This window comes from Lissotriton vulgaris, chromosome 5, assembly GCF_964263255.1.
Source record: "Lissotriton vulgaris chromosome 5, aLisVul1.2, whole genome shotgun sequence".
Taxonomy (NCBI): Eukaryota; Metazoa; Chordata; class Amphibia; order Caudata; family Salamandridae; genus Lissotriton; species Lissotriton vulgaris.
Genome location: NC_141693.1, coordinates 266,828,581 through 266,889,528, shown reverse-complemented (window position 1 = coordinate 266,889,528; position 60,948 = coordinate 266,828,581). Strand labels below are relative to the sequence as shown.

The 60,948-nt window shown below is 44.9% G+C and overlaps 1 long non-coding RNA gene across 1 annotated transcript; it reads right to left on the bottom strand.

The window, feature by feature from the left end:
* Positions 1–2,422: 2,422 nt before the first annotated feature.
* On the bottom strand, positions 2,423–4,718 carry LOC147710662 (uncharacterized). The gene is made up of 3 exons (XR_015295642.1): positions 4,632–4,718; positions 4,123–4,221; positions 2,423–2,643 (listed from the first exon to the last, which is right to left on the bottom strand). It is a non-coding gene; the product is annotated as an uncharacterized LOC147710662 (long non-coding RNA).
* Between the last annotated feature and the right edge of the window lie 56,230 nt (positions 4,719–60,948).

Genomic DNA, 60,948 nt, shown 5'->3' with positions numbered 1-60,948 from the left:
AGCAGCCCGTCTAAGGGTTAAACAGTTCCGGGGGACCGTGAACAACATCAGTTGATTCGCGGTAACCAGGAAGCCGGTTATGCGGTAAAACGGAGAAGACATTTGCAGACTTGTCAGGAGTAACAGGAGGTAAGGAACCCCTAAAAACACTTCGAACACCGCTTCAAGCACCATCACCGCTTCAGATAAAATAAAATAAACTGTACATCTCAACATTTCAGGGACTCCTCGACAAGAAAAAGAAACAACAGTAAAGCGGAACCGCAGGGAGAAAAAACACTTCTCCTGTTTACAAGTAAGCGTTTTCGATGCAGGCACACGATTTAAAACACGCGGCTACACTCAGTTGTTGAGTAAATGTTTTAATTAAATTCAACAGCATTAAGCACCCGTGATATAATGAACAACACACCGATAACGCAACCGTCAGGGAACCATCAAACTTTGGTGAAGTAAGTGCTGGCACCCTTATAAAACGAGAAATTCATGTCACTGATTTAATGCAGAATACTCTCACACACGAGTAGAACGTTATCAGCATGCCCTCTCTTGATTTATTGCCTAGGCAAGGGTAAGGCGAAGGAAACAAAGACGCCCTACGCAAGAAATTGACAGAGAACGAACGTTTTGAAAATAGAGGTAACCCCCCTTTTTTCTTCAAAAATGACGAATCAATGACTCTATCAACCCAGAGAATAGGAGAAGCTAAAAATCCCTAATTTTTACACCGTAGGTACCCAGCTCAGCCCTGAGGAAGAACCCGGTTAACTTATTGAAGGGTTTGGAAATGCGTTGGCTGTTCGGCTGTTCCAAGGGAACCTACACCTTGGTGGTCACAGGATTTTAATATCCACGTTCAAAAAATAGGGCGACTTAAGTCAATTTTTAGGACCAATAAAACCCGAAAGTCCCCTTGTGTTTAGTCCTATCAACTTTGAACACTATGCTATTAGTACTATTATAGAAACAATCTTAGGTGTACTGAATATAGTTGTTTCATCAACTTAATTTCGTTTAATCTATATGTCTAATTGTTATTGAATGTTGTCATTTATGTACCCACAGATCACTATATATATGATTTATGTCTGTTTCAACTGTTTTAAGTTCTAGGTGTGTTAAAACCTCTGACTTTTGTGGAACATGTAAATATTTGCAAACTGAAATGTAATGTATGAATTAATACAGGAGTCTTCGCAATCCATAAAATGAAGTTCCTGGGCTGCTAAATAAAGAGCAGTCTTGATTGAAATTCGAGCCCAGGCATCTCCCTGTTTTTGCACAAAGATTGATTGTCCAGCCAGGGCCTGTAGGACAAAACCCCTTTAGTGTAAGAAGGTTTTACAAGTTTGGCGGTTGGACCGCACTGGACCGCTGTTACAGCCGGGGATCTTTAATCCTGCAGCCGTGGCACAGTGATCCGAGGAAGTAATATGCTAGCGATGCCACTGTTGCACCGCCGACCATATTCTGAGCTTCCTCACTGAAAAGGGTGGCGGTGAAGAAACTAAGGGGGCCCTAGCAGGGTCGCCTATTGCCTCTGTGCAAGGGGTTACATACAGGGGGGCACCTGGTGTGCCCCCCTGTATTCCAGCACCCCTTGTTCTTGCACAGGAAGATATGCACGATATGGTGTATATCTTTCTGTGCACGAATGTGCAGCGACGATCCCATGGTGGTGCCTTTCTAATGGCTCTCCTTTGAGCCTTAGAAAGGCACTGCTTGGGACCCCTGCAGTACATACCATCTGCCAGGATTCAATTCATAATCCGGCAGGTGGTCTGACTACGAGTTTGGTGGTCTTCCTGTGGGACACTGGTGTGTTCCCTAGTGTTTGCTCCTGTTTGGCTGGAAATTTCAAAGTGTGCCCAACAGACAGGAGCAAACACAGGTTTTATTGCCTGTGCGGTGAAGGCAGGGAAACAACTGTGTACTGGGGCTGGGCCAATCAAGGCTCAGAGAGAAGGGCTGCACCGCCACCCTCCCTTTTGTTTAAAATGACGTCCCTGTAGAATGAGCCTCCCAGGGCCTTTGAAAGGCTTGGGGTGGGGACCCGAGTGGCCCCTTACACTTTACTACACATTTTAGCCCTGGGGGATAGTCTCCCTGGGGCCTACAATCAGGGCCACTAGAACTATGTGATTGTGTTGCAGTGGCAATTTTCACATAATTATAAATGTGCCGCATTTGCCACATAATCTATCATCTGCCACATAATCTGCATATTTTAACAAAAAAATTATTTTTACTTAATGGTAACTATGGAAGTCTGCGCTCTCTATAAAATGTAAACAACAAGGACCCCCTGTTCGGAATTAGTGATTCCTAAAGACAGGGAAAAAGACTGTGTGTATATCAAAGCATAATCATACCAAGCAGAAGGGAAGGGTAACTATATATAAGAACCACGAATACAATTAAATACAAAAAACTCTATTTCATTTAATAAATGTTCAAATTAAAACAAAATATACATCAATGTCAATATTACATAAAATTCAGCAAAAAACAAGAAATAACAGATTATACAGAGTGGACAAAAATTATTCATATATTAAAAAAGACCATAAAGTGGCAATCAATGCTTTCCGACGCGCGTTTCGGCTTTTAAAGGACGCCTTCTTCAGGAGCCACAAATTCTGTCTGAAACATACAGTTAAAAAATATGAAAACATAATCAATTCCATGAATTAAAAAGTTGGTCTTCATCAAAGACCACATATCATAAGCAACATAGTTATAAATATTATATATATAACATGACCAATTCAAGACAATTAAAAACACAATTAATCAACTAATACTAGACTGATTCCTAAATACCACACCTTCCCTATTTGCTATGGCAATATAATAATTGCCAAACAAAGTACAAATCTAATGTATATATATTTGAGCAGTTGTATGGTAACTAGGCTACAGAGACCTGGAAACCCAATATGGGAGCTCCCTAACCCCAGACCAACGGTGGATAGTAGTTGGAGATTATAAAAACCTAAAAAAGGGGGCAAGGACTAATCAATCAATGATTACTGACAACTAAAATGGAAAGTCATGGATATGGCCTAAGCATGGGCGGAAAATCCGTTTCGCTCGCGGATTTTGCGGATTTTCGGTAAATTCGCAATCCGCGAGATTCGCGAATCTCTCGCAAAATCCGCAAATCCGCGAGCAGCGGATTTTGCTCGCACTGTTCGCGTGAGTTTGCGGCTTCCCAGTACAACTTCGCGCCCCGCGAATAAGCGCTAAATTGCAGAAATACGATTTTAGCAAAACTGAAACTACTTACCAGGTCCAAAAGTTCAGGCTCATCATTAGTAGCCATTTCCTGTAGTGCTCCCTGAGGGGCCCCTCCAGAGTTCAGTTGCCAGTTGCAACTAATATGTGACCCTGCTCTGAACCTCAGAATAGTTACACATATGCCACAAAGGTCCTGAATTACAGCTAAGGGAGACAAGCAGGAGCCAGGCTGTAAGTTCAAATCCATTAATCAGCCCCTAATTCATTATTGTCAGTTGGGGCAGGGCAGGTGTTGTAACTAATTTTGCAACAATGAAAGCACTTAGCAAGTGCAAAAGATCACTAATCAGGAAGCACTAAGGAAGCAGGTGCCAGCTAAAAAAATATTCTGTGACACATTAATCAGCCCCAAATTAATTCAGGTCACTTGAGGCAGGGAAGGTGTGCTTGCGTTGCAACAATAATGTACACTGACTGGACAACCAGAGGGTGCTGTGATGAAACAGAGGGTGGCATGGGTGGGCCAGAGGGTGGCATGAGTAGTCAGAGAGTGGCAGTGGTGACAGAGAGTGGCAGTGATGAAGAAGAGTGTCCCAAACAGGCTGGACACGTAGAAACAACAAGTTCGCGAAACTTGCGACCCGACAGGTAAGTTCGCGTTTTGCGAAATTGTACAAAACCCTCGCGAACTGGCAGAAACCCGCGCAAACACAAAAAAAATCCGCAAATTCGCGAGAATTCGCGGATTTTGCGGATTGCGAGTTCGCAAATCCGCAAAATTCGCGAACGCGAGATTCGCAAAATTCGCCCATGCTTAATATGGCCTAAGTAATTCAAAATGTATTTATCTATAGTAGTATAATGTAAGCTAGATATACTTACTACTAAAATTTCCACAACATGGCTTATTGCAAACTCATGTTCCCTTAGATTTCTTAATAAATCTTATTCCAATGATGAAGGAAATATATCTTTTACTGACTGTGAATCAAAAAAGGATAAACATTCTTTATTAGATACCATTGTTGAAGTGCAATACTATGTGCAATGCGGGGGTAATCAGGTGGATCGTTAACACAGATTACTACAGGTAAGTAACCAGAAAATTCCGAATTAAGTTGTTTATATTATATATTCCATAATTGGTTATCTCAAATTCCAATCCTATTTGTGTAGGGAGAGGTGCCCCTGAGACGAACCCTTAGTGCAAAACATATGCATGTTTCTATTGGCGAACCTTATGTATGGAGTCAATAAGATTTTGAGAAAAAGGGAACATATTGTTCTTAAATGTTAAACCCAGAATACAAGGAGACCAATTTTCGTATGATAATTAGTTTCCACTTCACCTCTAAACTCAGGTATCGACTTCATTTAGGAAATGTACTCACTTAGTGAAAGCGTGAGGTAATTCCATACAGTATGTAGTATCCAAAGTCAAAAAAGTAGCATTCCCTGTTTCATATATTACTTCGGAACTACAGTGTTATATGGGAAGGAACTAAGAGAGAAAAAGGAGAAGGCAAAACATGAGCCCCATTATTTATACCTATGTTTATCTCTCCATAGAATCATATAAATCACTGCGTGGATATGACTTACATTTGGAAGAAATAATTCTAATCAATGCTGGTAGATACATCAAAGAGTGTTCTTTTTTTAGGAAACCCTGTTCGTCGTAGATACAGATTAAGATTATTATTATTATTATTATTATCATCCGTGTCGATTTCACTAATATAGGCGAATCACGCTCGGCGGGTGTCTAAATGGAAAGACGTAGTTTGCGGTATTTAGTAAAAGACCCATCTGATAACAAGAAAGCTCACAAAGTTCATGCAGGTTCTTCTTACCGTTAAAAAGGATATGAGAAGCTGCGTGCGAAAATAACCACGACGTTGCAAAGGGGTGGCCGATGTATTCACTTTCGCATTTAGTTTAAAATTGACGAATTTATGAATGAAAGATAAAGTTTACACTGTTCAGAAAGGGAGCGGCAAAATAAATCAATATTAGACTGAAAGGCTATCTAGAGTCTTTGAGTTATCCTTAACGGTAAGATTTATTGTAGTCTGCAAATACGGACAAGGCGCTGCAATGGATAGCCGCTGGCGTCCTGTGGCCGTTGGAGATCGTATCACCCGTTGTAATTAACGATCTGCCTATAAATGCATGACTTAAAAGTCACGAGGGGCGATTTCTCGTAGGTGAAAGATGTGCATTTTAAAGCCATACGCTCCAATAATCACAATGGAGTACGCAGGGCAAACGTTACTTTCCACGGAGTTTAACTGTGTCAAATAGGAACTCTTAGTGTAACTAGTGGATAAACATCAAAACGACTCTTAACATAGAATATGTATGTATATTGTCTGGTGGACATTCGAGTCACACATGATCTTGAAGCCGTGTGCTCCGAAAATCGAGATACGGTACAGAAGGCAATAATCGCCTTCTGCGAAAGGGTGTCAAGTACAGTGCGCTTTGTATGGGTATAAAGCAATAATACCAAGCTAGGAACATAAACAAATGAATGAGTCTTCACGCGATCCTGATCTAATTAATTCCCTGATATAGCTGATCCCAACTGTTAGAAAACGGGGTTATTAACAGAGGAAAGAGATCTACATAATTAGTGATCACCGGATAATCAAACTATGTCACTAGTATTAAATGTGCACCCACTGAGTAAGATCGAGGTAGCTAAACAGACAATTGGCTCAATAAGGAACTACTTAATATAAGCAGTAACTAAGAATTACTTCCTGTAATCCCAACAGATCTGGACAGGTCCAATATTTAAAGGGATACCTCCATGGAAAAGAGGTTAAATTATAGCGTTCTCCCACAGAATTTCGCTATTCAAACCTTTCTTAAAAGTATTCAGAACGAAAATCCAATAGACTTCCTTTTTCCTTCTGATGGCGCACCCACCTTTACTGTCAGGTGTCCTCATTCATTCTAAGATGCGCCATTTGAGGTCTTCCGGGTTGTGAACCATTTCTATGAAATGCTTCACTAGAGGTGCTGTCACCTTGCCTGTTCTGATTGCAGATCTATGTTCAGTCAAGCGTACTTGGATGGACCTACAGGTTTCGCCAACATAGCCTAAGCCACATATACATTGGATAAAGTAAACCACATTAGTGGTTTTACAATTCCACATATCATTCGCCTTTGCCACGAAACCATTGTGAGTAAACTCCTCACCTCCAAGGATATTATTGCAGGATTTGCATGGAGGAGCACTTAACTGTTCCACGTGTAGGCAGATTGGTTAGTAGTGATCTCTGAATGGGACCTGTATTGTGATGTTTCGTCTATTCCTTTTGTGGGCAAAAAGGGGCTTTTTTAATACTTTGTTGGAAGTCGGGTTACAATTAAGAATATGCCAATTGGCATTGATGATCTGTCTAACACGTTCATTTAATGTGGAGTGCGACAGGCAGGCATCCATTATGAGGAAAAAGTTCTTGGACCATGGTTATCCACATAGACTCATAAGAAACTCATATAAAAGAGCGCGCTTCTTTGATCGCGACGCTTTACTAGTTTCTAATGAACAACCAGCTAAGGACCAACTCATTTGTGTAACTACACACTCCACATTAAATGAACGTGTTAGACAGATCATCAATGCCAATTGGCATATTCTTAATTGTAACCCGACTTCCAACAAAGTATTAAAAAAGCCCCTTTTTGCCCACAAAAGGAATAGAAACTTAAAGGACAAGATTGTTCACTCTAGATTTGGGACGAAACATCACAATACAGGTCCCATTCAGAGATCAATACTAACCAATCTGCCTACACGTGGAACAGTTAAGTGCTCCTCATGCAAATCCTGCAATAATATCCTTGGAGGTGAGGAGTTTACTCACAATGGTTTCGTGGCAAAGGCGAATGATATGTGGAATTGTAAAACCACTAAGGTGGTTTACTTTATCCAATGTATATGTGGCTTAGGCTATGGTGGCGAAACCTGTAGGTCCATCCAAGTACGCTTGACTGAACATAGATCTGCAATCAGAACAGGCAAGGTGACAGCACCTCTAGTGAAGCATTTCTTAGAAATGGATCACAACCCGGAAGACTTCAAATGGCGCATGTTAGAAAAAATGAGGACACCTGACAGTAAAGGTGGGTGCGCCATCAGAAGGAAAAAGGAAGTCTATTGGATTTTCGTTCTGAATACTTTTAAGAAAGGTTTGAAAATTGAAATTCCGTGGGAGAACGCTATAATTTAACCTCTTTTCCATGGAGGTATCCCTTTAAATTTTGGACCTGTCCAGATCTGTTGGGATTACAGGAAGTAATTCTTTGTTACTGCTTATATTAAGTAGTTCCTTATTGAGCCAATTGTCTGTTTAGCTACCTCGATCAGTGGGTGCACATTTAATACTAGTGACATAGTTTGATTATCCGGTGATCACTAATTATGTAGATCTCTTTCCTCTGTTAATAACCCCGTTTTCTAACAGTTGGGATCAGCTATATCAGGGAATTAATTAGATCAGGATTGCGTGAAGACTCATTCATTTGTTTATGTTCCTAGCTTGGTATTATTGCTTTATACACATACAAAGCGCACTATACTTGACACCCTTTCGCAGAATGCGATTATTGCCTTCTGTACCGTATCTCGATTTTCGGAGCACACGGCTTCAAGATCACGTGTGACTCGAATGTCCACCAGACAATATACATACATATTCTATGTTAAGAGTCGTTTTGATGTTTATCCACTAGTTACACTAAGAGTCCCTATTTGACACAGCTAAACTCCGTCGAAAGTATCGTTTGCCCTGCGTACTCCATTGTGATTATTGGAGCGTATGGCTTTAAAATGCACGTCTTTCACCTACGAGAAATCGCCCCACGTGACTTTTAAGTCTTGCATTTCTAGGCAGATCGTTAATTACAACGGGTGATACGATCTCCAACGGCCACAGGACGCCAGCGGCTATCCATTGCAGCGCCTTGTCCGTATTTGCAGACTACAATAAATCTTACCGGTAAGGATAACTGGAAGACTCTAGATAGCCTTTCAGTGTAATATTGATTTATTTTGCTGCTCCCTTTCTGAACAGTGTAAACTTTATCTTTCATTCAGAAATTCGTAAATTTTAAACTAAATGCGAAAGTGAATACATCGGCCACCCCTTTGCAACGTCGTGGTTATTTTCGCACGCAGCTTCTCATATCCTTTTTAATGGTAAGAAGAACCTGCATGAACTTTGTGAGCTTTCTTGTTATCAGATGGGTCTTTTACTAAATACCGCAAACTACGTCTTTCCATTTAGACACCCGCAGAGCGTGATTCGCCTATATTAGTGAAATCGACGCGGATGATCCTTATCTGTATCTACGACGAACTGGGTTTTCTAAAAAAAGAACACTCTTTGATGTATCTACCTGCATTGATTAGAATTATTTTTTCCAAATGTAAGTCATATCCACGCAGTGATTTATATGATTCTATGGAGAGATAAACATAGGTATAAATATTGGGGCTCATGTTTTGCCTTCTCCTTTTTCTCTCTTAGTTCCTTCCCATATAACACTGTAGTTCCGAAGTAATATATGAAACAGGGAATGCTACTTTTTTGACTTTGGATACTACATGCTGTATGGAATTACCTCACGCTTTCACTAAGTGAGTACATTTCCTAAATGAAGTCGATACCTGAGTTTAGAGGTGAAGTGGAAACTAATTATCATACGAAAATTGGTCTCCTTGTATTCAGGGTTTAACATTTAAGAACAATATGTTCCCTTTTTCTTAAAATCCTATTGACTCCATACATACGGTTCGCCAATAGAAACATGCATATGTTTTGCACTAAGGGTTCGTCTCAGGGGCACCTCTCCCTACACAAATAGGATTGGAATTTGAGATAACCAATTATGGAATATATAATATAAACAACTTAATTCGGAATTTTCTGGTTACTTACCTGTGGTAATCTGTGTTAACGATCCACCTGATTACCCCCGCATTGCACTGTAGTATTGCACTTCAACAATGGTATCTAATATAGAATGTTTAGCCTTTTTTGATTCACAGTCAGTAAAAGATATATTTCCTTCATCATTGGAATAAGATTGATTAAGAAATCTAAGGGAACATGAGTTTGCAATAAGCCATATTGTGGAAATTTTAGTAGTAAGTATATCCAGCTTACATTATACTACTATAGATAAATACATTTTGAATTACTTAGGCCATATCCATGACTTTCCATTTTAGTTGTCAGTAATCATTGATTGATTAGTCCTTGCCCCCTATTTTAGGTTTTTACAATCTCCAACTACTATCCACCGTTGGTCTGGGGTTAGGGAGCTCCCATATTGGGTTTCCAGGTCTCTGTAGCCTAGTTACCATACAACTGCTCAAATATATATACATTAGATTTGCACTTTGTTTGGCAATTATTATATTGCCATAACAAATAGGGAAGGTGCGCTATTTAGAAATCTGTCTAGTATTAGTTGATTAATTGTGTTTTTAATTGTCTTGAATTGGTTATGTTATATATATAATAATTATAACTATGTTGCTTATGATATGTGGTCTTTGATGAAAACCAATTTTTTAATTCATGAAATTGATTATGTTTTTTTTAATATTTTTTAACCGTATGTTTCAGACAGAATTTGTGGCTCCTGAAGAAGGCGTCCTTGAAACGCCGAAACGCGCGTCGGAAAGCATTGATTGCTACGTTATGGTCTTTTTTAATATATGAATAATTTTTTTTCACTCTGTATAATCTGTTCTTTCTTGTTTTTTGCTGAATTTTATGTAATATTGACATTGATGTATATTTTGTTTTACTTTGAACATTTATTAAATGAAATAGAGTTTTTTGTATTTAATTGTATTTGTGGTTCTTATATATAGTTACCCTTCCCTTCTGCTTGGTATGATTATGCTTTGATATACACACAGTCTGCGCTCTTTATACATCTATCTCTCATGAGTATGGGATTGAGGCTTGCTGCTAGTTTTAACATCAAGATCTCTGAACCTTGCATAACACACTAAGATGCTCCTCAAGAGTCTCTTGTTGTGCCTCACGCATAATGTCTTTCTTTTTGATAAGAAGATGTATCTCCATAAACGAGGCACAGCGATGGGGCCAGCGTTTGCCCACACATATGCAAACATCTATATGGATTGGTAGGAGAAAGAGATGGCTTGACAAGATTATGATGTGGGTACGCTTTATAGGTGATGTTTTTAGGTCTCAGTCTGCCAAAGCCTGCGCACATGCGCAGTCAAGCTGGCGAGACTTAATGATATAGAGTAACTTTCACTAGCGAGGTTAAGCCCCGCCCCTCTTGTCCATTGGCTGGTGTCACCGTTCATGCTAAACGGTGGCCAGCCATTGGAGAAGAGGTCCTAGTGATGTTCTTCTTTCTATTTTAGCTCCGTCCCTTTCAGACTGGGTTCCTTGACTTACTGATGGCATAAAAGCTTTCTTATTTTCTTTAGGGGTCAGATGGCTCCATAAAGAAGATGAGGAACCTTTTACTCCAGCAGTAAGTCGGGCTCTAAAAGAGAAACCAGCACCTCATGTACGTTTGTGTATGTGGTGTTAGGGTACAATTACATGCAGCCCTCATGTGTACTGCGGTTAGCTCCAGAGCGATAATTAATAATTTGACCAACCAAAAGCTTGTTATTTAGGTCACCGGGCTGCACAAAGTGGGGAGATCCTTACAGCTAGCTCAAAAACTACCAGAGCTACCAGCTCACGAGATACTTGATAGTAGAAGTCTGCTCTACCCACCCCCACCCACCCCACCCTCTCTCACTCCTCAAACATCGCAGATCTCATGCAATGTGCCAGGTGGACAAGTGTCACTTGACTGCTCTGGAAGTTTCACACCCGCCTGCTCCGTTATGCCACCCTGGAACAAAACACGCAGGATTCAAGAAAGGGCGAAACTCACACTCACCGGCAGTAAAGTCTGAATCACGATAAATTTCGGGTGCAGTCAAGCCTCTTTCCGCTTCCCCTGTGGGAAAAGCACCCCTCGGTGGGCCCCGTAGGAAGCTATCTGCACTTTCAGTTTCATATCACAAAGTCTACCATCACGGCCTAGGTTTTGCTCGAATCCTGCTGCCTTTGTGTCCGCCACAGGAAACCCCCGAGGGTGGGCGGTTGTCATGGAAACATCTGACGATGGGACAAAAGTTGAAAGCACATGCTGGGAACTCGCGTGAACCCAAAAAACACAAGTCACCTTGTCAATATACGACATGATGGTAGAAATACAAGAAGCGCCCAAGCCCGAGATACCCTGCTTTACCCTTGCTTGTGCAAGTGCTTGAGTTCACCGTAGACAAGATGAGAAAGCGATTGCAAGTGCAGCTAAAAAGCGAGAGCTTTAGAGATGAGCAGTAGGGCAGACGATACAAAGCATGTCAAATTATAAAGAATAAATACTTTGCAAACACTGTGCCAGGGAATCAAAAGTACAGAGAACAGACGCTTGGCACAAAAAGGCATCAAATCAAACTGATGAATAATCCTTTGGAAGTGGCTGAAAGGGACACACACACACATAGATGTGAAGTCTGTCTGAAAATCCGGTCTGCTGTCCTGTGCGAAGAAAAGAATCCAGGCCGATAGTGGGTCGGCCAAAAGAGGCACAAAGGCTGTGAACCGTGCCCAGCACGGAAGATCCCGATTATAGCCAAAGAGTTTTACAGTTCGGTGTTTTGGGACTTCTGACGTGACCAGCTCCCTAGAAGAGGAAAGACTGAATAACAAGTGAAGGTTTACTGAAAAACACCCACCCACTGAAAGAGGCCATACCATGGCCCACATAAGCAAGCCATGGGCTTCCTCGCACGGTGAGCGGGTGCATTTGTGCTGAGCACGCGTGCACAGTTGCCTTAGACAGAGTGCACCCCAGTCCTAGGGCCAGTGCGCCGTAGCTTCCGAGCCACGCCTTGAGTTGGATATGTTGCCATTGTTGTGCATACCGTCTCCTCCTCCCCCTTGTTTCAAGTATTCAGCTGCGTGCGGGCATCGGTAGCATTCTAAGTATATTCAATGCCAAAGTGATTCGCGCGCTGCGGAATGTTCAATAGCCAGCTCGCCTCGAGGCCCCCGCACACATACAAGGTGCAAAACACAGGTTAAGAGAGACGCTTCCCTCTTAAGATGGCCACGATAGCGCCACATGGGCTTGATTAGAGAGGCAGCCTCGCCCCGTTGACACCAGAGAAATTTTTGCAGCACAGCACTAGGGTCAACGTTAGACACTGAAAGAACCGTGTCGCTGTGAAGGAGTCCAAACGTTCAACACTCAGTGACCAACGCTCAGCGATCACCCACCACCAAAGGGCTTCGTCCTCCTCACATACCACAATTGAAGGGTCCAGGGCCACAGGAGGGCCAGGGACTGTCTACAGGCAGCAAGCGCCTACAGGCCACTCAAAACCAAACCTGTGGACATCAGCAGGGGAACCCCAGAATGCACAAAGTGTCACTACAGGCAGAAAGCGCCTATAGGCCACTCAAACCAAACCTGTGGACATCAGTGGGGAACCACAGAATGCACAAAGTGCCACATCTGTAGAAAAACACACAGCTTGGATGCTGTGTGCGCGTCCTCCGCGCCATGCGTAAGGGTAATAAACATCTCAAACCTGGCCGGGCAGCTTCAAGGCGCTGTAACGGTTCCAGAGGGTACTTTCTGGGCCGTGCACTGCACGTGATCTTGGGGCTGTGTAGAGAATCATGGATATGGAAAGGAATGCTTGCACGTCCCTGAAGCGGTGGCATTTAAACAGCACCCCCTCCCTGGACACCTGGTTCAGCAGTGTGCAGGAGGGTGCGGTACACCCACAACAAACATTACACGTGTACAGAGGCTGCCAGAGGCGGCAGCTGGTAGTCACAGCCTGCGCCGGGCCACCTCAGAAGGGACGTGCAGGTACGCGTCCCCTCCGCCTGTAGCGCCTCGACGCTGGGCACTCGGCCATGCAATACACTGACTCTCTCATCTGATGCCAGACGTAGGAAAGAATGGAACATTCAACCTTATCTTTCACCCCTGTGTAGGTGTTTGACGTTTAATCCTCTGCACTTCCACCGTGCTGCCTCCTAGGTTTTACTTGGATGATGCATTGTAAAGCGCCTGGATGTCCCTCCTATCGGTCTAGCTCATGCTATACCAAGCAACAAGAGGACTAGCAGCGCTGTCACCTGTGAAAGCCTCTCACCAGGACCCCAAAGGAAATAGGGCCAGAAATCAGCATAACGCCCAACCCCGGTCAAGGCCAAGAAACCAGCAGCGATACTCATGGAACCAGGCAGTGCAATGAGGCTTGATTCTGGCTGGATTTGTGGGGAGTTATTGCTTCCAAAGCGCTGATGACCGGAGCTAGCTAGTGTTACTAGGCACTATCTGTAGCGCCTACCCTCCTTTACCACTGGTGCACAGGCCAGGCATGGCCTGCCGCCATGGCACCAGTGAAAATTACAAAGTGTGCCTGGTAAATGTTCAAGGTACCGCCTGGTACCTCAAAGTTGGCACACCACAGAATCAGGCAAGCTTTACAGTCAGTATCTATTTAAGGGCGAATCAGCAGACCAGGAATACTGGGGACACCCGCCTGGCTTCTAAAGCTCTGTTTTAGTGCTTGCTCACACTCACACTCTAATACTCACTCTACTACACTCTACACTACACACTCTACTACATACTCTCTACTACACACTCGCTACTACACACTGACTGCTCTCTACTATTCTCTACTACTCACTCTCTACTACACACTCTCTACTACTCTACTACTTACTATTACACACTCTACTACACACTCACTAGAGACTCACTCCTCTCTACTACACACTCTCTACTATTCTCTAGTACACACTCTCTACCTACAGACTCTCTACTACTCACTCTCTACTCCACTCTACGACACACTCTCTACTACTCTACTACTCATTCTCTACTACTGACTCTACTACACACTCTCTACTACTCACTACTACGCAGTCTACTACACACTCACTGCTAGACACTCACTACTTTCTACTACACACTCTCTACTATTCTCTACTACACACTCTCTACTACATACTCTCTACTACTCACTCTACTCTTCACTGTCTACTACTCACTCTACTACTCTCTACTACACACTCTCTACTACTCACTCTACTACTCACTGTCTACTACTCACTCTACTACTCTCTATTACACACTCTACTACTCACTTTACTACTCTCTTCTACACACTCTCTACTACTCTACTACTCAATCTCTACTACTCACTCTCTACTACTCTCTACTACTCAATAGTACACACTCTACTTCACACTCTCTACTACTCTACTACTCAGTCTTCACTACACACTCGCTACTACTCTACTACTCACTACTACACACTCACTACTAGACACTCACTACTCTCTACTACACACTCTACTATTCTCTACTACACACTCTACTACTCTACTACTCACTCTCTACTACTCTCTCTACTACTGTCTACTACACACTCTACTACTTTCTACTAAACACTCTACTACTCACTCTACTACACTCTCTACTACTCTCTCCTACACACTCTACTACACTCACTCTACTACACACTACTACATACTCACTACTCTCTACTATTCTCCACTACTCACACTATGCTACACACTCATTACTCTCTACTACACACTCTTTACTACTCACTCTCTACTACTCTACTACTCACTCTCTACTACTCTACTACACACTCTTTATTACTACTCTCTACTACACACTCTATACTACACACTCACTATTCTGCTACACCCTCTACCACTCTCTACTATTCTCTACTACTTACTCTATACTACACACTCTCTACTACACACTCACTCCTCTCAACTACACACACTCTACTACACACTCTCTACTACTCTTCTACACGCACTACTAGACACTCACTACTTTCTACTACACACTCTACTATTCTCTACTACACACTCTACTATTCTCTACTACACACTCTCTACTACACACTCTACTACACACTCTCTACTGCTCACTCTCTACTATGCTATACTACACACTCTACTGCACACTCTCTACTACACACTCTCTACTACACACTCTCCACTACTCTACTACTCACTCGCTACTACACACTCTACTACACACTCTCTACTAAACACTCTACCACACAACTACTCACTCCTTTTCTCACTCTACTACTCACTCTTTCCTACTCACTCTTTCACTCTTTACTACTCACTCTCTACTACTCACTCTACTACTCTACTACTTACTCTACAACTCTCTAATACACCCTACTCACTCTACTACTCACTATCTACTAATCTCTACTACTCTCTATACTCACTACTATTCACTTTAGTACTATCTACAACTCTCTACTACTCACTAGTACTCACTCTACTACTCACTCTACTACTCACTACTAACACTCTGCTACTCCACTACTCACTCTTTACTACTCACTCTCTACTACTCTTGCTACTCACTCTACTACTTACTCTACTACTCTACTACTCTACTACTTACTCTACAACTCTCTAATACTCCCTACTCACTCTACTACTCACTTTCTACTACTCTCTTCTCACTCTCTAACTATACTATACTCACTAGTACTCACTCTAGTACTCTCTACGACTCACTACCACTCTATATTAATAACTATTACTCTCTAGTACTCACTCTACTACACACTCTCTACTGCTCTACTACTCACTCTCTACCACTCACTAGTACTCACTATACTACTCACTCTCAACTACTTACTCTATACTACTCCCTTTCTGCTACTCTCTACTCTACTCACACTCTACTAATCACTCTCTACAATCTACTACTCACGATCTACAACTCTACTAACTCTATACTGTTCACCCTACTACTCTGTTCTCCTCTCTACCCACTACTACTCTCCTCACTACTACTCATTCTCTACTACTCCCTCTCTACTACTCTCTACTCTACTACTCTCAAGTCACGCTCAGCATGACCCTATGTGACTATGTCAGGTGTGTGTCCTGTGTGTTTGTGTTCCGTTAACTGCATCTGCTGTTGGTGCATCTAAAATGGGTCTGTATTGAGATAGGAATGGTTTCACATCTACGCACGTTTGTGAAAAAATTCCTAGGCAGTCTAACCAGTAGGCAAACAATGAATCTGACCCAATAGCAAAAGGAACATTCAAGAAATAAATTTATAAAACTAGCATACTTTTAATTAACATAGTACAAATCATTTAGAGACCTGAACAATTATCAGACTATATGATGAAATCATACAATAATCACAACATATACAGTTAATACATAAAATGTAAAAAAAAGGGGAGATTTTAACAATTTAATAAAAAGACACCCTAAATCATAGGTGGTGCCTAGAATACAATGGCGAATAAGAACTCGACGCGCGTTTCGGCGGAAAACGCCTTCCTAAGGAGTCACAGTTGGTTATCTGGAAGTACATATAAAAAGCGTATATAAGGTACAATTCTTATATATTGTAAACATACATGTCAAAAATCCATTTTCTAATAAAACATAGGTCACCAGAGCATAACATTATGCATCTCTAACAAGAATATCCTTTACGCTATTCGGTTCAGACTTACTAATTTGTTTCCTATATGTCACAAGATGGACATGTCTTTTCACTAGATTGTGTACTCAACTATCAAGAAACTCTAATGTGCAGAACAACATATAGCAAGTGAGTGAAAATTGCACTGATAGCATAAAGGTTGTCGTTACCATCATACAGTGAGTACTCCAGAATGAATACATATATTGATAATCACTTACATTTGGATACTGATGACAAGCAGATAATATCTTCATTCAAGATAAAAAACAAAACAGGCAATAGATGTTCCTGGGCAATAGAGACAAAAATGTCATAGTAAATCTTTCTAATCGTGAACCAGAGATTTTCAATGAGTCCAATGAACACACGATGTCACATGAATGCACAAAAAGATGAAAGACTATGCTAGGTATAAAGGCAGTTCAGAGGAGACAAACCTCTCAATGTAGGAGAGATGCAGTCCCAGACAAAAACAGAGGTTTAATGATATGGGGATCATATTGGCAGGTACGAGTTAGATTGACTCATATTCATGTACCCAATTTGTAAATTATAAGCAAAATACCTGTGAAAACGAGTCTGATGTTGCTAAACTGAATCATTTGTTGGTCGTCAAAGGTAATGTAACAGTTCTGTAAATAGCATACGATGTATCTGGGGGAAGGACAGGATAAATGAATTGCAAGGAAAAATAGGTCACATATCTTGGTGCATTCGAAATTCCATTTTGGAGCATAACAAGATGTAATATTACTGCGAACCTCATATGTGAAAGTCAAGCATTAAAAGATATATTGCTGCGGGGTCAGACACGAGCTATTATCATTTTAAACTGTCCGTGTAGAGAACAATGGCTGTTAGGAAAACATATACATATATGTATCACAGTCAAATCGCGTTATTGTAGGTGCTCAAGCAAAGCTTTCCACATGGTTAGACTATCATATAATTACCTGGGGCAGACGTTGTATAGCTGAGAAGGAAGGCCCACTCGAAAGCTATACGAAAGGCCCACTTGAAAGGTATACGAAAAGATGCAAGAATATTCGTACCTTTTGTTATTGATGCACGAACAGCTAACTGTGAAAAGAATAAGTCGCCACAAGATATAAATACACCAGATTAATCTTGTGTTCAATAATGTTCCTAAAAGCAGTATCAGCACCGAACTGCCCTATCAAATTCAAACAGATAATTACCTTAAAGAATGTTTCAAATTATCAAAATATCAAATCCAGCAATGTGCCGTATTAGTGTTTCAGCAAAGGTATCCGTCCCAGGACGACAGCTGTGGCATGTAAAAACGCATATAAATCTATAAACAAATGACAGGCATAAAGTTATCAATGGTATTCCTAAAAATGATGACAAGTCCGAACTGCCACATAAAGTTCAAACAAACAATTACCTTAATGTTTGTTCCAGGATAACAAAATCCGGCAATAAATAATGTTAGCGTGCGGTATGTGGATTCCCACGGCTGTTGGGTTTGTGTGCATCAGACATATTATTTCCCCGGGCATACATGTCTGCGTCGTGACAATGGCTGTGTTGTATTGTTGTCACATGTACACCTTAATCGCAATGTGTTTGATATGTACATTTGACTTTCCATGTGACCTGTGTGTGTGCCTTGCAGTCAGCTGTTGGGATGGGATGACAACCTTCCACTGCAGGTATGGTGACGTGTGTCACTCCGGTGATATGTCGGGCTGTTCACTCAGACCGGCCCAGCAGGTCATTTCAGGACATGTCATGTCGATTTGTCAATCAACAGGTGTATCTGGCTTTTCGTAGGAATGCCAGCAATCTGGCATATGTGTCCTGGATGTACTGCACACGCCAGACTCCATAGTGACCTGATGTTTAGTAGCAGTTTTGCATGTGCTAGGTACATTGCCATTGATGTTGGCTGACTGTCAATCTCAATTATTCCCAAATATGTCCTGCAGGGCACCGCCTCTACCAAGGCCATTCTCAGACTTGGTTACCATGAGGGAACGTGCCTGCATCCGACATTACAGATTCACTCAACAGTTGATTCAGGAGTTGGCGAACAAGCTGGCACCACATCTCCAACCGCAACACAGGTATCCTACTGCGCTGACCCCCAAGATAAAGGTGATGGCAGCCCTATATTTTTTTGCTACAGGTACGTTTCAATTAACCATAGCTGATGTTGGTGGAAAGTCACAGACGATGTTCAGCCGTGTCCTGCGTGATGTTTTGGAAGCCATGTTAGAGCACATTGATGAATTCATCAAATGTCCTACTACTGAAGAGTTAAGAGATGTCAAGGGTGATTTCTATGCCCTGGGAGGGATGCCACATGTCATTGGGTCCATTGATGGGACACATGTGGCTTTGGTGCCACCACAGGCACAGAAGCAGGCTTACCGCAACGCTAAACATTACCATTCAATAAATGCCCTTGTGGTGTGTCCTGCTAACATGTTGATTTGCCACGTTTGTGCATGTTTTCCAGGATCGGCACACGATGCATTCATCATGAGGCGTAGCAGGGTGCCACAAATGATGCTGCGGCTGCGCAACGAGCGGGCATGTCTTGTTGGTGGGTAAACTCTGTTTGTCCTGTGTGTTTCAATATCTATTGATCTTATGGCCTCTCCTGAACCACTTATTTACATGATGTATCTATGTAGGTGACTCGGGATATCTCAACATGCCATGGCTAATGACACCTCTTCGCAACCCAAGAATAGCTGCAGATCAGTGGTACAATAATGCACATGGGCAGACCAGGCAAGTGATTGAGAGGACGTTTGGCCTCCTGAAGAGCCGATTCCGGTGCCTCGATAAAACCGGCGGATCCCTCCCATATGCACCAGACAAGGTCTGTAAGATCTTCATCGTGTGCCGCATGCTGCACAACATGGCAGTTGAGAAGGCAGTACAACTCATCCTGGATCCTAAGGAGCAGAAACATCCACTCGTTGAGGATCAAGGGCTTGGTCATGATGCAAGTGATGAGGAGGAGGATGATATCCGGAGTCAGCTCATACGCAACTTCTCATAATTGGGAGTCACTGGGAATAAGTGAGCAAGCTTGTAGCATTGAGTGGGAAGTGTTGCAATGTGTGTGTCCAGCTGCCTGTATGCAAAGTGACTTTGATGTGTGTTCTGATGTGTCAGGCGAGTGCTTATGTCATGCCACACAGTAATGCGCAACGACTTACTTTGAAATTTGCATGTGTCCTACATTGTTCCTGTTTCGTAACTTCCCATATCTTTTGCAAAGATTTTTAACGGTGACCTCTTGTGTGTCTGTCATTCCTAGGTTGCTGTTCCTGTTGTCTGTTCGTGTCATCTTTGTCCTCATGCTATTTCTCATGATGATTGCAATGTGGGCTGAATCAGCATTCCATGCATGGACATGTGTAAATGTCAGTTCGGGTAAGAGATCCAAACAGGCTTTTTGGTGTTGGTATGGTTTGGGAATGTGTGGGAACTGTTTCTGTGTATGTTGTAGTACCATGCATACATGTCTCATCACCATGGATCAAATTACATGTTGCACCACTCCCATGACATGACAGTCACCCTTCTTGACAGTCATCTGTAGTGGAGTGTGAACTCTGGTGAAGGCATCAATGTGTGTAAACCTTGCCCCGGACACATTGCGGATGCCACGGGTTGACATTGTGTGTGTGACATCAAAACAACAGGCTCTATGGAGAATTGCAGCCTCTCTATGACAGCAGGATATGTTTGGCTCATCTACTTAATCTTGTGTGCCAGTACATTTGGATTTCCAACAACCATGTTGCAAAGGTGGGGGCCAGCGTATGTCCCACATGTTCTGTCAACGGTCCTGTGAGTCTGTTCGTATGGATGCATTGCCCTTTGTTTCCAGTATGTCATGTCACTGTCACGTCGCTTCCTCAGGGCCGGTGGAGAACACTGCTTTGCAAGCCTTCTCGGTAAGTGGATGAGAAATTTCATTTGCCATGAAGCCAAGAACGTGGCGCTGATGACGTCACAACGTTGCACTATATCAAATGTAAACGCATCCGTGGCACAAGTCGGGTGCCGTTAAATCAAGGATCCTCTTGTGGCGAGCTGCATATCCTGGTCACGGTAGTGGTGCTTTTGCACCATCGCACCTCATTACTCTCTGTTGAGTTCCGGCCCAGCAGCTTGTTCTGTTTGGCATTTCAAAGCCCAGTTGGATGAGCCGATGACTGGCTCTTGCGGGGCTTCCTTGTGTTTACCTAATTCCCTCCCTCATTGGACGAGCTTCTTGAGGCTCTTGCGGGGGCTGTGTAATTTTCTTGACCCTCACTGATTCCCTGGGGTAACTATGGATTGTTGGCTTTGTGTGAGACGCGCAGCAGGGCATTTGAATTTCTGTTTATTGGACTTTATTCATACACTGTTATTTTCTGGATTACCACATGGCTTTAATTGCCTTGAAGCAGCCGGCACAGTGTTATACCCCCTTCATATTGCTGCGATACTCTGCTACCTTTTATGTGTCTTCTGTGACCCCTGTGCTAGTTGCACAATCCTTGGAACAGGATCATAATATTGGCCATTTCTTTTGCAACTCGTACAACATAATCTTGGGTGTGTTATGGTGTTTCATTACCTTTACATGTGCTATGAATTCATGTAGATTGTTCATCTCTGTTTTCACAGCAGGGGATTGTAGAGCTCGTCCTGAAGTAAGCTCAAATTCGCAGTTATGTGGCTGTTAAGACTTTTTTGGGTATGTTGATAACTGCTGGATAAATACATGGAAACGTATGGCACAGCCTTCTTTGTAAGTGTGTAGTAATGTTCTTGTTCGATCCTCAGATCTAGTAGCACTTTCATTAATGTGATCCCAACTAGGATACAGTGGGTGTTGTTTTCCTTTACAGGTGTTACTGTTACAGTATAGGTCCTGAGGTATTCTGTGATTCAGTGACAAGAAGTGTTGAATCCTTATGCTTGTTGACCTTTGTTTCAGATCTCCCTCCCTGCTGTTCCCTTCCTTTCCTTCCCTTGCCTGATCACCCTTTTGAGTCTTTCATTTCTACTCAGACCAAGGGGGTATCGGGAGATGGACCACTTTGAGCATCGCACGTTTCTGAGGATTCAAGGCCCTGACAGTCACAGGCAGTCCTGTGCACATTGTTTCACCAGCAGTACAGGTAGACTCATTACATGACTGTTATTTTCTGCAGAGCAATGGCACTGGCCATGGACATTGGCTCATGCAGCATGGCCTCAACACATACTTAATGCGTTTGTGTAGTAAATGTGTTCACCACAGTACAACGTGCCTCATCTCTGTCACTGCAGATCTCTTGCCACTTTGCATGCGTCATCTATGGCATAATTGTCAAAGATTGTGCATATGGGAATATGTGTACTTTGGCAACATGCATGCAGTTCTTCATGGCTAATGATCCCTATTGTGCATGAAGTACTTGGTTGTGTATGTCTTTGCGCAGGTTGCTACCCACAACAGGCAGGCAACACCTGCTGACGCTGAGTGTCCTGGGAGCAGCTTGGCCTTTTGGAGCCTGATCCTGTGCCCATCATTTTTGGTGATAGTTCATCCATTTTCTTTGAGTGACCCATGAGTAACCAGACACTCCTTCCTTTCCATACACCTGTTACACTGTGCCTTTCTAACCTCCTTGTCTTTGTGTGCTAGTTTTAGCCTAGTTTCTCATCACTTCCGCTGTCAGGTGTTCACTCATTCCTGCTGCTGCCTCCCCTGCGGCACCGCCCCACCGAGTGCCATGATTCTGCAACACACACGCCTCCCAGATGCTCCTACCTCCCTCCACCCATTCTTAATGCAAGCAGCAGCTTGTCGGTGTCACTGTGGCGCCACCTCCGTGCCAAGGCAGGACCATCAGCGCCCACTAGCGCCTGCAACATGCACAGTGCAAGACCCTCTGGTCCTTGCATAACCCACGTAACACAACAGACTCATGCTCCAGCCACCCTCCAAGCAATGAACACCACACAATCAACCACCTGCTAACTGGCAACCCCTAAGCGCACACACGACAGCTTTGCATGCTGTGTGTGCGAGTCCTACTGCCTACACCGCGCTGCCCCGCCTAACCAGGTCATGTGCCTCCTACTGCACACCCTCTCCGTCCACCAGCACGCCATTGGACTCTGTTACCTCCTCAACACAACAGCCCCACACATTGCCTCCATTACAGTAACCTAGTTGAACGCATCCTCAGCACACAACTTCAACATTGCCATCACAGACGGATACACGTTCACCCGCAGGGACCGCACCATCATGCCAGGAGGATGAATTGCAATTCATTCAGAAGTACGCCCTCAGAGTCACATACAACACCAAGGACACACTCAGCCTTGTCAAGCACCTGCACTTCAGGTTTCACACCAACCCCTTGACCACCCTCAGTCTAACACTCATCTACAGATCTCCAGGCCCACAACCACAATTCCGCTAAGCCATTTACAACTACATCAGCACACAGGCCCTCGCCTCCACAGACTACATGTGGCTGGGGGACAGCAACTTCTGGCTGGAGGACAACCACACCACCATCCTTCATTGGTACATCAACATTTGCATACAGTTCTCCGACAAGCAACACACTGCCCCACGCTCCGCTACAGATCCCCCAAAGATGGTTGATCTAATTCGCCACTGATGAGCTGTGTGGCACCCTCGCCCAGGACACTCCAACCAATGCCACTGCCACACCCTACAACCTCACACACTGGAGCAGTGACTGATCCAACACTCTTGCCACATTGGCATACTTTCCTGTGAAGCACAACAACAGTTAACCCACCTGGGACAAGGCAGACCTACTGGACTCATACAGGTCTAGCCAGACTCTCGTGCAAACCTTGTGAAACGAACAACCATCAGTTACCTTTCAGCCCAGAAACCCGCAACACACAGACATCACCATATCATCCGCACTGACAAGAGGACATCCTTCAGGTAGGGCATAGGAACCAACACACACAAAATCAAGGAGCTCATCAGCATTGTGAGTGAACTATCTAACCCCAGCTCTCCATCGAAAAGAAATCCCACCCTTAGGCAAAGGGAATCCCTCGCAACATTCTACCACTGCAAGCTCGTGGACGTACATGACAGCTTCACCACACAGAGGCAGACAGCGCTATTATCCACAGGACATACCCCCCTCAGGTTCTGGACTCCCATCAACAGGAAAGACACCACCCTGATCATGTACACCATCCACTCTGGCTCTACATCTGGACCCTTCACACACAACATCTCAATCACAGCATACCCCATCCATGAAGCCCACCTCCGGCACGTCATGAATGTCTCCTTTGAGCACGCCACATTCCATGGGACCTGGAGGCATGCAGAGACTCAGGCCCTTCTTTAACAACGGACGGCAGTACCGCAGGATCGCCTGGAACATCGCCCTGCTTCCCTACCCGGCAAATGTCATCAAGAAGACAGTTTGACCAACTCCCTCCAAACAAACACCTCCAGGCAACCCGCCCCAGTCCATCTTTAACAGTAATCACACCACTGCAACCTCCCTCATTGCCACCACCAACGACATCTTGGACCCTGCTCAACAATGGTGAGACCACCACCCTCACCCCCTTGACCTCTCAACGGCATTCTACACCATGTGCTACACACTGTCAGATCACACATCTCTAACACTGGGATCCAGAGGAGGGCCCAGGATTAAATCGCCAAGTACCTCACCAGCAAGGCCCAGGGAGTCCGCCTCCCCTCTTCAGCACATAGTACACTGGGGTCATCGGACCCATGCCCCAGGGCTCATCTCTCAACGTGACAATCTTCAATGTCTCCATGATCCCTCTCCACCATCACATGCGCACACGACCTCATCATCATGTCTTATGCCATTGACACCCAGCTGCTCCTCACCCTCACCAAAGACCCAGCCACTCCCAGATCCAAACATCAAGAAGGCATGAGGTCCGTTGACAAATGGATGAACATCAGCCACCTGAGGCAGGACTTGGACAAGACTGGGGTCCTCATCTGAGGATTGTCCCCTTACGGCTGGGACTAGTCCTTGTGTCACACCGGCCTGGGCAACGCACCAGTACACAGTGGCCACGCACGCAAGCAGGTGTTCATCGTACACTCCTCGCTCACAATAACCATGCAACTCAACACCATCTCTACCTCATGGTGCAACTCCCTCCGCATGCTGCAAATGATCCTCAGATAGATCCACTCCTAGGCAAGACAGACAGTCACCCAGGTCCACGACACCAGCCGGGTCAACTACCGCAACACAATCTATGCAGGAACAATAGCCAGACTCCAGGAGTACTTGTACACATACAGGGTGCATCCGCACACCTCATCCTCAACATCCACTGCCACAGCCACATGACCGTCCACCTGAGATACCAACATTAGGCTCATTGTCAACTGCATGATCACCTTCAGACTCCTCAGCCACACTCAGGAGGCACTCCACAACCCCAGCCCCAAAGATGAACATGGACGTCTCCCATCCAACACCCCATTGCCCCAACTCCGTCCAGCCAACCTTGCCCTGGGCACCATTCATCACATCCACAGTACAACTGCATGCGGGAGATAGTTCTCCCACTTCACCAAACAGACCTGGTACTCACTCCCTGGGCACCTCCATTACCTCTACGCCGTTCATGAAACTCTTCCAAACCTGTCTGTCCGAACAGTATGGCAAGCCCTGCCCCCACCCCTCAGCAGCTTGAAACCATCACAGGTGAGTATTGCGCTCCATGTATGTATTTGATGATACATTGTGACCTATGTGAGTCCTCGACTGTACTCAGATCCCAGTGTATGGATGGCTTGAGTTTCTTCCACACTCAGGCATACTTTGAAAAATCCCCACACGTATGTTGTTGAATCATGCTAAATGACTGCAACATCAATTTTCCTTGTGATAGTTTTGTTTATTTATCTGTCTTGTGCGTGAATCGTGAGTACGTGATAGGTGCTGTACAAAAATGCAGGGAACCCAAAGTTCACAGAGGGAGATGTGATGCCTTGCAGTTGGAGTCAACAGAGTCCAGACCACAGTGCATAGCATCATTGTTCAGACAGCAACCAGCAAGCCCATGTGGCAGAGTAGGACAGTCAATCAGGTGATGCTGTTGCACACAAAGTCCAGGTGCCAGACCAGGTGACCTGGGAGATGCTCATGGCCCGCTGCCTCTCACTGTCTTTTCCGTTTGACGGCTCACCTTCCTCGGGGGACCCTCATATGCAGGCCTTGACGATGCATGGGATGCTCCGTCAGACGATTCCTCCTCCTCCTCCCTCCCTGTGCCTGGTGGGGGTCTTCGCCTAGAAGTGTCTTGCCTGGTGACACACGGAGGGTGCTCCATGTTGTCTGTGATCCGACCGAGTGAATGGCTTATGTCCCTTTGCACCGCGAGGAGCTCACTCAGCCAGTCTTGCCTCCATCCGTCCTTGGTGTTCTTGTTGACTGGCGTGTTACTCGGCCTGCAGGTTTTTGATCGCTGTGAGGGTCCTCACTACCTGGCTGATCTCCCTGGTGTCCCGCCGGTATGCCTCCATGATGTTGCGTAGTTCAGACATACCGGGCCCTACAGCTGGCTGGCCTCCGCCTGCTGCCACGCCCACCACCCCTGCCCACATGAGCCTGGCCTGCCGTTGTGGGCATATCGGGTCAACGGAACCCCTGAGGGATGGGAGTGGTGGTGTTGTCTGCCACCTACTGGGTGCCTGGCGAACCTTGTCCCTCATTGTCAGACTGGCTCAGTTGTTCACTGTGGGCAGGGCTCCGAGATGTCTGCTGGGATGTGGCAGGAATCGTTGTGGTGGTTGGCGCAGATGTTCCTGTTCCAGGTGCTGCACGGGTTTGGACACCAGTGGTGCCAGGATGGTCGGGGTCATCCGTGGACTGGTGAGAGGCGTCGCTGTCGGTGTGATCAGGGTCCTGCGGAGCCTGGGACTGTGATTCATCTCCCCCATTGTTGGGGGTAGGTTCCGCACGTTGCCCTGTGGGTGTGAGACAGTGAGAGACAGACAATGTTAATGTAATTTAATGCAACATACATTTTTCATACACATTGTAGTTGGCACTGTTCCACCTGGTAGTTCTCTATGCTTTGGATTGACCCCAAGGATCACTTGTGGATGGGTAAGTTGTGGGGTCAGATTGATCTTTGCTCCGGAGTCATTGACATGTTTACAATAACTGGCACAGCCCTGCATATCAGCAGGGATTCGCCAGTCATTGTGCACCACAGCTATGCCAGCATGGATGCAACACATTTACAATTTGGAGCACCGTGGGGGAAAACGGCACAGCTGCATCACGCATCTGTGCCTTAGAAGTGGTGCATTGCTTGAGTTGCGTCACCAGCGCAACACAGCTCCAGCAATGCTCTGTGGGGCCCTATCTGCACAATGCTGCGTCAATCCTTACGCCTGCTTCAAGCATGCACAAGGTTTTGACGCAGCGTGGGCTTAAAAGTGACTGAGTGAAATCTTGTAGATTTCACATAGCCACTTTTGGGAGGTGTTGAAGCCCCGTAAACGCCCACCCGCCCCCGCCCCCCTGCGCCAGAACACCTACTTCTGGCGCAGGGCTTCAGAACGTGACACATCTCCCAGATGCGTCACCTTGTAAATACCCAGCACCATGGCTCCACTTTAGTGCCGCTGCAACGTCACAAAAGTGAAATAACGGCGGCATGAAAAAAGCGCAAGGGGCTTGTGAATATGCACAGTGCATTTTTCTTTGGATGCTTCAGCAGATCTGTATTGGTTTCGTTGTGTTACATGCCCATTGTGACAGTGGGCCACTCCAATGCCTGTCCCAGGAGGGTATGTTTGTATCCTTCTCCCCTCTGCCTTACACCTTTCTCCCCTCCACCTTGCACCCTGCTCCACCTCCGCCTTGCACCTTTCTACCCCTCCACCTTGCACCCTTCTCCCCCTCCACCTTGCACCCTTCTCTCTCTCCACCTTGCACCCTTCTCACCTCTGCCTTGCACCCTTCTCTACCTTGCACCCTTCTCCCCTCCGTCTTGCATCCTTCTCCCCTCTGCCTTGCACTCTTCTCCCATCTGCATTGCACCCTTCTCTACCTTGCATTCTTCTCGCCATCTGCCTTGCACCCTTCTCGCCCACCCCCTTGCACCCTTCACCCAATGGAGGGGGCTGCCACCTGGAACAATGGTACCATTTCAAGAGCATGATGTACTACGGCTGGCCCTGACTGGGCTCACACCAGATGCACTGGTGATCCGGGGGGGGGGGGGCAAGAGCCCCCCTTGCCCCCCTGCGGACACCCTTGCAATTGGGTTTGATTTGGAGTCCCACAATAAATTTTGTGACACCCACCCTCCCAGCATACCGGACGTCCATTTGTGGGTCTGTGCTTCCTGTAGCAAGGGACATAGCATGGCCTTGCTTTCTCAATAGGGCATACACATGTTAGTGGCATTAGCGTTGTTTTTGGATGTAGTTGTGGGCGGTGGACGCTTGGTGGTTTGTGCGGGCCTTTTTTGTACTTGGGGTGTGGATGCCATTACCCCCATGTTACATGAGTTGTTTGTGTACTCACCAGGCTCTATGACTCCTTCAATTCCATGTACTCCCACCGGTGGTAGCAGGGCCATCACCTTCTCCTCCCAGGGCCGGTACTGTACTGGTCTGCGGGGACCACCACCTCCAGTGTGCTGGCTCTGTGCGTACTCTTCGTCCATTTTCCGCTTGATCATCCTCAGCCGATCGTACCACCTGGCCTGGCACTCCTTCCTTGTGCATCTGATGGGTGTAACAGCATTCACCCTATTGACTATCCTCTCCCACAGGCGTGTTTTCTCAGCTATGCTGGTCCGTATGACCAATGCGCCAAACAGCTGTGGCTCGACTCTGATGACTTCATCTACAAGGATCTCCATCTCCTCCTTTGTGAACTTTGGATTCTTCTGTGCGGACATGGTGTGGGGTGACGGTGTGTATGGATGTGGGTGTGCGGGTCTGAATGTGAATGGGGGTATGTGTGAAGGTGGATGTGTGCAGTTGGTGGTGTGTTGTCAGTGTCTCTTGCTAATTGGGTATGTTGCAAAGGATCATGGTTGGTGTGTGTGGGCCCTTTTTATTGGTCCACTTGTGAGTGGGGCTTAGTTTGAATTTTTGGTGGGTGTGTTATAAGGGGTGGTTCTGAGTTAGCCCCTCAGCTTGCCTGTTTGGATCTGCCCAGGACATTCATTTCCATGGTTTGTACACTGGAGACGTATTTTGTGGTGTTGTGCGAGTCGTTTTCACCCTCCTTGTGCTGTTTTACAGTGTCCGCGTGGTTCAGTATGGCTCGTTTACTTGTATTTGCATCTGTTTAATTGTCCAACGCGACGTTCTCACAGTACGAGTCGTTTTCTACCTTCTTGTGCTGTTTTTAGGGGTTTGCGTGCGCTTCGTTCAGTGTGGGTTTGTCTCGTTTTTGATTTTGTGGCTCGCTCATACGCAAAGTTTTCCGTATGAATCGCATTTTGATTCCCCGGTCTGGATCGTACTTCTCGGGTCGTTTGGCATGTTTACGATTCGTACGGTTCACTTTCAGGGTCCGTATTGTACGGATTTTCCCTTGCTTTTCGTACGGTTCGCAAAGATTCTGACGTATTTTTTTCCTACGGATCTTACTGCGCGATTCGGACGGATTTGTACGATTTGTACGAAAAGGGCTACGAATTCGAATCGTCGTTCGGATTTGTTTCCCGAATCGGAATCGACCCCATAGTGTACCTACTCCAATTTCTAAAACAGTACAAAAATCATTAAACTCAGGAAAAGTAAAAATGACTATTCCTACTACAATAACTACAACAGTAGGGAAAGCTATGGATTGCACAGGGAAAACTTTTACTATTCCCACCTCAGACAGTGCAATAATAGGGAAAGTATTTAATTGCCTGAGGGAGGATAAAAGTTACTTATACAAGCTAAGACAGTGGAACTCTTCAAGAAACTAGCACCTGACCTGCTATCCCTATTTCTTATATATGTGTAGGCAAATACCCAAAATATGTGTGTGAACGCTGTAAGCGCACCCACTGTCACGGTGCAGTCCAATACGGGAATTAACAATGTTTAACATAAGCAAAGAGTGCACCACTAGAAAATAAACAATTACACGGTAAATTAACCAATCTGTGTTCATAGATGTTTTCTCAAAGTCTTCATTTATTCAAAAAGTTAAAACAATTCAAGTTGAAAAGAACAGCCGACGCGTATCATCCAAACAGATGGACTTCTTCAGGGGTGTAGAATAACTGATATATATATACACACATCAACATTTAATACATGACAAAAAAAGCATTAAATTACAAACATAACACTTTACAATAAAACTAAAAACAATGAAAACAATATGACAGGACCACTCTATACGTAAATTTATAACAAGAACAATAATAAACACATGTACAATAACTCACCAAGACCTAAAACACTGAATCCAAATATTATTATGAAAATACATAAATGTACATATATTACATTACCATATAGTGGTAAGCAGGATATTTATCAATATGAAAAAACAGAGGGTTTAGGGAGGAACAAATCAGTCAAGAGAGGAGTATAGAGTACCTCTGTTAGGGAAACGTTACTCCAGGGATAAAAGTATAGATGAATGCCCATGTGCAGGTAACAAAACCCCTGGGAAAATGAAGTTGGAATAGACAAGGGCGGCCGTTACGTGGTCAATGCTGGCATGAGATCCTCAGTGTAAATAGTGAGGAGCTACAGAAATAACTGCAAACGTGAGTATATTGTCAATGATACCCACCATCTATGAGGGACGCCTAACGTGTAGCTTAGGGGTATCCAATAGAGCTTAGACCAGCGGAGGAAGGATAAAACGTACTATTCCAACTCCAATCACTGTAACAGTAGGGAAAGTGTTGCATTACAGAGGTGTACAATTTACTATTCCCTATCCAGTCAGTGCAATAGTAGGCAAAGTGTTAGGTTGTGGAGGGGTAAAATGTACTGTTCCCACTCAAGACATTAGAAAAGTAGGGAAAGTGTTGGATTGCGAAAAGGTACAATTTACTATTCCTATTCCAATCTGTGAAACATTAGGGAAAGTGTTGGATTGTGGAGAAGTAAAATGTTATACTCCCACTCCAGTCAATGGAACAGTAGAGAAAATGTGGGATTGAGTAAGGACCAAATTTACAATTCCCAATCCAGTCAGTGCAAATGTTGGGAAAGTGTTGGATTATGAAGGGGCAAAATGTACTATTCCCACTCCAGTCAGTTCAACAGTAGGAAAAGTGTTGAATTGCAGAGGGGTAAAATCTACTATTTCCACTCCAATCAGTGCAACAGTAGGGAAAGTGTTGGATTGCGGAGGGGTCAAATTTACTACTCCCACTCCAGTCAGTGCAACAGGGAAAAAGTTGGACTGCGGAGAAGTCAAATTGACAAGTCCCACTCCAGACAGTGCACCAGTAGGGAAAGTGGTGGATTGAGGAAGGGTAAATTGTACTATTCCCACTACACTCTATTCAACATCAGGGGCAGCTGGTGACATTTGAAATTGGTAGGGCATAGAAGTTGAGGATAAGTGTTATGTCGATGGCGAGCGAGCCGACTATCATAGGAAGGACTCGAGGAGAGAGGGACTTGCAAAGTGTGTGCAAATGGAGCATTGCACAGCAAATTTGAGAGGGCAAGCATTTACAAAGCAATTCTGAAGGTGTAGGCTTGAAATATACAAATGCATTACAAAATACCCCATATCTTACAGCACTAAACATATCCAATTTGACTGTCGTGTACACATAGTAGTGCAACATGTAAGCTTTTAATGATCTTACTAGGTAAATCCTACACCCTTACCACATTCCTGATGAACAAGTGTAGTGCATTTGTGACACTTGTCTTGTGCTACCTTTGGATTTTACACAATCCCTATGATTTCAGCCACAGCATAAATGGCAGCACCCCCACTCTGAAAATTGTTCCCAGCACCCCTGCAGCCTTCAATTATCGCAGACCTGATCAATAGACCTTGAGCTCATGCACTTTCATTGTGGGCCTGACGGTGCTGATCATCATGCCAGTGTACTCGCTGATCATGTACCTGCAACGTGTGGGTGTAGGGGGCTGTCTTTACTAGTTCAATTCTTTCTGATTACCGCCAAAACTAAAAAAATTGCCTATTGATATAGACTTATTGGTAATATTTTGTTTTATTTTACGGTGGAATATGTGGTATAATGCTTTTATTGTTCTGGTGCATGCTTGTGATCCTTTATTAAGGTTTATCATCTTGCATTTTTTCACGCTGCATTTGGAATCAGAGGATTTCCAGGCGGCCATTAGCGTTCCGGTACGGGCAGTTAAGTACCTTGCTTCGTGGTGCAGTTGTTGCCTCTTCAACTCTAATAAACTTGAAAATGATGATCCACCTCGACTCCAGAGTAAATCTGCAACGTATCTCTGCACCTTTATAGAAGGGAAAGGTCCTGGCTTTTTGACAAGTCGCTGAGAAACAATTCTGTAGAGATTGTTTTCGGACCCCGTTGTATCTTTTACCTTTATCAGTCGATACATTAAGTTCGTTCTTTACAGAGGACTAAACCTTGATGAAAGAATCTGGACTGCAAGTGTTTGATTGATAACTCGTGTTTTCAACAAATTGTTAAATTATGTAATGCATGTATGAACTGAGCTACACGATTAAAAGGGAGCCCCCATCACATTTCATTGCACTCAGTTATTGTTGTTTTTTAAGATCTGAAACAAATATCCTCGTCCTTGTAACATTAAAGCAGCATGGGCTTGCACTGTCGCCAGCAACATGTGCGTTCTTTTAACCAATCAATCAATCAATCAATCAATCACGGCATTTATATAGCGCGCTACTCACCCGGGAGGGTCTCAAGGCGCTGGGGAGAGGGGTATGTTACTGCTCGAACAGCCAGGTCTTGAGCTGCTTCCTGAAGGAGAGATGGTCTTGGGTTCGCCGAAGGTGGGTGGGGAGGGAGTTCCAAGTCTTGGCTGCCAGGTAGGAGAAGGATCTTCCTCCGGCGGTGGCTCTGCTGATGCGTGGTACGGTGGCGAGTGCGTGGCTGGTCGATCGTAGCTGGCGGGTGGGAGTGTAGAAGGTCATGTGGTCGTTGAGGTACTTGGGGCCCAGGTCGTGGAGAGCCTTGTGTGCGTGGGTGAGGAGTCTGAACGTGATTCTCTTGCTGACGGGGAGCCAGTGCAGGTCTCTCAGGTGTCCGGTGATGTGGCTGTGTCGGGGGATGTCCAGGATGAGTCGTGCGGAGGCGTTCTGGATGCGTTGGAGTCTTCTCTGGAGTTTGGCTGTGGTTCCGGCATAGAGGGCGTTCCCGTAGTCCAGTCGGCTGGTGACGAGTGCCTGGGTGACGGTCTTCCTGGTTTCAGTGGGGATCCATCTGAAGATCTTGCGGAGCATGCGCAGGGTGTTGAAGCACGAGGAAGAAACGACGTTGACTTGTCTGGTCATTGACAGGGAGGAGTCCAGGATGAAGCCCAGGTTGCGTGCTTGGTCCATTGGTTTGGGAGCCATAGATGGTTTTGTTTGATTCAGACAAAACTGTACAATGCGATGCCAAAGAAAACCACATGAGTCTTAATTTAAAAAAATTGATAAGGTGTTCAGCAGCATCACCAGTGGGCATCAGAGGGTGGAAAGCAAAGGATCACGGAAAACGACTCCAATGAGCTAGTTTAAACGGGAATGTAAAACAGAAGGATGACCAGTCAAAGCTAGACTAAACGTTTCAGTGTTGTTTCACTTCGGGCTAAATATATTAGTCTCTGATCATAATCAAAACGCAAGTGTTCAGTCACAATGTACACAGATCGCTGCACACGGGGGGGTGGGGGGATACGCGGGGGTGGGGGCCGGGAAATTAAATTTAAAACAGAAAACGTACCTCACAGCTGTTCTGCGCCACCTCTGCTCCCCTTGGCGCCGCCACGAAAGGCACTCGAGTGGACTGGCAACCCATACCCCTCTCAGCCAATCCTGGCGCAGCCAGCAGCGCCAGGAATGGCTTAGGGCACGTTTACTCTTCGCCTGCCGCCTGCCCATTAGGAGACCGAGGGGCTCCTAATGGGCATGCGCAAGCCAGTGCAACACAAGTGCGCATGACTGGGCACGGGCGAATTATTCGCTCTCCTTCCCCACTCATGCACACTTGTGCTGCTGTGGTAAATAAAATTACCCGGACATAATTTCTATACATTAATAAAGAATAAGGATAGCTCATAAAATGAGAGCCAGAGTCCGTGGTGTCCGAGTCAAAAGGGCTTTATTTCAATGGCTCGAGCTGAGGAAATATAATTTTTGATCGAGTAGTGTTCCCCAGCGCGTACCCCACCGTCTCCATGTACTAGCTTGCAGTGCATGTGATTTCCCTCCTGTGCCAGCTACGAAGACGCAAATACATTTGCGTCCATCTTTAACATGTCCTCTTTCAGATCCGCCATGAACGGATTGAATATTCAGTTCCTATATATGCCGTGCCACCGTCTTTTTGTGGTGCACTTTACACGTTTTTCAGCTCTGGCGAAGTAGGCCCTGATCTGCCATTGAGCCTTTTTCCTGCTTCCCGACTCTGAGGGCCTCAACCCAGGCTGCCTCTGTACCAGTGACCCCTGCCTTACTCCTTGCGCGGCTCCGGCGCATAGCCCAGCCTTCTGCCTGCCAAGACTGCATTCAACCTTCGAATTATCTGCTCCACTCCTCGAAAATACATTCCTGTCTCGTAGCTCAAGTAAACATCCTCCCAGCTGCAGGAGCAGTGGGCCCAGTCTTTCTGTCTCCGTGCAAGTAATTCATAGACTCCGTTGCCATGGTAGGCCCATGCCCCCTCACCTCGCAGGCCGACATGTAGACACATGTACACGCACTCACAACTAGTATAGGGTAGCCTCCGCCCGAGAGACCTTTTCCCTTCCAGATACTACAGTTCCTTAAACATATGATATCAGATACGATTTGGGATTAGGTTGTTCTGACATCCTAGACTTATGTCTACACTTGTAGTGCTAAATGTCAAGTCCCCTTCACCCTCCAGTTACACGTCAGACTCACGTCAAGCTGCTGCGCGCGCATCTCTGCCATATATTTTTGCTGACATTGCAGGATTCTCTTCTGGATCCACCTACTTGTGACCTCATGATAAGTGACGTTTCTAGTACACGCCTTCATGCACGCCTATTGTAACGCCTTTTCTATGACGTATTCATGTTTTATCTCTCTTTTTCCAGCTGTTACGCCTACTGCATGTTCGTTTAATGTAATGCATTGACTATATATATGAACTTCTGTAAATAATATGTTGTCTGTCTGCCCCTTCCCGAACCTATGTGGTGACGGAATGGTATGCCACCTTGGCTCGAGCCAATAACCCAATTCCTTTTTAAGGAATAAAACCCTTTTGAGTAAACCTCAATATCCCGGATTTTGCCTCTTATTTCTCTGAGTTATTCTTATTGATTATTGATTATAAATTATGCATAGGTAATTGATTTTACCACAGTTCTGGCGCCCGAACAGGGACCCCTCCCCCACCCCACGCGCCGGAGGTGCGTTGCAGGCCTAGCCCCCTGCCACAGCCGGACGGACAACTACGCGTACCCGCAGGATTTCCTGTATCTCCCTCAGGCCAACGGAGGTGACTGAGGCTGCGATCGACACCCAGACGAGGCGGTGAGGAGTGCGGAGGATCCCGACCTGAGCCTAGCTGAGAGAGCAAGATCCGAGGTATACGGAGGCCCACCAGGTTCCGAAGTTCTGAAGTATCTGCGTCGCGAGTCGAGTCCGAATCCAGTCCGAGCCCAGTCCAGTCCAGGGTTTCCGAGGCCTTCTGTTTCCGTGCTTCCTGGTGAGTACCGTTGCTAGGGACGCATCCTGACGTGCGCATTAGTTTGTGCCGGTCAAGACGGGTTCGGGTACACGAGCCTGGTCTGCACTGTTTAGCAGTGTATCTATACTGTTTAGCAGTATATCTAGTTTGCATCTGTAAAAGGTGTATCTGTGCCGTTTAGCGGTACATCCTGTTTCCTGTAGTTGGTAGGCTTTCATTGTAATTAATGTGGTTTCGTTCCTGAAATGTCTTTAAGTGATTTAAATGTCGTGGTATGAGTGAATGTTCGATCATCTATTGTGCTTAAACGTGTTCATGTTCAGTGTGTCCATATCTGAGTAAGAACCAAGTAGCCAGATTTCAGAATGCCGTTGTTCTCCAAACTAAGACAAATAAAAACCCGTAAAGGGGTTCTAGAGGAAGCTGTTCCCATTCCACCTAGGGACACTCCAGGGTACTTCATGTACCATAAGCACGGCCTAGATGCCGTTTTATTTCTCGACTTATGGGTGGATTACACTAAAGAACTGTCAGAGAATCAGAGATGGCCCGCTGCTGGGACATGGGATGCAGATTGCATCATGAGAGTAGAAGAAGCTTTATGGAAAAAGAAAGCCAGGCAGTCACAGAAAGATGCCATCGAGTTGTGGCGTAAAGAATCGCATAGGCGCACAGAAAAAGCACACAGACTAGAAGAAAAAAGTAAGGAGGAGCTTGACAAGACCCGAGAAAACGCATTAGTTGAGGAAGGTATCAGAGTAAAACTAGAACAAGTAGACAGACAGCGAAATACACTTATGAATGGCATGTTCCCCATACTGTCAAAGGGCTTGCCAAAGGCTTCTCCGGAAGTACCGAAGGACCTACCACCCCCAATGCTCCCGACTAAAACACACCAGAAGACAGCAAAGGACATATTCCTTTCTTCCTATTTAGACGATGTAGCTCCCGCATATGTTAATACCGCATTGCCACAAGTGCCTGCACCCGACGGTCAGGACAATTATGCTCTTCCTCCCCGACAAACTACTCCTCCCCCGATCCCTGCACCCCCTACTACCCTTGATACGAATCCGACTAACCCTTTCGGAGCCGGCGCCTCAGGAGGCGCGTCCGGAGGAGCGATAGGTTTCCAGACCCCGCCACCCACCCATCGTATGACCTTTAGAGAAATAGCGCAACAGCGTACACCTAGAACAGATATTACAATTTATGGAGATCGCCTTGCAGACTGTAGATATGATCCAGTACCTGGTAAAAAGAGTGACGAGAGAATGTTACTCGCATCAGTACGTTTACGGCGAGTCACGAACTTCCTGATGACACTACCTGGAATGACAGAACACTTAGATCGAATATATAAGTTTGTTCAGACAGGAGTAGGGCCTGAAAGTATTAAGGAGGCCATGGCCTATCAGAAAGTGGATACTAAAGGCAAGATATTGCGGTTTCTTATAAACTGCTTCATTAGAGAAGTGGATAGGCCGGGTATGAACCCGGAGGATGTAAAAGCACTCCACAAATGGGGTCAGCATATAGCAGATGGACAGCATGACAGAGAGGCCTGTGTAGATAATATGTACCGAAGAATCAGAACTGCAATAAATAAGATGCATGAGAAAAGACAGCCCGTACCGGAAGTAGATTCCGACAAACATGAATCCACGGAGGAGGAGGCAGAGGAGGAAGTCGAGACACCAGAACACACACAGCTGCCAGCTAGAGAAATGATAGCTTATGTAGGTAAAGGAAGACCATTTAACAATTCGATGCGCCCAGTACGCCCAGAAAGTAAAAGGTTATATCAAGAAGCCATGTGTAATCCTAGAACACTCGAACACTTATTCCAAGCCACTGACAGAATACTTCAAGAACGAATGGGGTACCATGTACTCGATTCTATGGATGAACAAGAATTAGCCAGGTCAGCCGTGCAATGGGCTGACAGCTCTGAGAAATATGGTGATGATGCGTTAGCACATACGTTCCTGAATTTGACTCCGAGTGAACAGCGTTTAGCTGGTATGTACATGATACAACATCTGCTTTTATTATATAAAAGCCAACATTCTGATCCAGGCCCTCTGCCTGACATATTAATAGAACTGGTCACGAACAGATGGAAAGGTCTAGGTACCGATCTGATTAAAGTTATTCTAGAACACCGCCACAAGTATAGTACATTCTTATGTCCGCAGATCAACTCAGCACCCGTTATGGAACGAAAAAACATGTATTATATGGATAGACAGAATCCGTTGCGAGAAGTGCATCCCGTACAGAACGCAGACAACACGCTTAGACGTGTGTTTGTGTATACACCTGTAACTAAAATTGAATTGTTGGAAATGAAGAAACTAGTACCCAGTCATGATAAAGATCCCGCAGGGTTTCACCGCGAAATAAAGGATATGTTATTAATGGGCGATTACACTTATCCCGATCTTATGAAAATACTGAAAGTATTACTACCTCCAGGCATATACGAGAAACTCAATGAAAAAGAGTGGGAGGTGGGAGAGGCAAAGGTTGATTGGGCTGCATTACAAAATGAAGAAGATACCCGAGTGCCAGGCCTAGGGCTTGGGGACAAGGTTAAAGCGTTACCAGGTTTATTAGTACAAGTGTTGCCACGTTTATTGAGTACGAAAAAGGAAGATTGGGGTGCTATCTCAGCATGCAAACAGAAACCTGATGAAGACACTAGTGATTTCTATACACGATTTGAGAAATGTTTTGGTATAAATAGCGGTCTGAAAGCAAGTAGCGAGTCATATCCACATCTTTTTGTAACGAAATTAGTCGAGAATTCCTTGCCCCAGGTTAAGAATAGAGTACTGAAAGTAGAAAGCACTTGGCAGGCTAATACCCCTTCACAAATGTTACAAATGTTACAGTACCACCAGAATAGGCTTAGGGAAGAACAGGAACATGAACAAAGACGTATGAAAGATACAAAAATGAAAATGTTAGTTGCTCAGTCGGTTCCTGCCGACGGTCAGAAAAAGGGTGCGACCCATCCCGGCAATTCAACAGTTCCTGTAAAGGGTGTATGTAATTACTGCAAACAGCCAGGTCATTATATAAACGATTGTGCAGTTCTGAAACATAATATCGCCACGGGTAAGACTAAAGAGAGACCGCGTCCTCCTAGACAAGATCAGACTTCACAACAGGTACCCCAGAATATACAACATATTGCACCCATGCCAGCCTCCACACAGACCGTAGCGATACCCCAACAACAGCCCATTACCGCAACACAAAACACAACACAGCAGATGTATCAGTATGCACAGAACGATTACCCTGATTACCAACGATACACATGAAACAGCCTGGAGAGGGAATTCCGCTTGCCTCTTATTGAAGTCCCTGTAGATCAAAATGGTCCCTATGTACATAGTCAAGTATTAGGGAAAGACAGAAAGTTTCTCATCGATACAGGGGCAAGCAGAACCACGATAAGCCACAATGAAGTACCAGGGGCACCCCTCTCAGGCTCACAGAACGTGTCCCTTGGATTTTCAGGAAAACCCATTATTAATGAAGTATCACAACCCCTCCCTCTTGCAGTAGGTCCTCTGACACGGACTACAGATTTATTGCTCACGAAATCATGTCCAGAAAACCTGTTAGGCATAAAAACGTTGAAAGCTCTAGGAGCTATTATATGCTGTTCTCCTGAGGGAGTACGATTGTTTTTGCGAGATTTCAAAGGCCATTATGTATTGAGAGATATGGATCCCCGGCTACAGAACGTCCCTGCACACTTGTGGGCGCAGGGCCCCACTGATGTAGGTTGCATGCACATTACTCCATATCGGGTCACACTCAAGGCAGGAGTGGTATTACCACGAATACGACAATACAAGTTACCTCCAGATGCTGTAGTGGCTTTACTGAGAATCATTGACGAGCTGATTGCACAAGGAGTGGTTGTGGAAACTGACTCCAACGTGTGTAATTCCCCTATCATTCCTGTTCTTAAACGAACTGACCCAAATGCTCCACCTGTTTATCGATTGGTTATTGATCTGCGCGAATTGAATAAATGCATTGTACCACAGTACCCCGTGGTCCCAGATATCTCTTCATTACTAACTGCTATTGATTCAGAAGCAACGTTCTTCACTGTAATTGACCTCAAGAACGCTTTCTTCAGTGTTCCCATTGGTCCGGAAAGCCAATATTTGTTCGGATTCAGTTTAAATGGACGATCTTTCAAATTTGCCCGTGCACCTCAAGGATTCACAGAAAGCCCCAGCATCTATAGTCAAGCATTGAAAAAACAACTCGACAGCATCCACATGCCAGTTCACACTGCCCTGCTTCAGTATGTCGATGATCTGCTGATCACTGCTCGAAGCGAATCCGAATGTGAAAATGCATCACTGACTGTTTTGAACTTCCTGGCCGATAAGGGACACAAGGTGTCTCCTTCGAAGCTACAATTCTGTGTTCAGCAAGTTGTGTACCTGGGTCACTTGCTGTCCAAAGTGGGAAAGCAGCTCACACCTGATCGCATTCAGTTAATTGTTAATATGGCACCACCCAGAACACAAAAGGAAGTACGGGCTTTCATAGGCCTCACTTCATACTGCAGACAATGGATTCCCCAATATGCATTTTTAGCTAAACCACTCATTCAGTTAACGACACAGGAGGCAGCGACTTCGACTGTCCTCCCTTGGACTCAGGAACATACACAAGCTTTTGAAGACTTGAAGAAAGCCTTATGTCAAGCACCTGTTTTAGCAACACCATGTTACAGTAAGCCTTTTACACTTTTTGTCACAGAACGTGAGGGTACTGCTTTGTCAGTCCTCACTCAGGAACAAGCAGGTTCACACAAGCCTTGTGCTTACTTTTCTAGCACATTAGACCCAGTAGCCCAGGCCCTTCCGGCGTGTTTGAAATCAGTTGCAGCAACAGCTTTAGCAATCAGACAGAGTGATTCTATTGTGTTAGGACATCCATTGACAGTACAGGTTCCGCATTCTGTAGAAGTCCTTTTGAATCGGACTCAAACCCAACACCTGACCATAGCAAGATTGACAGGTTACGAACTGACATTGTTTCAACCACACATCGAAATCAGACGCTGCAGCACATTAAATCCTGCCACGTTATTGCCAATAAATGGAGTAGATCCATTGGCACATGATTGCATTGAAGTTATTACTATCACAACAAAACCCAGACAAGACTTGACAGATGTTCCGTTACCAGATCCAGACCTGACACTGTATGTGGATGGTTCATGTATGAGAACAAGAACAGGTGAATTAGTGGCAGCCTACGCCGTCACGACAGACACGGAAGTCATTGAAACCAATTGTATTGACACTTTGTCAGCTCAAGCAGCAGAGCTTATTGCTCTGACACAAGCATGTATTCAAGCTAGAAATAAGAGAGTCAACATATATACTGATTCACGTTATGCATTCGGAGTCGTACACGACTTTGGAGTCCTTTGGCGAGAGAGAGGTTACTTAACTTCTCACGGTGCCAACATTCAACACGGTCCCCTCATTCAAGCTTTGTTAGATGCAATACATCTACCCACTGCAATCTCTATCATGAAATGTAAGGCACATACAAAGGTTACTGATATCATTTCCCAGGGTAACGACCTGGCAGACCGAACAGCAAAACAAACTGCTCAGAACCGAACTCATGTAACTGATCAGACACAATTAGTGGTACCATCGCACTGCATGACAGTTAGGGATCCCGCACATGATGTAATCGACATACAGTCACATGCAACACCAGATGAGATTAAGGAATGGACTAAACTAGGAGGGATCCAAACAGACCAGGGATGGATGACGAAGGGAAAATCTACATGGTTTCTCCCCGACTCTATGGTACAAGTCATCATTAATACGATACATAGTCCCGCACACCTAGGAGAGAAAGCAATGCTAGACAGTATTCAACACATATGGTCCAATAAAAACTTACGGGCAGCAGCCAAACAGAAAGTGCGTACTTGCATGATTTGTGGTCAGTTCAATCCAGGTAAAAGCATTCCCGTAGAGCAAGGTGGATTCCAGCCTCCCGAATACCCTTTTGAAATACTCCAGATGGATTATATCCAGATGGAACGCTGTCGAGGATTCAAGTATGTCCTCGTAGTCGTATGTGCTCTTTCCCGATGGATCGAGGCATACCCAGTTCCCGATTACACTGCTCCGACCACTGCCAAGCAGCTGGTTTGTGAATACTTCCCACGGTATGGTTTGCCCCGCATCGTGTACTCAGATAATGGCCAGCCATTCTCGTCTGCGCTCGTGGAACACATTACACTCCTGTTAGGTTATCAGTGGAAGTTCCATTGTGTTCGGCATCCCGAGGCAGCAGGTCTCGTGGAGCGCCATAATCAGACATTAAAAATCCGACTTTCCAAGATCTGTAGAGAGAAGGGTGTAGACTGGATAGTTGCCTTGCCGGTCGCCCTTTTCTATATGAGGATGGTGGTCCATTCCCGATCTGGGCTATCCCCGTACGAAGTGGTTTTTGGGAGACCACCGAATATGTGGGGGACGCCCATACCACGAAAAATAACTGATGTTGATTGTCTTATGCTGACAGATTACCTTGCCTCCTTGATGTCTGCACTACAATCTTGTCGTTCACAGGTAGCTGCAGCCTTTCCCGACAACACCGAGGTGAAGCCCCACGAGGTGGTTCCGGGTGATTACGTCTTCGTCCGCAACTTTGATCGGAAGAGCCCATTGGAGCCCCGCTGGCAAACCCCGAAATTGGTTCTGCTCACGACGAGGACAGCTGTTAAAATAGAGGGCAGGAAGGGATGGCTGCATTCCAGCCACATTAAAAAATTCTACGGACTTCCTTCGGACTTGGACTCTAAGCCCTGCCCTCCTCCACAAACTGACTCAAAACTCCCTTTGGTTGAGAAATCCGCTTCCGAGGAATACAGAACGAAATTACGATCTAGCAAGTCAGACAGTTTAATTGTTTAAGTCCTCCCCTAGGTGAATCGGTTAAATTAGTTTCTGACATGTATCCCCTAGATCGAGATAGAGAGAGAGATAGACAAAGACAACATAAGAAGAATGCATATTGTAAATCACTTCGCAGTCGCTGTATAGTGACACTACTTATTATGTTTTTCTTAAGTCTGCTGGTTATTACTGCTAGTGTTCTGTTACACATATATTATCCTATATTCAAGCGTGCACAATCTGCTTATAATGTTACTGCCGAACATTCTTTTAGTGAATTACCCCCACATGAGTTATCCTATAGACTTGCGCTGCGCAATAACACTTTCATTAGTATGTTACATCACTCCCATCAGACTACCAATGCTACAAACTGTTGGATATGTGGTCGACTCCCTCCTTACCAAGAAAACAAGGGTGTTTTGCCCCTTTTCCCGTACCCGTTCACTCACAATGGCACATGTGGTGCATGGTTTAAAATGCTCAATTCCCTAGTTTCTGATGCTGCTATTTACGAAGGTAACTGGGTTTGGGGAAACCTGAACTTAGTTTTGCTCCGAGTATGCTACCCTGACAAGGAGGGACTCCCCGTAGATACTGGAACTGATCTAGAAAATGAAGTATATGGATTAGGTAATTACACAGTTACATTCATGATTTTATCTGTCGAATCCGAAGCTGCTCCTGTTCTACCTGCTATGGCAGTATTGCCAATTACTGGTGAACTATGTGTTCGCAAGAATGGTTCCGTACACTTAGGTCATAGTAAATGTACTACTGTGGTCGATTTCAGTGATCATGGTAGATCCACGTTTAGGGCTTTACGTCATTCCTATTTTGTTTGTGGCCATACTGCATATGTCCGTTTGCCTCTAGATTGGGATGGTACCTGTTACATTGCATTCCTTCTGCCACCTGTTTTTCTAGCCCCTCCTGACTACCATAGAAACACCAATCTGGTTAAGCATAGATACCAAAGAGATCTCCCGCTTGTCGATTATACTGAAACTACATGGGAACAATATACAGATTTTAACAAAGGTTTCTTCCCCTACCTAGGTACTGTGTCTAATAGTAAACTAATCCGTAGATTAACCAGAACTCTTGAAGCAGTGGTACTTGAGACCACTTCAGCTCTAGGTAACTTAACAGAGGAGCAGTCCGCCATACGGGTTGTTGTTCTTCAAAATCGTCTCGTTATTGACGTCATCTTGGCAGATAGGGGTGGAGCTTGTAAGGTCATCGGGTCAAGTTGCTGTGTTTTCATCCCAAATAACGCGCCAACCGTGTACAAAGCTATTACACGTCTCCATAAAATTGCAAGTTTAATACATCAGACTCCAGGCACCTGGACTTGGTCCGGTTGGTTCTGGACAACGCTATCAGCCTGGGGGTGGAAGATCCTATCCCTCCTAGGTATTGGCCTTCTCATAGTACTCAGTTGTTGCCTGTGTCTCCAATGTGGTCCGGCGATTTGCGGCCTGTGTGCCACTTCATGCATTCCATATTCAAGTTCCCATTCAAAACGCGAAAAGAAAGAAGAGCAAATGATGTTAAGTGAACAGATTGATCAATTAATGAGAATCGATGTATCATGAAGGGTCCGTGGGGAACAAGGAGGGAATGAGGAAATATAATTTTTGATCGAGTAGTGTTCCCCAGCGCGTACCCCACCGTCTCCATGTACTAGCTTGCAGTGCATGTGATTTCCCTCCTGTGCCAGCTACGAAGACGCAAATACATTTGCGTCCATCTTTAACATGTCCTCTTTCAGATCCGCCATGAACGGATTGAATATTCAGTTCCTATATATGCCGTGCCACCGTCTTTTTGTGGTGCACTTTACACGTTTTTCAGCTCTGGCGAAGTAGGCCCTGATCTGCCATTGAGCCTTTTTCCTGCTTCCCGACTCTGAGGGCCTCAACCCAGGCTGCCTCTGTACCAGTGACCCCTGCCTTACTCCTTGCGCGGCTCCGGCGCATAGCCCAGCCTTCTGCCTGCCAAGACTGCATTCAACCTTCGAATTATCTGCTCCACTCCTCGAAAATACATTCCTGTCTCGTAGCTCAAGTAAACATCCTCCCAGCTGCAGGAGCAGTAGGCCCAGTCTTTCTGTCTCCGTGCAAGTAATTCATAGACTCCGTTGCCATGGTAGGCCCATGCCCCCTCACCTCGCAGGCCGACATGTAGACACATGTACACGCACTCACAACTAGTATAGGGTAGCCTCCGCCCGAGAGACCTTTTCCCTTCCAGATACTACAGTTCCTTAAACATATGATATCAGATACGATTTGGGATTAGGTTGTTCTGACATCCTAGACTTATGTCTACACTTGTAGTGCTAAATGTCAAGTCCCCTTCACCCTCCAGTTACACGTCAGACTCACGTCAAGCTGCTGCGCGCGCATCTCTGCCATATATTTTTGCTGACATTGCAGGATTCTCTTCTGGATCCACCTACTTGTGACCTCATGATAAGTGACGTTTCTAGTACACGCCTTCATGCACGCCTATTGTAACGCCTTTTCTATGACGTATTCATGTTTTATCTCTCTTTTTCCAGCTGTTACGCCTACTGCATGTTCGTTTAATGTAATGCATTGACTATATATATGAACTTCTGTAAATAATATGTTGTCTGTCTGCCCCTTCCCGAACCTATGTGGTGACGGAATGGTATGCCACCTTGGCTCGAGCCAATAACCCAATTCCTTTTTAAGGAATAAAACCCTTTTGAGTAAACCTCAATATCCCGGATTTTGCCTCTTATTTCTCTGAGTTATTCTTATTGATTATTGATTATAAATTATGCATAGGTAATTGATTTTACCACAGAGCCAGGGGAGAATTGGGTTCCATCACCACTAAGGTTCAGGAAGGGATATCTAACGTTTTATTAACATCACACATTATATATAGTAAAACCATACAATTGCAATGAATACAGTAGGCGGAACACTCCAGGCGGAGCAAGTGAAAAGAGAGAGATAAGAACACATGGGCGTAAAAGAAGCGTGTAAGGAGGCGTACACGTAGGTGTGCACTTGATGAGTCATAGGTGTGTCATAGGTGGGTGGATGCATAGAGGAGGTCTGCAGAGTCAGCAGAAACCTTTACCCTACATGTGCGCGCAACTGATCATGACGTGAAATTGACGTGTAACTGGGGAGAGCTGGGGGGCTGACTTTAGGCACTAGTAGAGGAGTCTGGAGTCTGGGATGTCAGAACGACCTGCACCTTTGGCACATCTGATATCTTGTGTTTGGAGGATGTATTGTCTGAAGTAAAGGTCTCTCGAGTAAAGGCTGTTCATCACTAAATGCTAGTGTGCGCATATATTTCGTCATGCATTGCGTGGGGCCATGGGCCTACTATGGCAACGGGTTCAGTAAATCACTTGCATGGAGACAGGAAGGCTAGGCCCTATGCTCTGCAGGCGGAAAATGTTTACCTCTTTCACTAGACTGGAATGTGTTTTTGCGGAGGCTGAGCAGATAACTGTAGGCAAAATACCGTCTTGGCAGGCAGGCCAGGCCGGGCACCTCTCGGCTGAGCAGGGAGTAAGGGAGAGGTCAGGGATGCATACCTAAACTACAGCTTTCAGAGACAGAAAAGGCTCGGAACCTGAATTCAGGGCCTGGCTCGGCTGGGCCACAAAAACGTGTGCTTCTAGACTTTTAAACGTGTGCCATGTAAATGCATTGGCAACATAGGCCACAGTGCAGAATTAACGTTTCATTCATGGAAGGTCTAATAACTGACATGCTAACATTAGACAGAAATGCAGGGGCATTATTATGACAGGCACGGGAAGGAAATTACATGATAACATGAACACACATGGGGCATAGGTACATGGATAGGGTGCGAGTGGGGGGACACACTGACCACATAAAATTTCTGTTTCCTCATTCTCTCCTTGTCCCCTACTGCGCCCTTTAGGATACATCTATTTTCATGAGACCATCTATCTGTTCGTATAGCATCATTTGCTCGTCTTTTTTCATACGGGCACGGGAACGGGAACGTGGACGGGGAATACAAGCAGTGGCACACAAGCCGCAAATCGCTGGGCCACATTGCAGACAGAGACAGCAACTGAATACTGTGAATAGTATTATTCCTAGGAATGGCAGTACTTTCCATCCCCAGGCTGATATCACACTCCCGAGCCAGCCGGACCACGTCCAGGTGCCTGGATTCTGGTGTATCTGGTGAGCTATCTTATGGAGCCTTGTTATTGCTGCATACACTGATGGTGCTTTATTAGGAATAAACACACAACAACTGGAGCCGATCACTCTACAAGCTCCGCCCCTATCGGCCAGGATGACGTCAAGAACAAGGCGGTTCTGAAGTACAACAAGTCTCATAGCAGACTGCTCTTCGGTCAGGTTACCTAAGGCAGGAGTAGTCTCATTCACTACTGCTTCCAGTGTTCTTGTTAATCTGCGTATTACTTTACTGTTTTGTACGGGACCTACGAACCAGAAATATCCTTTAATATAATCCTTGTACTGGTCCCACGCTGACTCAGTATAATCGATAACTGGGGGAAAGTCCCTCTTATGTCTAACATGCACAAGTCGGGAGTCTCGATGATAATGGGTTGGAGCTAGGAAAACTGGTGGCAGTAGGAACGCAATATAACACGTTCCACCCCAGTCTAAGGGCAGACGTACATAAGCTGTCTGACCACAAATGAAATAGGAATGGCGGGAAGCTTTGAAAGTAGACTTTCCTTTATCATTGAATTCGACCACAGTATTACAATCACTGTGTCCAAGGTGCACTGAACCATTCTTTCTAACGCATAATTCACCTTTTACTGGTAGAACTGTTATAAACGGTGAACCTGTATTGGTCTAGGACTGGACGTTCAGAATCATAAAGTTAAGGGAAACATTTCCTTGTTCATACACTTCATTTTCTAGATCGGTCCCTTTCCTTTGGGGAAGACCGTCTTCGTCTGGAAAACATGCCTTATTCATAACTGTATTCAGGTCTCCCCATATCCAATTGCCCTGGGAAACTGTGGACTTACTGTCTAGTGATGACATTAAAGCAAACCATGCTCCGCACGAACCATTGTGCGAAAACGGATAAGGAAAGAGGGGCAGAACTCCCTTCATTTTCTGATAAGGTGGGAGTCGGCCGCATACCCAGCAATTCGTTACATTGCTGGTCTGGTGAGTATGGTGTAGCATACAAATAAAAGTGTTGTTGCGCAGTGCTAGTCGATATGACAATTCATGGGGTGGCAGGTCGCTGAATGTGTGCTCTACAGTGTCATTGAAGGAAGAATGTATATGTGAACCAAGGGGAGGAAAGAAAACATGTAGCGTCAAGCTTATACATATAATCGATATACTTAGAAAAAACATAATGATCAGAGTTACTATGCATCTACTGCGTAAGTTCTTGCAGTATTTTTCTTTCATGTTTTTCTGTCTATCTCTCTGGCTATTTGGGTCTACGATCTTATACATGTCAGGAACCTGTCTAACCGCTTCACCCGAGGGGGACTTAAACAATTAAACGCTGTCTGACTTACTAGATCGTAACTTTTGTCTATACTCTTGTTGCGGAGTCTTTTCTAGCAAAGGGAGTTTAGAGTCTATATTCTCGGGACAGTTCTCAGAGTCTTTTACTGAACCAAGTCCATGGAAACGCTTCACATGATGGGCGTGAAGCCATCCTTTTCTTCCTTCGACCTTGACGGCAGTCCTCGTTGTTAGGGGCTCTAGAGGGCTTGAACGGTCGAAATTACGAATACACACGAGGTCTCCCGGAACGATTGCGTGAGTCTTCACCTGGGTGTTGTCGGGGAAGGCAGCTGCAACCTGTGAACGACAAGAAAGGAGTGCAGACATCAAGGAAGCCAGGTAATCTGTCAGCATAGAACTGTCAACATCCGTTATTTTACGTGGCATAGGCGTACCCCACATATTCGGCGGTCTACCAAAAACCACCTCGTACGGGGATAGTCCGGTTCTGGAATGAGCTACCATACGCATGTAAAAGAAGGCAACCGGCAAGGCTACCATCCACTCCACGCCTTTGTCTGCACAGATCTTCGCTAACTTTGTCTTGAGAGTCTGATTGTGTCTCTCTACGAGACCTGCTGCCTCTGGGTGTCGTACGCAATGGAATTTCCACTGGTACCCTAACAGGAGAGATACTTGTTTCATAAGTTCAGAAGAGAATGGCTGTCCATTATCTGAGTACACGACACGGGGCAAGCCGTATCGCGGGAAGAATTCTCGGACTAACTGCTTGGCAGTGGTCACAGCAGTGTAATCTGGAACTGGATACGCTTCTGTCCATCTAGATAGGGCACATACAACTACAAGGACATACTTGAAACCTCGACATCTGTCCATCTGAATATAATCCATCTGGAGGACTTCAAAAGGGTGGTCAGGAGGATGAAATCCACCTTGTTCCACGGGAATGCCTTTGCCTGGACTGAACTGACAACAGATCATGCAGGTACGCACTTTCTGTTTCGCTGCTGCACGTAAATGCTTGTTGGACCAGATGTTCTGTAAACTTTCTAACATGGCTTTTTCTCCTAAGTGTGCTGGACTATGTGCTGTATTAATAATAGCTTGAACCATGGAGTCGGGGAGAAACCATGTGGCTTTCCCCTTTGTCATCCATCCCTGATCTGTCTGGACCCCTCCTTGTTCCGTCCATTTCTTGATTTCGTCTGGAGTGGCATGTGTCTGTATGTCGAGTACATCTTGTGAGGGATCCCTGACTGTCATGCAATTTGTCAGTGATGGTACTTCAGTCTTTGTCGTGTCAACTGGAATGTCTGTTTGAGTCTGAGCTGTAAGTTTAGCTGTTCGATCTGCCAGGTCGTTACCCTGGGAAATAGTATCTGTGACTTTAGTATGTGCTTTGCACTTCATAATGGCTATTGCTGTAGGCAAGTGTATTGCATCTAACAGAGCTTGAATGAGGAGACCATGCTGTATTTTGGCTCCATGGGAGGTCAGAAAACCCCTCTCTTACCAAAGGACTCCAAAGTCGTGAACGACTCCGAATGCGTACTGTGAATCTGTGTATATGTTTACTTTCAGGTTCTTGGCTCGTATGCAGGCTTGGGTCAGAGCGATGAGCTCTGCTGCTTGGGCTGACAGGGTGTCAATTCGTTGTGTTTCTATAACTTCAGTATCAGTGGTCACTGCATATGCGCCCACTAACTCTCCTGTGTTTGTTCTCATGCATGAACCATCCACATAAAGTGTCAGGTCTGGATCGGGTAATGCGATGTCTGTCAAGTCTTGTCTTGGCTTTGTCACTGTGTTAATTACTTCCACACAGTCATGCGGTGCAGGGTCTGCTGTGTTCGAGGGTAAAAGTGTAGCAGGGTTCAGGATATTGCAACGTCTAATCTCTATGTGTGGCTGGAACAATGTCAGTTCATATCCTGTCAGTCTCGCTATAGTCAGGTGCTGTGTCTGTGTCCTGTTCAAGAGAACTTCCACTGAGTGTGGAACCTGTACTGTCAGAGGATGTCCTAACACTATGGAATCGCTTTGTCTGATTGCTAGAGCTGTTGCTGCAACTGATTTGAGGCACGCAGGCAGAGCCTGGGCCACTGGATCCAATGTACTAGAAAAGTAAGCACAAGGCTTGTGCTTTCCTGCCTGATCCTGTGTGAGAACAGATAATGCTGTGCCATCGCGTTCAGTGACAAAAAGTGTAAAAGGTTTGCTGTAACATGGTGTCGCTAAAACTGGTGCTTGACATAGAGCTTTCTTCAATTCATCAAATGCAAGTGTATGTTCCTGAGTCCAAGGGAGGACAGTCGAAGTCGCTGCCTCCTGTGTTGTCAACTGTATGAGTGGTTTGGCTAGATATGCGTACTGAGGAATCCATTGTCTGCAGTAAGAAGTGAGGCCAATGAAAGCCCGTACTTCCTTTTGTGTCTTGGGCTGTGGAAGATGTGCAATTAACTGAATGCGGTCTGGTGTCAACTGTCTACCCCTCTTGGACAGCAAGTGTCCAAGGTATACCACTTGCTGGGCACAGAATTGTAACTTTGAAGGGGACACTTTGTGCCCCTTTTCTGCCAGGAAGTATAAGACTGTCAGTGATGCACGTTCGCAGTCTCGTTCTGTCCGTGCTGTGATCAAAAGATCATCCACGTATTGGAGCAGTGCAGTGTCAGTAGGCATGTGAATACTGTCTAGTTGTCTTTTCAATGCTTGACTGTAAATACTAGGACTTTCTGTGAACCCTTGAGGAGCCCTCGTAAATTTGAAGCTTCGTCCATTTAAACAGAATCCGAAGAGGTATTGGCTCTCTGGATGGATCGGGACACTAAAGAAGGCGTTCTTGAGATCAATTACAGTGAAGAACGTCGCTTCGGAATCAATGGCAGTCAATAGTGAAGAAATGTCTGGGACCACTGGGTACTGTGGTATTATGCATTTGTTCAATTCTCGGAGGTCAATCACTAGTCTGTAGACCGGTGGTGCATTTGGGTCAGTTCGTTTAAGAATCGGAATGATAGGAGAATTACATACATTGGAGTCGGTTTCTACAACCACTCCTTGTGTAATAAGTTCGTCAACAATTTTCAGTAATGCAACTACAGCATCAGGTGGTAACTTGTATTGTCGGATTCGTGGCAGCACAACTCCTTGCTTGAGTGTGACACGGTGTGGTGTAATGTGCATGTAACCTCCATCAGTCGGACCTTGCGCCCATAAATGCTGTGGTACATTCTGAAGTCTGGGGTCAAAATCTCTCAACACATAATGTCCTTTAAAATCACGTAAAAACAATCTCACTCCTTCCGGAGAACAACAAATCACTGCTCCTAGTTCTTTCAATGTTTTTATACCAAGCAAGTTTTCTGGACATAATTTCGTAAGCAACAAGTCTGTAGTGCGGGACAATGGACCAACTTCTAGGGAAACTGGCTTTGACACTTCGTTAACAATAGGCTTTCCTGAAAATCCCAGGGAAATATTCTGTGAGCCTGAGAGGGGTGCCCCTGGAACCTCGTCATGACTGATGGTAGTTCTGCTCGCCCCTGTGTCGATCAGAAATTTTCTGTCTTTTCCCAATACACGACTATGTACATAGGGACCCTCTTGATCTACAGGAACCTCAATAAGGGGCAAGCCAACCTCCCTCTCTAGGCTGTTTCATGAGTACTGTTGATAATCTGGGTAGTCTGACTGTGCATACTGGTACATTTGTTGTGTGACATGTTGTGTGGCAGCAATGGGTTGAGGTACAGCTACTGTCTGTTGCGGGTTCTGTGACGGTTGCGTATTTTGCGGGATGTTATCCTGTCTAGGAGGACGCGGTCTTTCTTTCGTCTTGCCTGTAGCTATATTGTGTTTCAGGACAGCACATTCATTTATATAGTGACCTGGCTGTTTACAGTAGTTACAGCTCCCTTTGACAGGTGCCGCGCCCTTTTTCTGGCCATCGGCTGGAACTGATTGAGCAACTAGTACTTTCATTTTCGTATCCTTCATGCGTCTCTTTTCGTGTTCCTGTTCTTCTCTAATTCTGTTCTGGTGATACTGTAACATTTGTAACATTTGGGAAGGGCTATTTGCTTGCCAGGTACTCTCAACCTTCAGTACTCTATTTTTGATCTGGGGTAAGGAATTCTCTACTAATTTGGTCACAAAAAGATGTGGGTACGATTCACTACTTGTCTTTAGGCCACTATTAATAAGAAAGCATTTTTCAAATCTAGAATAAAAATCACTAGTGTCTTCATCTTGTTTCTGTTTACAGGCTGAAATAGCATCCCAGTCTTCCTTTTTAGTAGTCAATAATCTCGGCAAAACCTGTATTAATAGCTCAGGTAATTCTTTAGCTTTGTCCCCAAGACCAGTACCAGGGGCTCGTGTTTTATCTTCGTCTTCTAATTCTGTCCAGTTAATCTTTTTCTCTCCCACCTCCCACTCTTTTTCTTTAAGTTTTTCGTAAATACCTGCTGGTAACAGTACCTTCAACATTTTAATCGTATCAGCGTATGTATACTCCCCCATGCGGAGCATGTCTTTTAATTCACGGTGGAACCCTGCCGGGTCTTTATCATGACAGGGCAGTAATTTTTTCATTTCCAATAATTCCATTTTCGTCAATGGTGCGTAAACGAATACTCGTTGAAGCACACCCGCTCCAGTCTTAACGGGATGAACCTCTCGTAGGGGGTTCTGTCTGTCTATATAAAAGGTCTTTCTTTCTCGATGTGGGGCAGGAACCAAGTGCGAGGTCAGAAAAGTCAAGTACTTATGTCATTGATCTAGAATGACATTAATTAATTCGGTACCTAGGCCTCTCCATCTTTCCAGGAGTAAATCGTCCAGTATTTTATACAAGGGACCTGGATCAGAATGCTGACTCTCATACAAGGTGATGAGATGTTGGATCATGTAAATACCAGCTAAACGCTGTTCTTCCGGAGGAAGACTCAAAAATGTTTGCGCTACTATATCATCTTTATATATGTTAGAATTACAAGCCCATTGAACTGCTGACCGGGCTAGTTCCTGTTCATGCATAGTACTAAGTTCACTACTACCTACTCGTTTTTTCAGTGCCTGCTCAGTAGCTTGGAATAGATGTTCAAGAGAATATCTTTCTGGTATTGGAGAGAGGGAACGTTTATTATAATCTAGGCGTATGGGTCTGTCAAACAGTCTTGCCCTACCTACATAATGTATTTTATTCATTTCCCCTGTTACTATATCATCGTCCTCTGAGACCTCATCATCCTCTTTCTCGGCTTCCTTTTCGGCTTGTTCTTTCTTATGTATATCAAGAATTTCTTTACGAATTTTCCTGTACATGCTTTCTACTCCCTTCTGTGTATCATGTTTACCAGCAGCTATATTGTCACTCCAGTTCGTCATACCTTTAGTTGCCGGTCTCGTTCCCTGATCAAACAATTAACCAAAAACTGTAAGAGCATGCGTTGAAGCTCCACTTTTCTATGTGCCATGGCCTCATGAATACTTCCTGGTCCCTCCCCTGTCCTAATGAAGTGGTATATTTTGTCTAAATGGTCTTTCATGTCTGGTAAAGTAATCAAATAGTCTGTAACGCGTCTTAAACGTATTGAGTATATGAGCATTGCGCCCTCACCTGGTACTGGATCATATATACAATCAGTGAGGGACTGTCTAAGGGTTGCTAACGTCGCTGGTTTTGGCGTGTGTTGTAGTGCTAAATCTCGTAGTGTTCGTTTCGTTGGTGGTGGGGTGTGCGGTATACTAGAGGGCCCCCCTCCCGATGCTCCTAGACTTGAGTCGCCTTGGCTTGAGTCTGCTTTTACTGCCAGTGCTGCCGCTGGTAATACGGGTTGATCTTGTACTACGGGTTGTGAGCGAAAAGGATTGGTAGGGGCGGTGGCAGGAGCATTGACCGGGTTAGGAGGAGGGTCTTCATTTACATATTCTGGAGCAGCGTCGTCTAAATAGGAGGAAAGAAAAATGTCCGCTGCGGTCTGTTTATGACTACGGAGTTTAGTCGGGATCAGTGGTGGCGGCAAGTTACTGGGCATTTCCGGGGTCACTCTAGGTAGGCCCTCGGCGAGGATGGGATACATGCCTTTAATAAGGGCATTTCTTTGTCTGTCTAATTGTTCTGCCTTAACCCGTTCACCTTCTTCTTTGAGCTCTTTTTCTTTGGCTTTTTCTGATACTTCTCTACTTCTCTCTGCTTTGTGCATTTATTTCTCTGTTCTTCTATGCGCTTCTTTACGCCACAACTCTATGGCATCTTTCTGGGATTGTCTATCTTTCTTTTTCCATAGTGCTTCCTCTACTCTAATGATGCAATCAGCATCCCATGTCCCTGAGACAGGCCATCTATATTTCTCTTCCAGATCCTTCGTGTAATCTACCCATAAATCTAAGTACAGTATGGCATCTAAGCCATGCTTGTGGTACATAAATTGTCCAGGAGTGTCCCTAGGCGGGACAGGAACTGCCTCTTCGAGTATCCCTTTCCTGGTTCCTATCTGACGTAATTTCGAAAACAACTGCATGTTTGAACTAGCTGGAACGAAAATACAATAAGCACAATAATAGACTGTAAACAATCATTCATACCACGACATTAAAACATTAGAAACAGATACTAGCTAATACATAGAATAACACAATCCTAAAAATCTTAAAATAAACCTCGTTTACTGGATGCACTGCTAGAACAGTACAATCATACCGGTCTCATAAAGAGACACGTCTTTACCGCATCCACCTAAATGGACACGTCTGTACCGGATCTGTGTACCCAGACCCGTCTTGAACGGGCTCAAATAAATGAACCCGTCTATATGCGTTCCCAACAACGGTACTCACCGGGAAGCAAAACTGAAGGCCTCGGAAACTCGATACTGGACTGGACTGCTACGGCGGCTTCTGCTGCGCATGCGCCTCGGAACAGGTGGGCCTCGGGATACCTCGGACCTTGCTCTCTCGGCTTGGGCTCTGGTCGGGATGGTCCGCAATCCTCACCGCCTCGTGTGGATGCCTCGTCGCAGTCTCCGTCTCCTCCGTGGGCCTGAGGGAGTTAGCAGGAAATCCCGCGGATGTGCACAGAATAGTCCGTCACGGCTATAGAAGGGGTCAGGGGGCTGCGCTTACATCGCCGGCGCGTGGGGAAGGGGACTAGTCCCTATTCGGGTGCCAGATTTATGTGGTAAATAAAATTACCCGGACATAATTTCTATACATTAATAAAGAATAAGGATAGCTCATAAAATGAGAGGCAGAGTCCGTGGTGTCCGAGTCAAAAGGGCTTTATTTCAATGGCTCGAGCCAGGGGAGAATCGGGTTCCATCACCACTAAGGTTCAGGAAGGGATATCTAACGTTTTATTAACATCACACATTATATATAGTAAAACCATACAATTGCAATGAATACAGTAGGCGGAACACTCCAGGCGGAGCAAGTGAAAAGAGAGAGATAAGAACACATGGGCGTAAAAGAAGGCGTGTAAGGAGGCGTACACGTAGGTGTGCACTTGATGAGTCATAGGTGTGTCATAGGTGGGTGGATGCATAGAGGAGGTCTGCAGAGTCAGCAGAAACCTTTACCCTACATGTGCGCGCAACTGATCATGACGTGAAATTGACGTGTAACTGGGGAGAGCTGGGGGGCTGACTTTAGCACTAGTAGAGGAGTCTGGAGTCTGGGATGTCAGAACGACCTGCACCTTTGGCACATCTGATATCTTGTGTTTGGAGGATGTATTGTCTGAAGTAAAGGTCTCTCGAGTAAAGGCTGTTCATCACTAAATGCTAGTGTGCGCATATATTTCGTCATGCATTGAGTCGGGCCATGGGCCTACTATGGCAACGGGTTCAGTAAATCACTTGCATGGAGACAGGAAGGCTAGGCCCTATGCTCTGCAGGCGGAAAATGTTTACCTCTTTCACTAGACAGGAATGTGTTTTTGCGGAGGCTGAGCAGATAAATGGAGGCAAAATACCGTCTTGGCAGGCAGGCCAGGCCGGGCACCTCTCGGCTGAGCAGGGAGTAAGGGAGAGGTCAGGGATGCATACCTAAACTACAGCTTTCAGAGACAGAAAAGGCTCGGAGCCTGAATTCAGGGCCTGGCTCGGCTGGGCCACAAAAACGTGTGCTTCTCGACTTTTAAACGTGTGCCATGTAAATGCATTGGCAACATAGGCCACAGTGCAGAATTAACGTTTCATTCATGGAAGGCCTAATAACTGACATGCTAACATTAGACGGAAATGCAGGGGCATTATTATGACAGGCAAGGGAAGGGAATTACATGATAACATGAACACACATGGGGCATAGGTACATGGATAGGGTGCGAGTGGGGGGACACACTGACCACATAAAATTTCTGTTTCCTCACTGCTGCCTGTTGCCCCTGGTCTGACAATCATGTCAGTCAACATGACGCCGGACTGCCCACCCCCTTCAGACTCTGAAGGGGGTGGGCAGTCCGACGTCATGCTGACTGACATGATTGTCAGTTCTCCCTCGGCGTCTTTGAATTTAAGTAAACTGATTCAGTTTACTTAATTTCAGAGACTCCCAGGGAGCTGCGGTCGGGGGGGCTACGCCCCAATGGACGCACCACGCCTGGCGAACTACTATGTGTGTAATGTAACATTACACACATAGTAGTTCGCTTAAAAAAGTACACATTTTAAAAACATTGAATAATAAAACAAATGATATTTAAATAGAACTATTACATATATAATTTTATTTAAAAGGAAAACAAATCACATATTTATTACAATCTTTAATGCATATTATAAATTAATACAAATATTACTATTATAACTAAAATACTATGGTATATTCCCACAATAATAACAACCAATAAATACAATATTATTTAAAATGTAAAAGCACAACACAATTAACACATAGCATAATAAAATAAACAATTTCTAAAATATATTTAAATATTTTTAAATGTGTCATTACTTTAAGTAACGTCCTACTCTATACCTATAAACTACCCAACTCATATCCGCAACAGCGCCGAAATGCCTTCGGGTAAGACGTGCACTATGGCAAATAATATTAACATAACACCTGAACTATATTTTCATATTATATTCACACCTTATACATATTTATCTATTAAAATATGAATATTCATTAATAGTAAAATATGTATATTTAATTACCTTCCCACCCTTTATCCTTACTAAGCCAACAACCTGCACCTAATATATATATTTAAAAAATGTATATTACATAATTTACAGAATGTATTACCAATTAAACAATTAATAGAAATGAACTAATAACAAATTAATTATATTTAATTAACTTCCCGCCCTTTACCCCAACAAATACATCTCACACCTAATTTATAACACAAACAATATCTTAATTACACAAATAATTATAAATTAAATAATTATTAATAAGCCTGGGCGAGTAACTCCGCCATACCAGCGGATTTTACGGAGTTTTGCCTATGCGGAGTTCAGGCAAAACTCCGACTCCGTGGTGGAATGTAGTTAGCCAGCCCCTCCACCCTCCCAAATTTAATTATAATAAAAAAAGGCACTTACCCGCTGTGGCCTACTCCTCCTCGCCATGGTCTCTCTCTCCTTCCTCGTCCTTGCCGTCCTCATCCATGGGAACCCCTATGTTGTAAGTCTTGCGACAGCCACAGCAGGTAAGTGCATTTTTAAAATTATAATTAAATTAGGGAGGTTTGAGGGGAGTGGGTAGAGTTCCATTGGGTTTTCTTCCAATTCCTTGGAACTCCACATAGCGGTACTACGCCAATCAAAAATTATTTATTGATTGCTTATAATTAACTTACTTCCAACCCGGTATCCTCACAAATTCACAACCCGCTATGGTACTACAAATACCTATTATATTCAATTTAAAAACTAATAAAAATGTACAAGCTATATTAAAAAGCATTAACAATATTTAGGCGAACAATTTAAAACATATACAATTTAAATGTTTAGTAAAATACATAATACATAATATTTATTAAAATACATTAAAATAATAAAAAATCGATATTATTAACAATTATATTAACAACAAAGATAGTTTTGTAATTGATATTAACACTTTCTATATCTTTAACATCGATATTACTTATCTTAAAATCTATATACTTGTCATCGAAATTTTGCTGATGATATTTCTCTAGGACGATATTTCCAACACGATATTTCTGTAGGTCGATATTACAGTTTCAATATTTTGTTGGAATACCCAGGAAAAGGGAGATGTCAGTTGATACGACAGGACCTATTGGAAGGAGGAACTTCTTTACACTGAGACCAGATACCCCAAACCCGGTCCCACTAGGAGAACGGTAGTGCCGCAGCAGTACAGAGAGTTCTAATTCACCTAAGCACTTGACATCTCTCTAGCTGGACATCTTGACCAGATGAAAACTTGAAGAATCTTAGTCACCCACATCTACTGGCCAGGAATGCCCCAGAAAGTGAAGGAGTTTTGCAGCTCAGGTGCTACCTGTCATACTAGTGGCAAGACATGTAGTAAACCAAGGGCCCCATTAATCCAGCTACCAGTGGTTGGGGTTCCCTTCGAAGTGTAGGGATTGACATTGTTGGTCCTTTTGACCCTCAAACAGCATCAGGAAACAGATTTATACTGGTGGTAGTGGATCACGCCACCTGGTATCCCGAAGCATTTCCCCTTAGGACTGTCACTGCCTCTGCAGTTATCAGAGCCCTCTTGAGTATTTTTACTAGAGTTTCCCTAAGGAGAAGGCAGAGGTAGTAACTTTATGTCTGCTTACCTAAAGGCAATGTGGAATGAATGTGGTGTGACTTATAAGATTCAACAAGACCATGACAGGTATGATCATGGGTCCCCTTGAAAAAACTCAGAAGGAGTTGGGATGTCCTTTTGCCATGCCCACTTTTCACCAATAAAGAAGTGCCAGCCTGTTAAAGGGCCACTGAGTCTAGTGAGGGAAGGCTGGGAGAAACCTACCGAAGAGCCCAAACTTGACATTGTGGATTATGTGTTTGACCTTCGTTCCAGGATGGCTGAGTTCATGGAAAAAGCAACAAACACCTTGAGGCAAGCCAAGAGCTCTAGAAGCAATGGTTTGACCGAAAGGTTGCACTGGTTGAGTTCCAGCCAGGGCATGAGGTATGAGTTTTGGAGGCTGTGGCACTGAGGGCCCTCCAAGACAAATGGAGTGCTCCCTACCCTACCCTAGAAAGAAAAGGGGAGGTCACATACTTGGTAGACCTAGGCACTTGCAGGAGTCCCCAGAGCATCATCCACGTAAACTGCCTCAAACCTTTTCATGAGGAGGCTGATGTGACCATGCTGTTGGTCACTGGTAAGGATCAGGAAGAAGAGAGTGAACCTCTCTTTTACCCTTTCTTAAAAAACCATAATGATGGGTCTGTTGAGGAACTTGTCTTTTTAGAAACCCACTCTGCTCAACAGCAAACGGACTGCAGGCAAGTTCTGGGGCAGTATGCTGGCCTCTTTTCTTTGACCCCTGGTCAGGCAACCTGGTGTACACATGATGTGGACATTAAGGATGGCCTACCTGTCAAAAACAAGATTTACAGGCAGTCCGATCAAGTCAAAGAAAGCATCAGAGATGAAGTAAGCTAGATGTGGGAGTTAGGGGAGATTGAACCCTCTGACAGAAACTTGGCTGCACAAAGATGCAGACCCTGATGTGGTGCTATGCACTCCCCCCTGGATACTACATTTTGAGGAAAGAAAGGACACCCCGGAAGGTGGGGAGGGAATTGTCATTATCCTTAAAGACCATGTAAAGGGACGCACCGAACCAGATATGATACAAGATTGCAAGAGCATGGATTTTACGCTCACTTTCACCCTCACATGCTCCCTCTCAGGAATTTTAATATACAGACCCCTGGCCCATGCGTAATGTTTATCGAATCCCTCACAGACACAGTAGCTATGAGAGCAAATACGGCCTCTTCCTGTGGCCGTTCCTAATCCTTCAGGCACCCACGTAGCTCGACGTGGAATTTTACTGCTTGTGACTTAGATGTGGGCAGCGCTGAGGCACAGGGTTCCCAACAAGACATTAATGGCACAAGTTCTGAAATGCAAAAACAACAATTGATGGACAGAATGCACAACAATGTCATACATTCACCCCAGTCCAGAGATCTGGGCCTAAATCCATCGTTTTTTGCACTCCACTCCACACCTCCCCAGTTCAGACATGGCCATATGCAAATCAGTCTTGACCCTGTGCCTCATGGGAACAGTCCAGTCCGAACTGCCTGGCCATGTCTTTCCTGGACTGGAATCAAGCATCCTAGGACCGGTTTCTGGCTATCAGCCGTCTTCAGCCAGGATAGCTTGACTCCAGTGGTGTGGAGAGCATGGGACTCACGTCTGAGCATACCCATCCCACACAGGGTGACAAATGCAAAAACAACAATTGATGGACAGAATGCAGAACAATGTCATACATTCACCCCAGTACAGAGATCTGGGCCTAAATCCATCGTTTTTTTGCACTCCACACCACCCCAGTTCATACATGGCACCCACGTAGCTCGACGTGGAATTTTACTGCTTGTGACTTAGATGTGGGCAGCGCTGAGGCACAGGGTTCCCAACAAGACATTAATGGCACAAGTTCTGGAATGCAAAAACAACAATTGATGGACAGAATGCACAACAATGTCATACATTCACCCCAGTACAGAGATCTGGGCCTAAATCCATCGTTTTTTGCACTCCACTCCACACCTCCCCAGTTC